The 72,089-nt window shown below is 38.3% G+C and overlaps 1 protein-coding gene across 5 annotated transcripts; it reads left to right on the forward strand.

The window, feature by feature from the left end:
- The first annotated feature begins 10,200 nt into the window (after nucleotides 1-10,200).
- On the forward strand, nucleotides 10,201-47,905 carry lrrc4cb (leucine rich repeat containing 4C, genome duplicate b). Of its 5 annotated transcripts, none has more exons than XM_047801718.1 (2): nucleotides 10,201-10,719; nucleotides 43,956-47,905. In XM_047801718.1, the coding sequence occupies exon 2, from the start codon at nucleotides 44,001-44,003 to the stop codon at nucleotides 45,879-45,881; it is 1,881 nt and encodes a 626-aa protein (XP_047657674.1). In that variant the 5' UTR covers nucleotides 10,201-10,719; nucleotides 43,956-44,000; the 3' UTR covers nucleotides 45,882-47,905. The 5 variants fall into 5 exon arrangements, 3 of the variants coding, with proteins under 3 accessions (XP_047657674.1, XP_026992782.1, XP_026992783.1); XR_007138096.1 differs by lacking the exons at nucleotides 10,201-10,719; nucleotides 43,956-47,905 and adding exons at nucleotides 24,048-24,994; nucleotides 37,626-37,946; XR_007138097.1 differs by lacking the exons at nucleotides 10,201-10,719; nucleotides 43,956-47,905 and adding exons at nucleotides 24,048-24,771; nucleotides 37,626-37,946.
- The last annotated feature ends 24,184 nt before the right edge of the window (nucleotides 47,906-72,089 follow it).

The raw sequence follows: 72,089 nt of genomic DNA on the forward strand, positions 1-72,089 counted from the left end.
AGTCCCTACATCATTCCATATGTATTACTGCATGTCTTTATTTTTCTGTGTTAATAACGTAAGTGATGCTTAAAGCAACAGATCTGTTGGAAACAAACTGAAAGTACAGTGCACAGATGAATGCTTACTAATAAAGACACAATACACAAGAGACACAAAACTCAATCATCATCCGGAATAAAACACTGATGTGTTAGAGACTGGAGGCAAGTTTGCATAAATGGTTTACATTATTGCAATGTTTGAACATTTACATGATTCTAATTACATATTTGTACAAATACATATCTTTATAGAATGTATAGTATCAGCTAAACTAATCGTACTGGAATCGAGACAACAAATAATGTGATATGGTATATACAAATGTAATATGGTACATAGGAAAACAATACACATAAATCAACAAAAATATATACAAATAAAAAGAAATGAAACCACAGTTCAGAAATTCACAGCTCCCCAGATGAGCAAGTCCCACCCACTTTAATGACACATCTTCAAATAAAGCACACCCACATTCATATTTAAAATGTTTATCGACTTGGCACTGCTTTAAGCTCTGGAGAGACTCTGGTAACATCTGTGAGCTGTTGAGATGCAGGCAGCCCTGATTCCTCCGACAGCAGCTGTGGAAGGAGGACCAGCAAGCAGGATGGATTTGCTGTTTCGTAAAGCCTGTCACTCACCTGCCATGCTGCCTCACACTCCTGCAGAAGGGCATGTTAAATCCCCCTTCTCAAGTCCTTATTCAGAAGGGTGCCTGAGCATGGTCTATTCACTTTGCATTCGATGCTATGCCATTCACGTACAGTGAGCAGCATAGCAAACAGGAGTGATAAAATAGACGACTTGACTAGAATCTTGAGTGAATTTAACTGGTGCATAATTCATTGTCAGTTGAATTTTTCAGCTGGTTACGTTTTATTTGTAAAGCTGTACCAAAAAGACTTATAATATACACTATATGTCCAAATGTTTATCAACACATGTCCATCACATCCATATGTACTCTTTCCATATTTAGTTTCGATTCCTCTATATTATGGAGCATTACTGTCTGAGTTCAGTCATTGATGTTGGGTGAGAAGTCCAGAAGAGCAGTCGGTGTTCCAGTTCATCTATTGTTCACTTGTGTTGAGGTTTGGGCTCAGTGCTGGACATTCAAGTTTCTTCCTGAACAACCTCGACAAACCTCTTCATAGACCTCACTTTGTGCACCTAGGCAACTCAGATCTACACTTGTTCAGGTAAAGTAACCTGCACATGTGTTTTAGCCAATAATGACATTATTATTTTCCACAACACACATGTACCATGGAACATATTGAGACCAAAAAGAGATGAGATATTACTCTTACTATATTATATAATATTATACTAGTAGCAAAATAAATAAACTAAAATTGGAAAAAGGCATTCAAATGTTTAGTCATAATGTGTTTTCAATGCACGTTTGTGATGAGGTAAAATGAACACAAATGCATCAGGGTTTGCTGTGAGGCACAAGGAACAAATACACTTAGACCCCTGCAAACTGCCTAGTGTAAAATCTATCTTAGTCCTATTGAAGAACATTTATAATGCTTGAGCTTACAAAGCCATCCTCAATACAATGCAATTGCATACAAACAATGCAATGTAGAGTTGTGTATCACCCAACATTGATAGATTGTATGAATATACAGTTTGGGCTAGAAGGAAATCAGCCAAGGCCTCACGTATTCACAACTCATAATTGTCTTGCAACTATTTGTTGTGATGTTGTTCTTGGTCCAAAATCGACTGTCATTAGCAGAGGCATAGCTACACACAAAAGTAAGCAATTACTTAGAACCCTACGTTTGAGGGAACCTTCTCAGAGCTGCCATAATATTAATGAAGTTAGAATATATGTTACTTATATGGAGTATATGTTACTTATTTGGCTAGCTTTTTAGGCACAATTCGTCAATTAGTGTTGAACGTATTGTCAGGTTGTGTTGATCGGATGGTCCATAAAAAAGTAAATACAGATTATCAAAAGCCAACACTTTTGCAAAGGCATTTTGTTGTAGTCTACATGATGTAACTAATTGGGAAAGTTGATCTTGCACTATAGCTATCGTGCAAAATATACTGTAAATGTACTTTCACACTAAAACAGCTGGGAAATGGCAAGGAGGATTCCTTGCATTTTTAGTACTTGGGCCCTCACTGTCCCTAGAATTGTCTCTGGTCATAAAACCTTAATTCAATTTAATTATTTGGCTGATGCCAAAGTGAAATTTAATATAATGTTCCAAAATATATTGTCTCTAAGTGTCTTAGCTCTGCTAGCTCAACACTCACTGCTTAACTGATTTGTCCATGTACATTTATTTGTGTAGCGTATGAGGACGTCCATGTATAGACTCGATTATTTCCTGATAAAGACTAAATCAAGTGTTCAATTATCGATATGAAAACATTAGTAATGTATTAGTAGATGCTATTTAGTAGTCATTATATTAAAGTGTCATCAAGATATTTGTAAAATGCTGCAAAAAATTACGTACAAACATTAAGAAAAAGCCACATTTTTTATATTGCCATTTTAAATGCATTTATTTACCTTTGACTTTTCCCAACAAACTAAATCCAATACAATTCACCAGAATTTACGAGTGGGGAGGAGAGATCATGATACATTGTTTTTGGCCCTGTGTCAGCATATTTACAAAAAGAAATATATAACCACATGGGTAAAAAGCTTTGTTGAATGTGTTCCAGTGTTTTAAACAGTAATGGAAAAGTTTTTTTAAATCTCTTTGTAATAAAAGCGTATTTAGCGAGCCACATCAATTCTTTCAAGCCTGAATATTCAAAACTATAATTGATAAATATTTCAAAAAATTGAAAATTCTAAATTTGAATTGTGAAGTGTATTCTGGAATCTAGAGGGTGCATAGTGTACATAGTGGTGATGTCTGGGCAGATAATCTGATTTGAGTTGCTTCTTATTTGACCTGGTTTATTTGTGTTGGGTCTGAACAGGCGTGTCATTTCACTGCCTCTACCATCTGATAACCATATGCCACTTCCTTTCAGCAGTGATTCCAACAACCCTAGAGGATTAGCCACATTGCGGGGCAGGAGAGAGAATATTTGACCATATTTCTGGCCTACTTCTCACTTTTTAATGGTATTTCTTATATTTTATTACTGGTTATGATTTGCAGGTTAATTACAAATACAAAATTTAGTAGTGTTCAACATAGGACAAACAATCATAAATAAATATTTCATAATGATATTATTATCCTGTAACCCCATCATTCATGAAGCTGTTAATAATTATGTAACATGGAAATCCTGTAGGAAAAGGGAAAACGTGATGGCGCAGTGCAGCTCTGTTAGCTCATACAGCATCCTTGCAAAATGGCTGTGCCTTTGCTTATCATAGAGAAATCCATTTGCTGAGAAGTTCAAGGTCTGTTATTTTCCTGTCTATATTTGCTCTTTTGTTGAATTGTCGGATGCATTGCAGTCTTCTGGTGAACCTGCGTTGTGAAAAATGAATAAGCTTCAGGCACCTCTTGCTCCCCAGGCAGATGGATGGTGAGAGGAGATGCAATGACAGATAGCACCAGCTCACAACAGACAAGACACTAAATGGATTTATGGAAGATCACAGATGTCAGGCTGGGGCTAGATCGCTGAGCATTATGATCGTGCCATTTTTGTTGCTCATATAATTGCTGACAATGATTTAATGGCTCAATACCGGCTGTTGTTGTTTTTCATTAAAATTGTTGTGAAAGCTTTATAAACGAGTCTAATTTCCTTAAGTTTTTTAGAGTTGTTAGACTTTTTTTAATTGCCACTCTAAGTAGCCCAGGCATATTTTAAAAAAGCAATACAGAGATAAATACAAATGCAGCAGTGTTTAGTGGGATATTTTGGAGGCAGTTTTATCAATTAGCTTACACTAGTTTTATCTTTTCACTCAACATAAGAATGACATAAAGTCTATAAGTGAATTCCAAACCATGTGATGCCATCAAACTGCTGCTCTTGCTAAATCTCAGGGTGGCTGAGCTCTCTTGCTCTCTTCCGAGTTCTTGAACTAACAGATGCCCACGATTGGCTAGTGTTTATCTGATTGAAAGGTGATAAAGTATGCAATCCTTCTACCAGAATACAGCCAGTTGGGTTTTCTTGATCTTCGCACCACCTCCCAGATGAGAGGAAATTGATTTCTGCTGATAAGGTGAATGCTTTTTCTGTTGCACCATGAAGGATCCCTAAACAGTAGTTTTATAGTGTTAAATTTCAGCACCACCTTGATCAGTTACAGCATTTTGGCCTGATTCCATGTCGACAAGACTAATTTATTTTTCCACTCCTTGCTTGGCGAGCAATCGGATGCTTATTTCGTCTCCAGTGGTAACCTCTTGTCAAACATTAAATCTAATTTCAGCAATCACAGTCAGTTTTCACTGCGCTGTAAAATGAACATGAGGCTTTCTGAATATTTTATTGGGAAGATCAGGCAGGAGAGTATGGTGAGAAGCATTCATCCCCTGTAGAAAATCTAGTCAGAAGGGCTTCTCCCCTCCTGCTGGGGCCGAACAGCTTTCTGGTGTGTTTGTGAATTAGCAGAGCGAGGTGTTTCTCCTTCAAGGAGGCTTGCACTGCTTCAGAGTCACCGCAAGCTCCCAGAGTGCAACACAACAAGGCAAATAAAAAGCCACAGGGAATACTGTAAGATAGAACCGAAAGAAATGAGGGAACGTGTGTGTGTGTGTGTGTGTGTGTGTGTGTGTGTGTGCGTGTGCGTGTGCGTGTGCGTGTGTGTGTGTGTGTGTGTGTGTGTGTGTGTGTGTGTGTGTGTGTGTGTGTCAAAAAGATTATTGTATAGATGTCCTTATTATACATCGGCACGCCCAAATCATAGTCTAAGTGCATAATTAAGTTCTCAATAATAAGGCTGTCAAATGCTGCCTATAGCTGCAACGATTTTTCCCTGCTTTGTCCCTCTGTATGTGACAGGCTGCACTATAAGGCCATTTTCTGCAGGCATTTTATTTGGTGAAAATTGAAAACAAATTTCACAGACACAAACCCCAGGGAGCACTTAAGTGCTCAGGGATGCAACTTATCAAATAGCAAATATCAAATAGAAAGCTAGAAAGCTAAGGATAGTCGTATCATGCTGAGAAGGTATGAAATGAAAGAGGTACTGGAATAGACTGAGCTGTTTGTGTCTGATGCATAATGAGGAGGCAAAGATTGCTTGGCTAAATGGAACCATGGATTTCATATGGCTCGTGGAGTTCATTTAGCAGACACTTTCTTTTAGCCGTGTCTTCTGATGCCCACTTAGTGTAATAAAATAATGCAGTTCTATTGTGTATTTTGAATTACTGCCTCATTTTCTCAAGATTTGCAAACGTAATGTTCCTTCGCCAAGCCACACTTGATCAACTGGAGGAAAACACTTGTGTCTGTGCTGGTGCTATACCATTTGCTGTATGATTTAGCATCATTTAGTCATTACAGTAGCACATATACAATAGACAATAATGCTGCCATTTGCTGCATTATTTAGCCATTTAGCATAGAAGTTGTTTTTCTTCTTTAATGATCCACAAGATTTTAGCATCCCTTTGGGTTGTTATTACTATTTTTTCCCAGTCCAAAAGAATCTGCTCTGACAGAATCGTGAATTTACGTCGACATTACTCATACTGAATTTACAACTTTGGTGCAAAAGTGGCTGGCAAAATTGATGACAGAGCCCCTCCTTCCCTCCCTCGTCGAAGGCCGTTCTTTGCTGTCCGGTCTGAGAGAAAGTAGAGGAGGACGCCTGTGTCTTGATTTAGGCATGATAGCAAGAGGGAAGACCTGACCGTGGCTCTGAGCTTTGAGCAGGACAAGAAGGAGGAGGCCATCCATCAAGCGTCTCAGAGTGCAGCCCAGGAGTCTCTCGTACATACACCCCAGCTCATGATGGATGGCTATATCACATGGCTTTCTTATTATTTCAAAAGAGGCCAAAGGAAAGGAGTGAGTGATTTCAAACACTGGAACATTTAGTTGTGCGGGTGAATCCATGTCTTTGCTATGAACCTAATCTATTTAAAGGGTCGGACCTTAGTGGCAGTGCTTTTTATTTGATGGCTACTCTTTGGAAATGAGGCCAGCCAAAGAACAGTGCTATCTCCTCAACATACTGTACAGTAGCAAGGGTTTAAAACTTCAAATACTATCTGTGTATTTAGATATGTAGTTACTGCAAGCACAATATAGATACAGAAAAATCTACAGGTTTCTTTCTGTAATGTCTAACAAGAATAGACTCAATTGTAGACAGGTTTTATTCACTTCCTACATTTATGTTCTTAGCTTTTTGCATATGGAGTCCTAACTTCCTGAAAGAGACTAGATTTTGGGGTAAAATATCTTTAAGCATGCATGAATCATTCCAAAAGGCCCAGGACCTCTAGATGCATAATATAATATCCTCAAATCATGAGTGATCTAATCTCAGCAGTTATGTGGACTTGTCCTTGTAAGCAGTCTATATTTTTCTCCAAATATGCCAGTGGGTTTTATATATATATATATATATATATATATATATATATATATATATATATATATATATATATATATATATGCCAAAAACACAATTTATTTTTCCAAAAAAGTTTTTATTTATATTTATAAATTGAAAATCAACTTCAACTCTGGGATCCTTCCTGTATACACTCAGAAAAAGGAACAGGTGGTCAGTCAGATTTATTATATATAGTTTACATAAATATATTACAGTTCTCACCAAAAAGTGGTTTTGTTGTTTATACTAAAATTAAACGATTTCGTTTAAATACGTTTATTAAATACCAGACTGAATTATGTAACATGAGCATAATCATTCTATGTATTATTAACATAAACCGATTAGATTGTTAAATCAACTGGAAATACAAAAATAGTATTAAATTTAGGGACTGTGAGAATAATTGCATACAACAAACTTTTCTGGTAATGTTGCAGACTGTCTCTCTCTCTCACACACACACACACACACACACACACACACACACACACACATACACACACACACACACACACACACACACCCAACACACGGACACACTCTTGTCCCTACCATAATTAGCCTTACCACAGGTGGCCCTGCCATAAGTATTCTTTTTGTTACCAACTACAGGAACTAAGGGAAGTATAGGTTTATATCCCTATAAGGTCTGACTTCATTGGGGCAACTGAGAGGTCACTTAAACATAGATGCACACACATACCAACACACACTCACTACACCCTCCCTCTTCTTGTACGACTATATATTCCTGCTTTTCCTAATAAACTTTGGAACTTCTCTTTGAAAGACTGACTTGTGTGTGTTTCATTGAGACTTCCCCAAGGCTTTGTGGAGAACAGAAACAAAGCAGAGGACCGAGAGGATGAACTTTAGGTTAACCTGCCCAGGCGGCAGATGAAAAGAGGGTTAACCTGTCCTAGCGATGGATGAGAATTCCTTACAGTTCTATATAACATGGATGGTAGAATATCTAAGTGGTAATGTAGATGTTGCAAGACACCAGAGCTGTAAGTTTGATTCTCAGCTGTTTGATTTTATTCAGGGGTTTGAAAATACACGCCTAATTCATGTTGAATCTAAAAAATAATTGTGTTGTCATTATTACTTGAATTAAGTCAATTCGACAATCTTTTTTTTTCACTGAACGCTCATGTGAATAGGGAAAAATGTAGAGTTGCATATGTTCGGGTCCCTTATAGCAGAGGGAGCAGGGTGTCTTTTTGCCTAACATCCTATTACAGATCTGCATAAACAAAGATTTATAACTAACCCATGTCAACAAAGAACATTGTTTTATAAGGCCCTGCACTCAGCCATGTCCAAATGCTATATTAATATCTGGTCCACATTATGTACAATTATTCATGAAACCAAATGTCAAAAATGATATTTATGACTGTTGGCAATGCATCACTGATGTGTGTTAGCTGAACATTCATGAACTGAACAGTAAATCACATGAGCTCAGTACGCTGAAAGGTCTTTACTTACCCAGTCTGAAGTCAAGTTAATGTCTTGTATGTTAATGTCTTCATTTGTAGCTTGGAAGGCGTTGGTGTTCTGATCAACCCCTATAAACCTAATTAGAATATTTGTCATGAGGTCATATCCTCACATGGGTTTTTATACCACTGCTTTGCGAATGACAGTCAACTCCTCCTCTTCTCTACTTCCCTTCCTCAGACACTCATGTTTGGCAGATATTTCATCATTTACATTCAAATTTAAACTCAACTAAACTGTTCAGGTGATTCATCCGCAAGTCAGGAACTTGTGATCATCCTGGATAACTCCCTAGATATCTCACTTTCGATCACTGAGTACAACCTTGGGTTAACCGTGGACAATCAACTGTCCTTTTCCTCTAACATTGCTAATCTGACACTTGTGTCGATTTCTCCTTTACAGTGTCAGAAGGATTTGTCCATTTCTGTCCACACAGGCCACTTAGGTGCTTGTTCAGTCCCTTATCAATTCACTCCTAGCAGGTCTGCCTCTAAGCACCATTCAACCTCTGCAGCTGATCCAGAATGCAGCTGCATGATATGTTTTTTAACCTTCCCAAGTTCTCCGACACCACCCCATTGTCGTGCTTCCCCCAGCTGCCGTATCAGATTTAAAACACTGATGCTTGCCTACATAGTCAAAAATGGACCAGCACACACTTACCTCAAAGCACTTATCACACTTCACACTGCACCATGTTCCCTCAGATTCTTTAGCACTGCTTAACTGGACCCATCATCTCTCAGTGTACAGCGGAGGTACAGCATGCATCAAGACTCTTCTCTGTTCTGGTATCTAGGTTGTGAAATGAACTTCAGATAGATGTCTGAGTCACTGTTCATCTGTGTCACTGTCTTTAAATGATATCTAAAGACCTACTTTTCCTGAAGTACCTAAACTAGCATTTTAATTTAAAAAACTTGATGTCTGTGTGCATTTTCTACTATATTACATCCGAACAGAGTTCCTAAAGTGACTGTATTCGTAGTCTGTGACCTAGTGAACCAGTTGCAGGATGAATTTATTCATAGAGACTTACAGTAAAAGCACCTCTGAAAGTCGCTCTGCATAAGGATGTCTGCCAAACACCGCAAATGTAAATGAAAATTTTTACACATACATGTAGGTGGTACTTCACAGTGGATAGCTCACATTCACATTCAGTCAATGTCAGTAGCTAACTCATTTCAATACAGCTCATTTGCATTCTGAGTCTTCCTATTTACAACACATTGAGTGCCATTAACAGTTGCTTTGCCTGCATTCAGTGCAAATCAGCATCATAAACAGGGACACAGAGCTATTTCATGACTCCCAAGGTCATCCAGCCTAAACGTGTTCAAAAGCCTGGTTCCCTAAATTGTATTTATAACTGTTTAAGAATTTCTGTATCCACTTTTTTTGATTTCTGGATGTCAGTAAACATCTGTATGTTTTGTATCAAATGTTCTTTGGTATTCATTATGGTCTTGGATGATAAAGGGGTTTTACAACTTCATATACTGTACACCTTCATATGGACACAGAATCTAGTTAAAAGAGTGAGCAACCTGAAGAGCAAATTAAAAATAATATATAAAATGTAAAAAATTTAAAAAACTATATTTTTGATACCAGAAGTAATTATTCGTGTCCTAAATCATTTTTCATATTGTGTAGATAAATCGAGTGACTGTTTTGTGCATGTTTATTTCATGCAATTATTTTTGCCTTTATTTACAGTAGCATCCTGGTATAATTCAGGAAGTCAATGTATGTATCTAACATGTATGAAATATGAAAGGAACAGCATCTAAAATCTCCCATTCTGAAGGAGAGTATCTTAAACCACTGTTGAAATTAATAGAAGCACAGAAGGACTGCAGCTGCAGTCGATCAACTATGTTCGGTTACAGTATATGCTTATTCTTGAATCCATATATGTTCTGTTGTCCAGTCTGTGAAGCGTAAAGTATTGTGTCTTTAAGAGATACGAGCTGTGGAGCTGATTTGTAGTCGAGACTCTCCTCTAGTCCCTGCATGTTTGCCAGAGAGAGGGACATACAGAGCAATAGAGAGAGGGAGGGTGAGACAGAGAGGGAGGGAGAGAGAGATGGTGCGTAGAGGAGAGGAGGCACAGGATGTGGGACACAACAGAATCCAGTGCAGCACTGTGTTATTTATCGAAGATGCTACACAGTACACTGACAACAATGATATCCTTTAGTAGTGTGTTCCTCAGGTGCATCAACCAAACAAGAGGACTATGCCATGCTTTACACAGCAGATCAAATTCGGGGACTACAGCATCCTCTTTATTTTATTTATTTTCCTCTTCATTGTACTCCTGTTTTTCTCCTTAAGCCCAAACAGGGAATATGTGAGGACAAGTGTGAGTCTCAGTGACAGGAGTTCTTGTTATCTCCAGTTGTAAAGCTGAGTCACTAGAGGACTGCATTTTGGGAGAAACATTGTTTGATTCTAGCAGACATCTGGTATGCCGTCATTGCCTGGGGAAACGACTGATAAAAGGGAGAGCAACGCGAATGAAAGTTTCATGGGCTACTGTACCTGGATTATTGTGAGAGAGAAAGAGGAAAAAAACAAAGAGAGAGAATTGTCGGGAGAATGATCCATGCCCTGAAGTAAGGATTTTAATGATTTATAGCACAACATATTACAAAATTTTCTCAGGATTTTTTGAGGTGGAAGCAGGGATGAGAGAGGATTTTAGGGGTCACTCTAATGTTTTTAAAGTGAGACTCATTATGTTTTTTTAGCCCTTACTTTTCTTGATTGTTTAGCCTTAATAGCATCAAATTTTGTTCCGTAAAGTAGTTTATTAGAATTAAGGAGTACAAGCCGCATCTCTGTTGTTAGATGAGGGAGAGTCGGTGGTGGTAAGATGAAAGTACAGTCTCAGCTGTGCCTTCTAATTCGAGATGGTTCTGTTATTATTCCAGTAAAACTTAAGGCATGACAGTGTAGGGCTGGGTGGTGATCATGCTCAGAAAGTGAAATTAGCTTAATTGTAAAAACAAAAGAAAATGTATTTTTTGTGTAATGATCATCTGCCTTATTTATGGGAAGATTTTTGATGGTATCAATTCAAGTTATATTCAAAAAGTCCAGGAAACAATATGTCCAGGACATGTTTACATCTGGAGTCAATCATTTCATTCACATGGAGTGTATGTCCAAACAAACCACCTCGTTCCAGTACAGACTTACACTAAACCACACCCCCACCTGGTACACATTTTCTCCCTGTAATCATCATTGCAGGAGTCACTGCAACAAATCTCATGGTGTTTCAGTGGCCTTAGATGCCCGGCCTGGTACCAGAGTCTGATACACTTCAAGAAACATGGCCGTGATGTAGACGTATCCCGCCTTGCACCCAGTGTTCCCAGGATAAACACCACAACTCTGACCAGGATATAGAGGTTACTGACCAACAACAGGCCTTTTCTACTTGCCTTTTTACAAAAACACACATTTAAAATGATCATGAATAACAAGATTTACTCACCACTGAGTGCTTCAAACAAAACTCTTTCATATCTTTTAATGAGGGCATCATCTTTTTTAGTCCAATTATATCTTTCTTATTAAGGCTTTGCAGCATGAAAGAATATTTCAACTCATGGAAACTGTTACTTGAAATTCTACAGAAGGACTATCAGATTACAACCATTACCAAGATTCTGAAGAAGATATCAAACTGAGATTAAGAGGTTGAGAGTATGCTATTATTGATCCTTTACACTACCAGTATTAGACCATAGACAGGACTAACTTTTACAGTGGAACCAACCAAAGTCAACCAAATGCCTGAATGCAACTAAGAGGTTGATCATGAGAGCATGGAATAATGGAATAGTTGATAAGAACCCTGAGTTACTATTCTGTACCTTGCTAATAACTTGTTAAAGCATATTACTAGCAATAGAACCAACGTACGCTAAAGCCACTTTTATGATATTAGAGTATAATAAACAGACATATAATGAATAGCCAGAGAGTTGCAAGCAAAGGTGGGCTGGAGTGTTCAGGTAGTGTTCTTGCTTCATAGCTCCAGGGTCTGGATGCTGAGATCTAGTTACTGTCAGTGTGGAGCTTTGTATATTCTTTCTGTATTTGTGTCCATTTCCTCTGGGTTCCTCCAGCGCTATGTCCCAGAAACATGGTGGTAGTTGGAATAACTGCCACGAAATTGCCCCAGATGTGAATGAGTCTGAGTATGTGTCTGAGAGATGTGGAGAGGATTCCTATCAAGAGTGCACTCGTGCCTTGTGCTCAGTGTTCCCATGAATCTGACCAAAGTAAAGTGATTAATGAGGATGACTGCCTGAACGAACCAACTTTTATTCCATGCAGGAATTTATTCTTAATGTACTTTTCTTAGACAATATCTAAAATGGTGTATTGTAAATAAATAAAATGCACACACAAATGTGTTTATGCAAATGTATGCACATTTGTTTTCATGTAAATGTTAATTAGTGCATGTGACTTGGGAAGTGGATTGTAGCGTCTCTTGTTCCTGTTTGCTATCTTTAATTTTCATCTGATTGATATTAAGGGATATAGACATTAGCAGAAGATACAGATCATCATTCAGATGCTTGAAATAACTGCTAATTGCAAACTGATGAAATAGTTCTTCTGGTTGACATAATGAGGTCTGTCTAAGCGCCTGAAAATCCAATCTTCAGGGGCATTCACCTTCATCAGAATGACTCAATACAGAATGAATGCCATAATCAAGCTAATCAACTCATCAGCTTCTAAGCTGGTTTCTAATTAGAGTGGGCCACTAACAGCACCAGCACTTGATCTAACATGAGGGGGATCAAAAAGTATGGAGAGCTGGAGGCTAAACCATTTTTGTTTTGAGCCATAAGAAAATGCTGAATTGTGCTTTATCTAGTCTTCATATTTCAGCTGATGATGAGCATGCTGATAAAAAAGATGTCATCACATCATTACATTTACTCCTCTGTGCAAGACCATAGCTTCACAGAGCACAGCTCATCAGGTCCAGGTTCTTCATACATGTCCTCTAGTTGCTTTAGCAGTGAAGTTCTTGTACTTGTCAAACCCATTCTTCTAACCAAACAGAACAACTCTAACATTCACATGTTCTTACACAGGGGCTGGTTTCACTTTCCATTTCCATGATCTCACTCTGCAATGCAATGCTGAAAATGAAATTTGCAATCTCAGGAGAAAAGAGGCTACACCAAGCGAGGGAACACATTGACTTTCATGGGTTGCTCTTGATTTCATTTGGCCTGTATTTTTGCATCCCTTGTGCCACATGGGAAAGGTCAGAGGGCTGGGCTGTTGTAATGAAAGCTGACAGATAAGACCAGCCAAAGAAAGATCTCATGAGGCCACTGAGGGTTGAAGCGTCTGGAAGTGTCAGATATGATTGAAACCTGTCTAAATGCTGTCCGTCTCAGCACAAAGCCAACTGTGGGGCCATAGTTTACCCTTCCACTGCATACTTCTCGTCATTCATATTCTGTTCAGCGGCGTCTCAGCTGTTAGACCATATCACAGTTCTATGCGGTTGGCAGTTCGCTATCAAATCAAGGAGCTTTGAGGCTATTCTATATAGAATCTAATACGTTTTGTTAGCTTAATGGATGCATCTAGAGACACTGGAGGTTAAAGATCTCACTCAAGCCATGGTAGGGCAAAACAGTGGTACTGGTATGTCAAATTCTGCCAATCCTAGAGTGCTGGGTGGGAATGACTGTCTGTTTTCCTCCTATTTTCCTCCATTCACATTACATAGTTTTCTTTACTCATACTGGATGTGTGGAAGTGATATCTGCCTTTTTATACTGAATGAACTGAAACAGCACACATGTGCACAACAATATCCTGGTCAGTTGTTTCAGAACACTACTCTGTACTATTTGTAAGTTTTTTGTGTCTTCTGTATGTCCTGTCAGTAAGTCGCAAAGTAAGGATCTAATAGTATTGTGTAACTGTTTCCTGTACATACAGCAATAAAGATTTGGATTTTGAAAGTGACGTGACATACAGCTGTGTGGTGACCCATACTCAGAATTTGGTCTCTGCATTTGACCCATCCAAAGTGCACACACACAGCAGTGAACACACACACACACACACACACACACACACACACACACACACACACACACACACACACACACACACACACCGTGAACACACACCCGGAGCAGTGAGCATGCTGTATGCCCGGGACGCAGTTGGGGGGGTTCGATGCCTTGCTCAAGGGCACCTCAGTCATGGCCGGTCCGAGACTCGAACCCACAACCTTAGTCAGACTCTCTAACCATTAGGCCACAACTTGCCCCATTTGAATAGTTTTGTCATAATAGTTTAGAATAGTTTTGCAGCATAATTCCAACAACTATATGTATATGCTATTTAGGAAAAAATCATATAAACTCCAAGCTAAATGTTTTCATTCAAGTTGCATGGTCACATATACTGTACTGTATGTATTCAATCTAGGGCCACATACAAAAGTGCCTCAGGTCTGATTTGAAAAGATTGGATTTGAAAGCACTGGATCCATAGCCATAAAAACTTTTTTTTCAGATTTGTGAAAAAAAAAATCAGATAAAGGTAAAAAAAAAAAAAAAATTTGATTTGGGTCACTTCAACCTGAGAACATAGCCTTGGGAGCATGTGTGTTGGTTACCAAAAACAGAATATGGCAGTTATTGCTCTCCTCCAAGCATCTCTTATATAATTTCAACCTCTGGATGAATGGGCAACAACTTTCAATTTTAACAAAATTTTAACAAAATAATATGTTTTTTATATAAAGTATAAGGTGGTCTAAGTACGAGAAGAGGGTATATTTGCTTAGGCAAACTTTTTCCAATATTTGCAGCAGAAAAGTTATACAGCCCACCAGCATCTAATCAATAGGGACCAAGAATGATGGGTGTTTTTGTTTTGTTTATCAGCCATGTTGCCTGTCGGTACTCAGTTCAGAAATCCTTTTGAGCTTCATTCCGTTGTTGCAGTCTAAGCAGTGCATGCCCTTGAGGTATGAGGTTTTGGAGGGAACATTGAACACTGAATAAACAGCTGTGTTTAAATTTCAATTGCAAAACAGCTTGCTTTAGGTAACTGGTAAACGTTATGGAGCTGTTACCAGCATAATAATATTACAATCTATCACAGAGTCATTTAGTAGAATCGGTGATTATATCTCCTAATAAATATTGGATTAAGTTCTGTTGCTCAATATTTGAGAATATTCTCCTAAATTCCAACGTTGTAAATGAATTTATACTCAAATTATAGTGTAAATTGCTTATCTACATAATAATTCTCTCACAAATTGCGAAGGGAATTATCTAAAACATCACAAGATTACAGTATTGTTTATACAGCACATGAAACAAATCTGCAAAAGTTTACAGACATGAGTTCAGCAAATTGAGCAACTTTCAGAGGAAGGCCTTCTGGGGTCCAGAGTTTTTTATTTTATTATTTATTTATTTTTATCGCATCTTCTATATCATGAGGACATGTTTACAGGAAGTTGCTTTCGATTAAATATTCCATACTGATTTTGCTTTGACTGCTCTTTTACTCTTTAATCAGCCTGCTAAATATTTGCAATGTTCCACCAGATCCACAAGGCATCATATTTCCCTCTTAGCATCAAAGTTTTTCCTGAACTTCCTGAAGATGATATCTTCTCCCTTAAAATGAATTATAGATGAATTGTTTGGCTCTGCTAATTTACTGCATGCCTCAGTGCTAATCTGCTGGATGCAAGCACAGTTTTAATGTGTTTCAGTGTTTGCTTTCTTTACCTCCTGTTTCTTACTTGTGGAACTGAGTGCTAGAAAGGGCTTAGACGTGGAAAAAGGCTTAACTCTGGGCTTTAACCTCATTAGTCTATTAAACAGACTTGAAAATAATATCACTTTGAATCAATTTCTTATTTGTGAACTCAAATTATTATAGCACATAAATTGCACATAAATAATCTGCATTGTTTAGAATTAATATGAATATTAAAAATGTATCATGACAGTGAACTAGCTATTGGACTAGCTATCTAGCACATGTACTCTTCCAACTAATAAAATATTTCTGACTGTTATAGTTATAATATCTTATAAAAAGTTGTTTGTTTTTGCTGCAATGTTTTAATGTTGAATGCGCTGCATATAGCACTTTGTGCTATGTTCATCACACCACCGATCTGGTTATATTAAAAGGTGGCATTTTCTAGTTGAAGGCTGTTCCCTAATATTCACAAATGTTACAGTGAATATTTTGTGAATAATGTTATATGCGAATATTTTACATCGCTCTGATGTTAATAAAAGACGTTATCATATGTACTGCTAGCATACATGTACAAAGAGTGATCTTAAATGAAAATCATCATAGCCAAGGAGAACATGGAGCTGGATCAGAAAGAGGGTTTCCTTTACTCAGAAAATTCATTCAGTGCTTGTGAGAGAATATAATTAATTCTAAGCATTTTCACTTCAGATGGAAATAACTTCAGACAGGCACTTAGCATGGCAGGGACTCCTCTTCCAAGATATATGCATAAGACTGACAATCCCCAGCTAAAGCTGTCTGATTTTTTTCTTACTAAAGATATGATCATGTTCCTTCTGAACACTTGATTACTGCTCTTCAGCAGAGATAATAATAATGAACAAATTGCAGTACTTAAAAATGTTTAGGATTGTCCTTGTTTAACCAAAGGATGAAGGATATAGATCAGCCCAGGTACACCATCCACCACCACCACCTCCAACACCACCACCCACACACACACACACACACACACACACACACACACACACACACACACACACACACACACACACACACACACACACACACACACACCGTCATATACGCTCTCTTTTTTATATATATATACAAAATAAATAAATAATAATTCACCAAAAAAAAGCAATTAAAAAGCATTTTATTTTTAAAATGAAAAACATGCGAATAAAACACACAGCAGTGGCATTTACCTTCCCTTTTTTATCCTAGCGCATGTTTGACAAATCACAGTGTGGGATCAGACAGCAGCAAATGCACAAAGTATCTCAGTGTTCTTACACAACTGAACCAATGTTCAGCAAAAACACATTATGTTGAATGTGCACCGGTTCATTCAGCAAAAAGTAGGACATGGTGTTGAACAGCTAGCAAAGATGTTCCCTGAAATATGAAACGCTGACCACGCTTTCTCTCCTATTTCCTAAAGGAACATTCTTCACATATGCTCCACCGTATATATGTGATATGAATGCGGAAGCGTAAAGAAGAGTATCTTTCATAATCCAGGCATTTCTTGGTTCATTCCATGGCTGATTAAGCAGACCGCCGTCGGACACATGTGACGTAGCATACACACAACTGATTCCGTGCACTTCAAGCGTTGCTGAAAAGCATAACTTCTCCCATTTGGGATCGAGGAGTCCAGAGAATTCAACTCAGTCATTTCTCTCCACATGGGCTTGATCGTAAGGACTTACTTCTTTAAGAAGAGGCATTTAATAATTAAGTATACAGGGAAAGACAAGAGCACTGGGACAGCTGTGTTAATAATTCAGTGTCAGTCTTAACAGCTAGAAAGACTTGGCTTTGCCTTATCACCTCTTCAAGTTTATCTAAGAAACTTTCATTTCAACAAAAGCCAGCGAGCTGCAAGCAGAAAGGTGAACTGTGTTCTGAATTAGGAAAAAAAAAGTATAAAAAGTAAAATGTATAGCATCACATTTACATAGAATTTACACAAGCAGACCACATCACATCCCACACATTTACTCCTTCTAACAAATCCAGACACAGCTAACATCAGCACCCATCCATCCATCCATCCATCCATTCATCAATCTAGCCAGTTATGCACCAAGCCATCCATCTATCCAGCATGAATCCTTTTTGTCATTCACTTTATTTTCAATTTAACAAAACAAAATGTACTTTACATTTATTCATTCATTTGTCAAAGCATATGCTAACTGCTGAGAGTAGCAAATTTGTCAAAATAGATCACCAAGGCATAAAGATAAAAGTGTATTCACATAAGAGTTATACAACCATTACGCACACTGATCATTTCCCTCTTTGTGAGAAACTTTTTATTGGTCTCTGCTCTACTTATGCTTGAGATTGAAACCATTAATGCGGCTGAATGTCTAGTCGTGACTCCAGAAATCCTCAGAGGTGCACTACAGATCAACGGCAGTTTTTCTCTGATAGTAAAGAAATGAAATCTGATTGCATCAAATCCACATAGCTAGGTAGCAATAAACTTGGTGTCACTGAAAATGTGCAGGGATTCCAGTGATTTTGTTGGATTTCATCTGAATGAAATAGAAAATCTTTAACATCAGCACTGCTCACACTAATTCAAACTGTTCATTTTTTTCTAAGAAGATGCTTGCATAAATCTTTAAAATTGTCATACAAGTGTAATAACATTTTTAAAATGATCTGCAATGAAAAGTAGTTGTGTAAGCCCAGCATGTGAAACTCGTGTATCTATATTGTTCTGTTACGCCTGTGTGTATCTGTACCTGGCTCACGCCTTTACCTATGGACCACTTGCATCTGCATAACATGAGCATGTTTTTTAAAATTAGCATCAGTTTAGCGTAGTATTAACTGTGTAATAACTGCACCTGCATGGTGTAACACCTGCACATGTAATACAGCCAATGTATTACATATAGCATATACAGTAACCTGCACCTGTGTAACACCAACCCATGATAACATCTAGCATAACACCTGCAGCTGTGGAACACCTGCACCTGTGTAACATCAGCCCATGTATAACATCCAGCACTTGTGCGACAACAGCAGTTGTGTAACACTTGCAGCTGTGTAACACTTGCAGCTGTGTAACACCTGCATATGTCTAACACTAGCACACATATAACATCCAGCATTTGGGTGACACCTGCACCTGTGTTACACCAGACAATGTATAACATCCAGCATGTGCGTGACACCGGCATTTGTGTAACACTTGCAGTTGTGTAGCACCTGCGCCTGTGTAATCTGAGTCCTTTAACATGTGCACATGTATAACAATACACGCTTGACTGAGTACTAACTGTGTTACAACAGCATCACCGTAACACTATAGCACCTGTCTAAACCTTTGTAACACCAGCCGTGTAACACCAGCTGTGTACAATCAGCATTTGAATAACACCTGCCTCTCTTGCACCTGCACCTTTGACTCACCCATGTCTCTGTAACACCAGAACATTTGTTAGACTTATAATTTGCAGCTGCGTGATTACATGCAACTGTGTAACTTAAGAACGTCTCTTCTATGAGGATTTGTACAGCACGAACCCCTGTGTTCGGATAGCACCTGTCTTTCACCTAAGTATCAAGAGAATCAAGAATCAGAGGACTAGTTTATAACTAAAGGGAGCATAATATGGCTGAAATAAACACAGTGTAATAAAATGTACAGTTTGTGTATGATTGTGTATAACACCACCAGTCTTAAAGCACAGACGGAATAAAGAAGAGAGAAGGAGATGAGACTGAGCCCCTATTTCTGAAATGTTAGGGAGAAAAGGTTTGAAGTGACATAACAGGGTTACTTTGTTGTTGTGTAAATACTTCACGTATGGCAGCTTTCAGGCAAGCAGAGCTTCGGCGGAGACAAAAGAAACACACTCGACAGTGTACAACTCCACTCTATTACTAAGAGAAGACATTCTTTTTCATTGAATAGGTTGAAAAAATCTGCCTCTTAGGAGCACTCCTGACAAACTGCAGGTACTCCACATTACATGACACCTTTTTATAAGACCAAAATGAGGAAAGGGAAAGGAACAGGCTGGAAAGCAGTATTTATAGGGATTATTTGGACTTAAGCACATCATATCTTGTTTACCACAACATATCTTTTGTCCTATGGCATAACCATACATAATATAGGTTTATAAAGGCATATTCATTACGGTATGATGCTATAACAGTGTTCTGGAGTACACTACAGGTTTACTTTAAAAGCTGATATTTTTTCACTGTATGCATTTAATATTGCATACAAATAAAATTTTCAGCACCTGTGAGGTCAAAAACACAATGTAAACACTCTGATTTAATGCAGTGCCACTATCTGAATGTGTTTACTGTTTCAAAATTTAATCTCTTTATCTGCTTTTTGGGATTTGTTTTCAGATTTAAGCCAAGAGTGGTTGTGAATTAAATACAAACCCTACAAATGTTTTGAACCCTGCCTCTAAAAACAGCAGAAAGTTCACAGTTGCTTGCGAATAGTGATCTGAGTGTGATTTACTGTGTTGGTTTTTTTTTTTTTTTAAATCCACTCATACAGTTTTTTGTTTTTTGTCCACAATATTTTCTACTTTTGTTTTCATTCCCTAAAATATAAACGATTACTATACTAATACTAGTAGCGTCATGTAAACCACCACAACCCAAACCACATCATACAGTAATTAATGTTTATATTTATGAATTTTGACTTTATTTTCCCCCTTAAGCAGTATATCTGACTTGTTCGTTTATGGTATTAAATAAAATTAATTTGAACCTACTGTAAGTGATAAACCTACTAAACAATACTAAAAAAGATCAACATGTTGAATTCTACATTAAACAAACTAAAGTGTAAACTACAAAGAAAAACCTTTAATAAGGGGAGAAGTTAAAAGTGTATCTAAGTGCGATGAGAAAAATATATCCGCTTGAGTCTTCCTTCTACATAATATATTTATGGTGATATCATTTTTGTCTAAAAGTCTGTGCTGGATAAATATGACAAAGCAGACATGCCACTGTGATGAACTAGCTAATGTTTTAAATGTTGCCACAAAAGCATTCACTGCGACATAAACTTTCTCTCTTTTTGGTCTTAGTTTTCTGACCAAGTGGCAACCAGCCGTCGTATTTTATTTGTACAATATTTGGTGTTTAAATATTTATTGTTAAAAATATGACCACAATTGTAGGTACTAATAAAAACATGATGGAATCTTTCTGTCAAAGATTGTGCGCAAGGTATCTTCGAGTCTGCAGTTTAAATTTTTACTTGTTTGTATAATGACTTGTTCCAGAGAGAGAGAGAGAGAGAGAGAGAGAGAGAGAGAGAGAGAGAGAGAGAGAGAGAGAGAGAGAGAAAGACTACTACTGTACTACTTTGTACTACTGCCACTTAGGGCTGGCTAATTTTTTTGTACTGTATATGCATTTCCACTCAGGTATTCCTTGCATAAAAGATAGCACAAAGCATTGCTATTCCCCTATTTTTTTGTGACAACTATCCATACCCATTGTACCACGTGACCATATGTATGCACGTCAATCATTACGAATCTATAGATAAAAACCACAATGCCAGAACGTTGTGGGTTCATTTTTAAATGACATAAACATCTCCTTAAATATAATATACTGAATATTAAATTCCTCATTCCTAAACAAGTAAAAAAAATCTAGATATACAAAATGCATGAATGGGGTCAGTGAGTCATAGCTGCACATGCTGTCTTACTCAACACCATGCCACTGACGCAAAGCCCATAGAGCATGTTTATTCATCCACAAGTAGCTCCATAAGCCACATGTTGATATCAGCAGAAGAACAAAAACATTGCTATGACTAATTATTTAACCATCTGTTAATATTATTGCTTCCCACACCTTGCTCTTGGTACCCTAATAAGCTATTTACACTAAACTGCAGTTTTATTTCCTCTGAATTTTGCCTTCTTTCACAAACATCAACGAGGAAAATGAAGCGTCTATGATCTGCTGATGATGGTAATGTAAGAATTTAGAAATATATAGGTTGCTCCTTGAAAATTTTGGTTAAAGAATCTGGAGAGAGATTCGTGATCTCAGTATTAAGCCGATAAACTGTATTATTTTGTGCAGAATTGTAAAGCTATAGACCACAATTTTTTCCACAGCATATCAGGAGATTTCACTCAAAGGGTGCCAGCTTGCCTTCTACTATAGGACCCACTAGTGAAATACACAATGAAGGACACTGTGATAGAGCAGGAATCCCACTGTACACAAAAAAAAAACATGTATAAAAATCCATTGGTGTACATCACGGATGTATTCCCACAAAGAGTCAGCCAAATAGAGTTAACAGTAAAATGCACATACAGCATATAATTCATTATATCCTAACTTTAGCCTAGCAACGGATTTAAATCCATGCTCTGCTTCGTTTCAAATGCACACATCTTTGATTGATGTGAAGAAAACCTAGCAACAAAGATGAAAAAAATCACACCTTGTTGCTGTCTTCTTTTGATGTAGAAAGGAGTAAATGAAATGTAATATTACGGTGAAAAAACCCAAATGTCTGCAGTGCTTTTATGTCGAAAGAAACCACATACAGTGATGATTCAGGTTTTCACTGAGCAGAAAGCAGAATAACTGAGGAGATGTCGGTAGGGGGGGGGTTCTTTCTCCTCTCCTCCCGGTCCCAACAGTTGTTTCCTTCTTCCTCCCCCCCCCCTCGCCTCATCTCTCTCTCTCTCTCTCTCTCTCTCTCTCTCTCTCTCTCTTCTCTCTCTCTCTCTCTCTCTCTTCTCTCCTCTGTCTCTCCCGTCTCTCTCTCCCTCTCTCTCCCTTCTCCTCTTCTCCCTCTCACTCTCTGTCCCTCTCTCTCCTCTTCCCTCTCTCTCTCTCTCTCCCTCTCTCCCTCTCTCCCTTCTCTTCTCTCTCTCTCCATACACGTACGTTTGTTTATTATCCTTGTGAGGACTTTTCATTGATATAATTATTATTGAAGCTAATTAATGCTGCACCTGCATTTAAATCTAAATCTAATCTCAAGCTCAATGATCACAAAGAACCTTTTGTCTCTTTTTTATACAAAGGTTTCAGGGTTTTTCCCTCCCAGATAACAGTCTTCAAATGAAGTCCCCATGAAGTCTCCCCACACACAGGCATACATACAGAGAGAGGGAGACAGGGAGAGAGAGAGGGGGGGGGCAGTCAGACATAGACAGACAGATAGGCAGACAGAGAGGGGGGAAGACAGACAGACAGAGACAGGGAGACAGGGAGGGAAAGAAAGAGAGAGAGAGAGAGAGAGAGAGAGAGAGAGAGAGAGAGAGAGAGAGAGAGAGAGAGAGAGAGAGAGAGAGGCAGTCAGACATAGACAGACAGATAGGCAGACAGAGAGGGGGGAGAGAGACAGACAGAGAGAGAGTGAGACAGAGACAGAGAGAGTGACAGAGAGACAGGCAGACAGACAGAGACAGAAAGACAGGCAGACAGATAGAGGGGGGAGAGAGACAGACAGAGAGAGAGAGAGAGAGAGAGAGAGAGAGAGAGAGAGAGAGAGAGAGAGAGAGAGAGAGAGAGAGAGAGAGAGAGAGAGACATTAATGAAGTCAATTAAATGTATGCAATTCATACAGCACACAAAAGGCTCTCTGTACACAGTTCTTTGGCCTTCTCTAGTTGCTTCAGTCAAGGCAAAACATCTCTGCACTCTGATTGAGGGACTACTCATACCAGGGTTGCCAGTTATTTATTTTTTTGAAATCCCAGGACAGTTGGCAAGAGAAAATAGCATAATGGATAATTATTCATTCATTTTCAGTAGCCACTTAATCCTTAATGGTCATTGTAGCAGTGTGTCTGGAGATGATCCCAGGAACTCTGAATAGTCTCAAAGTACACACTTAACCTGCTTTCTTTTTGGACAGTAGGAGGAAACCTGAGAACATCAAGGAAACCCACGTGTACATGTTAAAACCATGCAAAACTCCACACTGAAAGCACAGGATCATACACAGGTCATTGGATCTGTAAGGTAGCAATGTTCATTTATGTGCTACAGACGAACTATAATAAAACATCTACATTTTCAATTATAATTTTGATCACTGTTTCTGCTATGGACTCGATTTGGTTGTAAGAACACTCCAATCTGGCAACCCTGTCGGAGCAGTGAGGAGCTGCTGCAGCTCTTAATGCTCATCACTGTAGGCGGCTGCAGTCTGTTTTCCCCTGATTTCATCTTCATTTCTCTGTCACGGCTTTGAGAATGAAAAAGACGTATTTCTCTCCCTCTCTCTATATATATATATAAATTTTATATATATCGTCCTCGGGAGAGGAGAGAGAGAAAGTGAACCTCGCTGATGACTGATGACAGACAGGTGAATAAGATTCAGGAGGAAGTTCAAGTCCAGTCTACGTTTTGTCTCAAAGAAGAAGCACGCGCGATGATCCGGAGCGAAAGGCTGATGAATTAATCCGAATCCAATAATCCGCATTAACCGCAGAGACAAACCCGTCTATAGGCTGCAGTTTGTGAAAGAAGTGTGTGTGTGTGTGTGTGTGTGTGTGTGTGTGTGTGTGTGTGTGTGTGTGTGTGTGTGTGTGTGTGTGTGTGTGTGTGTGTATGGGAGAGAGAGAAGGAGAGAGAGAGAGAAAGAGAGAGACATTAAAGCATCAGCCAAGTCAGCATGTTACGTGTTTAAGCTATGGATCGCGCGCGCGCAGGTCGTTATCTCCGTCTCTGATACACCGGGACCCTTATAATAAAATGCTGGAATTAGGATTTTTTCCCCCATCGGAATAAAGCCTGAGAAAGCCTGCTGAGAACGCACACTGTGGATGTGGGATTTATCAGAGCTGCCGTGCGTTTGCACCAAGAAGGTGATAGATTTATTTTTCCTTTCATTTTTTTTCCTGTCTTAATTTTCTGCATTGCTTGCTAAAGGCTCACCGGCTCGTGCGCTCACATCTCAGTAAAAAAAAAAAAAAAAAAAACCTGCATGGATTTCACATTAACTTGAGGCTGAGGCTGCAGAGGATCATTCGTCCATACTGCCATCCTTGACACACCACATATTTGAAAAAAAAAAGAAAAGGAAAATGTGTAAGTAGGTAATGGGAAACTGTTATAGATGTACTTCTAAGTTTCATGCCAGTGCATGCATTTTAAACATTTGCATATTAGATGTCTATCTATCTATCTATCTATCTATCTATCTATCTATCTATCTATCTATCTATCTATCTATCTATCTATCTATCTATCTATCTATTTGACAGATGGATAGACAGTCTGTCTGTCTTCCCATCTTTAAATCTCTCTATCTTGTCATTGGCTACATGATTGAAGGCTGGTGCCAGAATAAGCTGGTAGAATTTGGATCCCACAACCTCCCTCCCCCACCATCCCCCCTTCTGTTGCTCCACTTAGCGTTACTTTTGCTCGAATATGGCGTTGGGTCATTCATATTCCGTTCACATGTGCAGGCTTTTGCAAAGACGCAGGAGGAAAAGAGACGACGTGTGTCTGTGATTGTTCCCATCTTCACTTTGCTGCATTTGATAAGTAAATGAGGTGAAAAGCATCCTGAGTACCTCCTGTGTTCTGCTTGTTACTTATCTAACTGCATGCTGGGTCACATCCTAGGATGCGTTATGCCGTCTCCTACATTTATTTTATTTTGTTGGATGGTAATTGTGAAAAGCACAGACGAGGCTGGCAGCTCGTACACAGGGCTGTACCATGTGTCTTTAACAATTAACCCTCTTGGTTAGACTACAGACGGTTGAAGGTAGGCATTACGTTCCTGACATGCTGGGTGAGATTCTGGGTTGTACCGGAAGATTGCGTATTTTCTGTGTATGATTCATGGCCGTGGGTTGTTGCTTCCCTGATACTTTTTTGCGCATGAGATGTTTGACAGGAGCTTCCGTCTTCCCTGGTACTAATACTGAAAAAAAAAAATATGCTGGAAAGCAGGGATGCTTGTGCATTTTATTTTAATATGCTGGGTAATACATTTGTGTAGGTAAATATTCTAAAGTAGCAGACTAATCCTCTCCACTTGTGCGTTGTGGATTCAGTAAGACGCAGCTACGGCGCTGTGTTTCAGTGACTGCCTGTAAGGACATCAAGCAAAAGCAGTCATCTGAGATAATTGCTTTTAACTGGCACCGCTCTATCTATTTCAGCTCCTGAAATGAAGCACTAATTATAAATGTCATCTCCAACAGTCTGCCAGAAAGATCTGTTCTTTCCATGAGCAGGAAGCTACAGTGCAGTTCATGTACACTTAAAAGAAGTTGCTAAAAGTGTCTGCAAGTAAATTTCAAGTGGCACGTCTTTGATGAATTAAACACTGAATGCTTTAGTCACTGCTTGAAAATATAAAAAGGGCCCATGTTTATGTACTGTAGAAGATAGATCTTTTGATTTGTTTTCGTTGAATCTTGAGACCAAGAAGGAAAGCAAATGTTGAGTCTAACAAGATACGTTGGATGTCTACGTTACAAACAGCGGCTACGTGAGATCTGATACTGTATGTGAGATATGATTTGTCTGCGAGTGCAGAAATACTTAGCAGACTAAAAATTTTAATTATCAAGATTGCAAGCAAAAATTGTCTGTTATTATCCATTTTCAACTGCAAATGCTGCAAAAAAAACCCGTCATAATGGCTTTCATAGAGCATGCTTGACAGCTGCTCTATTTAGTTCAGTGCATTCTGCTCCATAATCATCTTATCCAGCTTAAATAAATGGAGCAAAATCCCAATGCAGATGAGACCAAATCAATCTGCTAAAAATTAAAAGCATAATCACATTTAGATGATAATGTTACTGACTCAGATCAGTTTGGTGCTTGCCACATTGCCATGGGCTTCAATGATTTAAATTACACTCTAGTATAAAATGCTATGGAACAGACTAAGGTGTGGGTGTTCATTTTCAGCTCGGTGTTTTCCTTAGAGCTATGTTTGTTGTGCTGTACAAATTTTCCTGAGAGACACGTTTGTTGTGCTGTACGACGAGGCCCGTGCTAGCGCGTCATCGCAGTTGTGGCTTGTGCAAAAAGCTATGCATAAAATAAAATAAAATAACCTGTCAGTCTCAGTCGTTTAAAATTTTCAAATTTGTAATTCATAGGTCCATGGCTTTCTGTGGCCTTCATGAACGTTTCCTGAAATGAATTTCCAAAATCTTTGTAAGTTTAATGGTGACATCTCCAGTCAATATACGGAAATCATATTTGATTGAAGACATGGATTTCAAAAAAATGGAAAAAAAATCACAGTTCAATACAACTCAATACTGCAGCCTTACCATAAGAGATAGAATAGAGATAAACATTTAACAATGAAGGTTATTGAGATTTGGTTAATTTACACAAGATAGAGACAGAGATCACTGATCTTTTTTTTCCGGGGTGATGACCTGAATTTAGCCCTGACTCACGGGCTGCACATTACAAAGCCCTAAAGTGCAGCATTGATTGATGGTGTATCCTCACAGGCGGCTCAGAGAAACAAGGTTTAGTGTGCAGTCCTGGGACTGAAAGTCCACAGCAAGGATGAGTGTTAATGTGTTAAATGTGTCAGCTAAGAGGAAAACAGTGCTAAATACCAGTTGCTTCCACCCATAGTAGTGTCTTGAAAATAATGAGAACATTTACACAAATCTGTGCACATTTTTTCCTGCCATTTGAAAGGAAATGGAACAGTGATGCTCTTTGTTTCAATGCTATATAAGAGCCCTCTCTAGTGTGGGGTCAGGAAGGCAGTTCAACTCATACCATGAAAAGACGTTGAAAAAAGTTTAATAACAGAGATAGCAGTGATTGTGTGTAATGGCTTCTTTTAAAATGCAAAAAGAGGTCAGAGGAACAGTGAGCAATGCATTCAAGGCAGTTTCCTTTTAAAATGTTGCACGGATGCAGATCCATTCAATAATACGTTTCAATACGTTTCTCACGTCCGGCTAAATCCTGAGATTCAGCTAAGGTGATAGAGACGAGATCCTGCCAGTCACCCAGCTGTGCTCGCTGTTCTAGTCATTAAGAAAAACTTGCGGTCCTTTATTAATCATGTAGTTAGTTTCCATATTCATCTGTCCCCCCAGAATATAAAACAACAACAGCACACCAGTGGAATTTTAATTGGCACGATTGAGATGTACTTCTGTGTGCATCTCCTTGTGCTGTTGTGGCTGGTCCCACATGATTACCCTAAAGATCCCTAAAGTCCCAACCTTTCTTCGCTGAATAATCTTATCTGTATACTGTAGAATTTAACAGCTGCTGCTGAAATCATGAAGAATAGAATACTTTTTCTGAATATCCTCTTATCACACATTGTACTGTCACCCGGCTGCTGTAGTCCTGTCGTAGTCCTGGTGTTGTTTTAGAAATCTGCATCATCTCAAGGTTTCTTCCTTATGTTGTCTTGCCACTACTGAATCTTTTAAAGGGGAAAAACAAGACTAAATACCAGTCGCTTCCACTCAATTGAATTGAATTGAATTGAATTGAATTGAATTGAATTGAATTGAATTGAATTGAATTTAATTGAAAGCACATGTGTTCCACTTTAGGTAAAGAGTGTAGGCTCAAAACCATCTTGTATGCTGACATGCATACAGCAGCCTTTGTGAAGTGTAAATGGCTTTTTTTTTCTGTCCTATTTTGTCTATTGATCCATTTGACATTCTTCCATTTTTCTTTACTGCACTTTTATATTTCTTGCTGTTAATAACAGAAAAGAATCTATACTGTACTTATGCTAATTAGCACTAGTTACTAATATTGTTACTAATACTAATACAACTACAAATGCTACTGATACATAGATGATGAACACCAAAAAAAATCACTGGTGTAAAATAAAATCACAAATATAGAATTAACTGTTATTATGGTCATTTTTAATGAAAAGCATTGAGCACAAAAGCCTTCAGGGAACATCAGGCTGTATATAAACTGACCCTGTACGTGTCACGTGTCACACTAATAGCTGATTTTCTTCTGTATAAATCGTTTACAGTGGTTAACATGTCAGTCTCACATACAATAAAGCATCATAAGGAAGGTTTGGTTGGTGTTTAATTGTCCAAATGGTCACGTGTCAAAGAAACAAATCCATCCTTTCAATCTAAATACTAATTAACACTGATAATGTTATACTGATAGTTGCTCTATATCAGTTTGTGTTTATATACTGTATGTTCTAAGGGTCACTCAAAATGTAATTTCAATTTAAAATGATAAAATATAATAAGTATAATAGAATTATGTCTAAAATTACAAATTGAAACCTAAATGATCCTTTTTAATAATCAAAGTACACGTTTCAGGTAAACTGGTAATAACATGTGTACAGCACAAAGAAAAACACTTTTTGCCTGACTTTTTGTGTGAATATGTGCACATTTAATATCCCGTTTCTGTAACATCTATTTGCATGACTCCATCCATTTCATGTTATGAAATCTGAACATTCGAGTGTCTCAACATCAGTGTTGTGCTAGTTACTAAGAAATAGTAACTAGTTACAGTTACTAGTTACTTCATTCAAAAAGTAACTCGATTACTTTGTTGATTACTTACACCAAAAACACGTTACTGTTAAAAGTAGCTTTTTAGTTACTTTTTTAAAGAAATAATGAGCATATTTCCACTTTGAGAAACACGTCTTGCTCTCGCCTTGACTCGCCGTTACTGCCGCACATACATGAATAAACGGAAACACGCCCACAGTGCGGCGTCTTCGTGTTTACAGGTTGGCATCCACCAATCCTACAATGCGTCGCTGCTGTAAACAGGTTAGACTGTAGGCTTCAGCCTAAATGTATTAATTTAAAAAAGTAACGGACAAACGCACCATATAGTAACGGTAACGGAGTTACTGTATTTAAAAAGTAATGCGTTAGAGTATTAATTACTGTCAAAAGTAACAGTGTTACAGCCCAACACTGAGCACTCTTACCTGAACACATTTACCCCTATGAAATTTTGAAATATAAAAAGAGTCACCTGTTCAACAGGAAGTTGCATCAGCTGAATTCCTGGAAGATCGTGAGAAGAAGAGATATAGAAGAGTTTTAATACATATCTGTACATATTTCTCGTCATATTTTAATGATATTGTGATCTTTTACTAATGACCGGCAAACCTATCGCAATATAGATATATAGAATTAAAGGTTTAAATTAAATTATTGATTTAAAAAAGCAGGTAAATCCTTAGAATGTCCGTAATGTCATCAGTCTGTTAGCATGGATGCTAGTTAACCACACTTTGTATAAAAAATCTTGACCGTCTTACTCGTTTAAGAGCCAAATGCAACCATTTTCAGCAGTTAAACATCGGATGTTGTTGCCAGAGACGGTTTTAAAATGGCATGTTTTGTTAGACTTGGTGTTGGAACATGGAAAATAAGTGTTGAGGTGTTGAGTTATGACAAATAAATGACACCTCAATCAGGAATTCAGCCCTTAACACTACATGATTGGCTGGTGCTTTGCTATACATCTTCCTGGATTATTCACTATTAATGATTAATGAAACAAAGCTCCAAATTTGGTGTCATTTGACCTCATGTGAAGTATATTAACCAAACAGTGACCTACACAAATCAAATAGTGACTTTGGTGTAATCAGATGCCACCCAAATTATAGCAGATGAGTGAAAGGCTGAACAGGCCGCAGTAGTTTAAATCCCACAGCAGATGTCAGATTCCATGCGTGGATGCTTTGGAAAACCCTGTCTACGGGGCATATGGCATTCAGGGGGAGGTCCAGAGCATTGTGCAGACACACAGAGGTGAAAGTTCATCTGTTTAAAAGGCTTCTGCATTGAGACACACATCCTCAGAGAAGCCTATTAAGCAAATTACTCATTTAAACATTAAATGGACGTTGGATGCTTTGCTTCCTCCAGCCTTTCTGACTGTAATAAATATATTGGTGGTTTTTGGAAACACTGCCTTAGCAATTTAATCAGAGCTTCAGTCGATATTATCCAGTGAGTGAAATGGCAGTCTGGATGTTGAATGTTAATATAGGAAACTTCAATAAACACTTATATCGTATTAATGCTCCAACTGGGTAAATTGTTATAATCACAATGATTAGGTATTGAAAGCAGACCAGGAACTGCTTGTGGACTATGATTTTGCCGTGTGTACACAGTGTATTTTTGTAGGCAGAGTGATTCCATGACAAATCTGAGTTGTTCATTATTTTGGAAACACCTCGTTCATATCTTCCCCCATGGACATGGTTTCCTTCTCCCTCAGCACATTTCTGACATTGGGGAGAAACTGGAAGGCAGGTGGCTTTTTCTAGCATCTCGGGTCAATTGGCATGGAGTCTGAAACAGAAGGGTGTCAAAGGGAACCGTGTTAGAGTCCCATATACCACAGGGTGCATGGAGTCCATGCTGTTGTAGACAATCAGAGTTGAATTTGTTCCACAACAAAGGATGGTGGCCGATATGCTGCATTCGATGTCTGAGAAACGCAAGCTCATATGTGAAACATGTCTTTTCTAACAAGACAGACTAAAGACAGACTAACTTTTCGTCTGAAATTGAGATTGAAGGTCTTTAAATGTGCATATAAAATCAAAGACTGATTACACGGGAGATTATGAGTAAAATCTGAGTGCGAGCTCTGCTACATTGCTCGAATAAAAGCCACCAATAATAAGACAGCTTAGGATAAGTTCAGCTAGAACTTGTGGCAATGGAAAAACATAAAAAAATGCACAAATGGACAGAAAATTATTTTCCAATTACTTTAACCGACATTGAAGAATGTTTCTATTTACGAACACAACATCCTGTAACGATTGATGACTTCAGCAGAACGTAGTAATCTTCTTTAGTCACAGGTCTGTCATTAGAGGATCTTTATCGTATTATCAAACATTATTGTGCTAATGTCTGTTATAGATTTGAGTCAAGATTTCATCCAGAGCATCTAGTGTGACGAGTTGTGATTTCAAAAGTCTGCTAAAATCGTAAAGTCTACAACAAGCTTGCCAAGGTTCGGCTAATATGGCAAGAGTTTTAAGCGGTTACTGTCTTACAGTATGTGTTAGTGTTTATTCACTGAAATTGTTATTGACTTGTTGTTGTGTCTTTTGCTCTGCAATTAGAATAACTATTTCTGCACCACTTAGTCTCGAAAGCTGCTGGCAGGGTAAAAAAAAAAATCCAGTATTGTAGCACATACAGAGTGTAAGTGAGCAGGATGGATAGATATGATGCTCAGAAAACCCCGTCGAGGCCCCGAACACACAAAATTTATATGTGCAGCGTGCAAGCCGCTGAGTGCTTCAATTGGCCTGGCTTCATACCGAGTCAATACTAATGACTGAGGAGACTATATGGCCACAGTAAGATTATAGCTTTGAGGCCCCAACCCCTTCTATTGTCATCTCAGGCAAGGAAAGTAATGGTTACCATGGTCTGCCCCTTTTCATCTCCTTGCTGCATTGTCTGTATTGTACAGTCATTAAGGCTAATGACTACTCAGATGTATTTGTTTTGAATTGTGGAAAATACAGGCAGCCTGTAGCAACATGTAGGTGTGGAAAATATCGGCTTCGGGATGAATAGATGCAGCATGGTGGTGACAAGGGAAACCGAGCAGAATGCATTTACGCTGTTTTGTTCACCAGACCAGTGAAGCAAGATGATATCAGGCTCCTTTAGTGCATCACTTGTGCATGAATGTAAATGCTTAGTGCTTAGTAGAATGCCCTAGTGAGGCTTGTGTTATAATTCATGCAGGGTTTTTTTGCATGTTGAACACCAGGCATGATGGATAGACCAGCTGAGACAGCGCTTCAGCAGCACCACTTTTCCACGCTTCGTGATCTTAGTGTTATGAGGTTCTGTTTGGCATTTTACTGGAAAATAGAGTCAGCATGTAAACGTCATTAGAACATACCTTATTCTGGTTTGGTGGTATGCTTGTTTGGGTTGATTTTGGAAAGGCTTTTTCACAGTTAAGTAATCAGGGTCCAGTTTTCCTAGGTGATGGATGTAGAGGGATACTTAAAATTCACCCTGTGACAGAGTAGTTTGTTCTGTCTCAAATTTCCGTAATACACCAGCTAATTTTCAGGAAATTATAGATGTCATGTTAAACCAGATGTAGTTTAGTGTTAAGATCAACATGGATGTTATTGCTCTACATGGCAATGGGTGTGGGTGTGTGGTAGCCTAGTGGTTATGCTGTTGGGCTACCAACTGGAAGGTTGTGAGATTGATACCAGGTCGACCGTGCTGTCACTGTTTGGTCCCTGAGCAAGGCCCTTAATGCTCAGTTGTATTTTAAAAAAAAATGAGATAATCTAAGTCAATCTGGATAAGAGCATCTGTCAAATATTGTACATGGCAGAAGGGGAAGAGCTAACAGATTACAGACATACCAAGTTACACTGAAGCTTTGCTGAGACTAATTTAGTGACTTAGTTGTTAGACTTTAATTTAAAAAAGAGCCTAATACCAACGGCCCTTCACTGTACACTTGATATGATGCGCCGGATCACATCACAGCTGCTGGAATCACAGGTTTGGTCGATTGGTGTAAAGCTCGAATGCATTCTGTTTGTGAATGCCAACAGATCAAATGACTGATTATTATTTCTTCTCAATGACCAATCACTGATCAATCTAGTTCCAAATGTCCAGTCAGGGAATAATACTGTTTCCCTACTGTATATCCAGGATGTGATTGGTTTTAACAACCAGTTACAGTGATCACCATTGTTCCTAACAACCAATCACCATGGTGTTCCTTACATGTTCTCGTCAATGTTCTTTATTTTGAACGCTCTTGATTATATTTCCAAGAATTAAAAAGTAAAAATTGAAACTAAAACCATTTTCAAACAAATTTCAGGTATTAAATTATGTGGAACTTGAGATTTGAAAGCTATGTTGTGGTTATGGAACACGTACGGAGATTCAGCAACCAAAAAGCTATAAGCCAACCTCCATAACGTGTTTATTTTTACCAGAAGTACCAAAGTAAGGTCTAACTATCTAGCTAAATGGTGTATCTTGAGAAGATGGTGAGAATCTACAAAGTAGGGTACAGGCCCAATGTTGAGATTGCAAAGTTTTAAATCTACCTATTGACCCTGAGGGAACTTTAATCAAAAACTCGCAGACAGAATCTTATAAAAGCAGCCGGCCACAATTCAGCCCTACAGAATGATAAAGTCTTATTTGACACCTGGTCATAAATTGACTTTCTAAATGTCTCAGCATTTTAAGGCACAATTGAGTTGTAGGGCTTACAAACGTATTGCATGTCCGAAATTGATGCTTGCTATTACAAGAAAGAAGAGTATAATCTGAAAGTCATGAAATGGGAGCTAAATGTCCGGGCAGATCATCCACGGGCCAACAGGAAGGCATTTTATACAGTACGTCGGTCCGTTGGGTGCATCACTCAATCAGATCGATTGCCATCACCAGGGAGCCTTCTTGTTTAAAATCATGAACGGAGGCCTTGAAGAGTCAGTATTCAGAGCGTCAGATCCGGTATGGTCTTCTCCACAGGACATCTCAAAACGCGACCCATTAGAAAGTGTGCTAATGACAGCAAATAGTCTTGTTAACATGTTGTGTATTATATTGAGCATGGTGGATGATGAATAAAGTAATGTCCCTTGTATTAATTGCCCTTAAGATGTTACTTGGCTGAATATGAGGCTGGCTACTTCTACACACTGAAGCATGTCAGGGCGTTTGAGCAGCAAAGGCTCTTTCAGAGGATTGGCTGTGTAATGCAATCTGTATGCAGGGGATGAGTGCCGTGCAAGCTGTGGCTCCCTCATTTGTGCCCAATGCAGGAGGGTCACTCCATCCCTCTCTTCCCTGCTTTTCCTCCCTATTCTCCTCCTGCCTGCTAGCAGTGCTCTTCATTATCTCAGACAAAACCGCATGTCACAACATGAAGTTTTCATAGCAGCCCTTAACTTGCCCTGAGCTGCTTATGGACAGATTTATTTTTTTTTATTTATTTTTTTTAGAATTATTTTTTTTTATTGTAGGTATTTTTGTCTCTCAGTGCAGACATCGTGAAAGTCAACAGTCTGTGCGAAATTTTGTGTCTTGTTTGAGAATAATGAGGCAGCCTATCTCTGACTGAAGTTCTACAAGAAATTGTCGACAAAAGCAATCTCTGCTTTAGATTTTGTGTTTAATTACAATGCACGGTGACTTAGTTAATGAATAATGAATGTGACTCCATGCTCCATGTGCTCAGACTTTTAATGCAGTGCTCAGACTCTTCGTTTCATCTGTACACCGTGCACTTTTAATGGCATCCTGAGTTAAATATACCTTCTAGGTATAACCGAGTCCATGTTTTCATATTATCACAAGGAAATAACGGTTTAAAACGTTAGACAGAGTGCAAGTGAAGCTCAGGAACAAGAGCTCAGTCGAGTTTGACCTCGAGAAGCAATTGCCAAGCGATAGGAGGTCAGATGGCCAAATGGGTTATATCTGTAGTGTGTGTGTGTGTGTGTGTGTGTGTGTGTGTGTGTGTGTGTGTGTGTGTGTGTGAGCGTGAGGGGAGAAGGCTGTCACACGGACACAAGCGGCTCTGAGAGAGTGCATATTAAAGAACGCGGCTTTGTGAGCTGTGGCACAACGAAACGTTCTCATCCTTCTCAATGTACAGAGAAAGGGTTCTTGTTCCATGTGCACTATAATGCTATCATGCAGTTGCTAGAGCAACCTATGATGGCTGTCTGTGGAGTTTCTAAAAGAGGAACCGTCTAGTAAATTAAAGAGGAATTAGGCTCGGTGGTTCGTTGCTATTCTTAAACGGACCCTGACACTATAAATGCTGTGTCTATTTGCTACTGCGAGTGTTTAAAAGTGACTCTAATGCAAAAGCATGAATTATTCCTAAGCAGGCAGTGTGTGTGTGTGTGTGTGTGTGTGGGTGTGTGTGTGGGTGTGTGTGTGTGAGTGTGTGTGTGTGTGTGTGTGTGTGTGAGAGAGAGAGAGAGAGAGACAGAGAGAGACAGAGAGAGAGAAATAGTAGGGGTGTAACACATGTATATAGAGCACTGAGTCACCACCGCTGTGCAACAGTCTGGACACAATGTGAGGTCCGTTCTCTGAATTAGAAACACAGCAACCTGAAAGGCAAAGGCCTCCCAGCAGCAGCTCACAGCACAGTTTTTAAGAGGACCATAATATTTAGGCTGGACTAACTCTGAGACGTCCCTCACCATCTTATCCAGAGGGTACCGAGCAGGTGCCGGACGTTAAAACTGCTAAAAACATATGTGCAGTTCTGTCATTAAGAGTGCACAAAAGGATTGAGAACAAAATGGACGTTACGAACCCGATGATGAACGATCCGAATCTAGTTCAGAACGCAGGCATCAGCTATAGAGTAAAAATGTCCTTGGTTCATACTTAATAAACATTTATGAATGGTTTGTCACTACATGCTGCAGGAAGCCTGCAGAGAAAAAGCTTTCATAAACTGTAAGGATTCCCTGTATGCAGCTTGAAGCATGCAGAGAATAGTAACGCTTTGCTACAAGATTATGTACTGTAGGCTTCAGATTGTTCAAGATATTATTACATTTCAAATAAAATGTTCTACATTTTAATCCTTTGATGTCAGATTACGTGTACATGATACGGCCTGTGTCGGGGCTTTAGGATGACCGCGCTGATCCGTTGTGCTTTCCTCCAGTCAGCATTCTGTCGCTGTCATTGTCCATCTGGATGGAGAAGTGAACTGAAGGGTCTAGGCCACTGTGATCAGTCTTTACTCAGATCATCTTGATGACGAGCCTATCTCGCCCGGGTGCTCCCATAGATTAGATGTGTGTCGGCTTCGTGAACGTTTCCGGAAAGGAGAGAAAAAGAAGAGAAAGTGTTTTTACGATATGTGCCTGGTTGTTGCCACTTTGCTCGGGTGAAGTGATTTGTTGTGGTGCGGAATAATGTTTTTCAGCTCTTTTGTGTGGCACGGCAAAATAACAGAGGGTGAGAATGCCTTGCTAAAAATTCCGTCATTCAACAATAAGAACATGCAAGATTGCCTTCTTGCGAGCTGTGTATTTCCAGCAGGAAGAGCGGCTGCCAAAGCAGCGACTGAAGAGCTTTTGTCTAGTAATTGTATTCCTCCTCAAGCTCTTTCCCCATTATGTTATAGATTTTCTCTGTGGGATGTGGTAGAAGAGCAGCACACGAACACTTCCCCATGGACAGATTATCTGCTACAATGGTGTTAAGGTCCATTGTTGCGAAGATGACTAATAGCATTACACAAGCTGCAAATCTGATGGGGTCTTGTGCTCAACTCTGCGCTCAGAATAACCTGACGGAAATTCCAATGCACGTCTAGAGGGCCGTCATTAATTTGTAGGAGCGAGGCTTTCGGCGGCTGTGTTTACCAGCTTCATATTGCCATACGTGCGCACGTTTTAATTTTGTTCCCAGTGGCATTACAGCTGCAGCTCGAGATGTACAGGACAGAGCAGCGAGTCCATGATTGATTGCTCACTAATCCACTTTTTATCCTCACCTGCAGTGCTGTGGGCTGCAGTTTTGGCACCGATCCTGACAGTTTAAAAGTGAACCAGTATTTTCACTAACAAGGGTTTCACACAGTTCCAAAACACGGGGGCACACCAACCCATGGGCAATAAATTACCCTCATGCATAGCTCCTGTTTTTTTTCTCAGCGGTGTGAGCGGTGTGAGTCTGAGACGAGCACATGGCGAATGCAGCGGCACAGCTGCCTGCTCCACATCCTACACCCGCGCTTGACTGAGCAGCTCCTGCAGAAGATCTCTGCATGTTGCACAGTGTCATGACTCAGTGACTGATGTCTATATCTAAAGCCATTCTCCGTCTGTAAACCCCCTACAATCTGCATAAAAGATTTTATCAAAGACGATTTGTTCCGGTTGATCTGGATTACTCCAACTAAACGGGAGTGTATGTATTTTGTGGGGTCATAAAATACATGTATACAGTATAATGTAATAAAAAGCATTCTTAAGGCCTGACTTCTTCTTGGTTCTGATTATTAAACGACTATATTCATTAGACGTAGGTTTTACTACCAACTTTATATGCTTAATTTAATAAACTAAAGGATCGATTCATTATAAAGACGTACAAGCCTTGTATTTTATTTCCATGCCGAAAGCCACTCTGTGATGGAATAAGCAGAGGAGCTGAGCTAATGAAGATGAGATAGAGATTCAATAAACATGCAGTCAAAATACAATTAAGAGCTAAATTACAGTGGATACTACAGTAGCACGCATAAATATTAAGCATTATCGTCTTGGTAGCTAACAGTAAATAATATATAGTACACTTGAGCAAGTTTATCACGATGAGCATAAAATGTTGAAATTCTGAAACACTTTTTTACCTAGTGGTGTCTAACATGGTGCACTCAAGTCTCCGTCATTGAAGAGTTGATCATTTAAACAAGACACGCTTTATACTATAGTGTATTACATAGTGTATTATACTAATTATACTTATACTTGACCATATAGTACACAGAATATACACAGTTATAGAAGGGAAATTATTTATAATCCAGTTATCCGGGGTCACCCAGATGAGAAACCAGAGAAAGAACAAGAAAAAAAACAACAAATTCAGGAAAATGTCGACATTACAGTAACTCAGAAGAGAAAAGAGTATCCCTATTTACCACTACTGTATATTGGACATTTTTAATCAGTATAAACATATGTATTACTTTAATGCTGAACGTCTGGCATAAAATTAGTCAGGACACTGATGGCTTTTAGTCTGAGACCTTTATATTTTTTTCCTCTGTTGCAATAACCTTACAAAGACGTTTAGGAGTTGACGATACCGGACAAGGAGGTAATCCATGTGCTGAATGGACAAAGGATGTATCAATAACAAGCAAGCTTTTTAAAAAATCATTCTTTCTACTGCATTATTTTATTATTGCTTATTTTAATGTCATTACAGCATCTCTTAATCCGCATCATGTGACTTTCACGCCGATGCTTACTATGACTTATCGGCAACGAGCATGTGATGTTTAATAATGTGATGTTTCGTGTTTTTTTAATGTCTATCACAGTCACAGGTCAAGTTAATCTATTAACTAAAACACAACAGATTAAAATGATCTATGCGTGCTTCGTATTCAACTTCATTTCCTGCTGCTATCCAATCCCAGCCTGATTCCTGTGCGCCTATGGACTGGGACTGTCTCCCATTTGTGTTGACACCTAGCATAATGAGTGTATTCTGCATTTAGGTTACATGCTCACCTGAGGCTCTGCAGAACTCTGTATGGTTCCAGCATGTAGAGCAGGCCAGGCAATAGGAAGCAATCAGCAGGAACATTAGGAGCGTGAGACAGGCGTTCTCTGCAGACTAATCCACCCACGCCACCTGACACGACCGAAGCCTGGAAGGAGAAAAAAGCCTGATTGTGGCCATTTTGTCTGATTATTCATGTGTCATTATGATAATGGAGGTAGCACAAGTTAGTTTAGCACAATCTGATGATTATACGGATTATTCCTGGCTCCAGGCTCAGAGGGATTGGGCTTCCTGCTGAACTAGTCTGCAGAACAGTAGTCCTACCGGACATGCAGGATCAGGGCTACAGGAATGTGCATTACTTCTAAGACTTGTACCTATTTTCTCTAAATAAACAGCTTGAAGAGCTCTTCTAAAAGGCAAGTAAAGTATTGATTTTTACATGTTTCAGCACAATGTTAGAGAGGTACTCAGTCCTCTGAGCCGAGTGGCAAGGTTATGTAATGTTCATCCATGTATCTGGTGCATAATTCTCTCTTTAACTTCAATTGGAGAGAGTGGAATGACTTGACCATCAAACTAGATTCGAAAAGAAACGTAATTAACCACCATTCACAGATTTTTTTTGTTTGTTTTTTTGGAATAAAAGATCTTTATGGATAATGACACATTAGGAAAACAAAATCAGGCTAAATAGTTAGTGACTATCATGTGTACGTAGTTATACGATTCGGTACAAATCCGTCTTTTACGCTTATTAACATTATCGTCTACTCCGGGGAAACAGAATGCACTTACACTTACAGATCAGTCTTTGTAAATTCTACTGAGAGCTTGCTTTTGGTAAAGCTTCTCCTCTGACTGCTGCACACTCTCCCAATTTCAATAAAGACCTTGGCATGCAGCCTGTCAGCCAAACCTCTGTGTAAGCCATCGCTTCCCTCCAAACACAGCGTCTCCTGAGAACTTTCGTTTTGTGTGGTGTTTGTCCTTTTATAGTTGTAGGGCAAACAAAGCTGAATTCCTTCCAAAATTGCAACTGAGTGATTAAGTCGAGGTAATATCAACTTATGAGGTTTTGTGCCGTGCTTCTGAATAGCAAATTTTGAAGCGCTTGTATGGAAGGAAGATAAATAAATGACCACCAAATAATACGTAATTGTGAGAATTAGACTGTTTAACATTGTCTTTAGTCATAATTAGATAGATAGATAGATAGATAGATAGATAGATAGATAGATAGATAGATAGATAGATAGATAGATAGATAGATAGATAGATAGATAGATAGATAGATAGATAGGGGGGGGGCACGGTGGCTTATTGGTTAGCACATTCACCTCACGCCTCTGCCTTGTATTGTATGTGTGGAGTTTGCATGTTCTCCCCGTGCCCCGGGTTTCCTCCGGGTACTCCGGTTTCCTCCCCCGGTCCAAAGACATGCATGGTAGGTTGATTGGCATCTCTGGAAAATTGTCCGTAGTGTGTGAGTGTGTGAGTGTGTGTGTACCCTGTGATGGGTTGGCACTCCGTCCAGGGTGTATCCTGTCTTGATGCCCGATGACGCCTGAGATAGGCACAGGCTCCCCGTGACCCCAGAAGTCAGATAAGCGGTAGAAAATGAGTGAATGAATGAATGAATGAATGAATGAATGAATAAATAAAGCTTCAATTAGACACAAGATTGTTGCTGAAGGCTAATTATTCTCTAAATTGTGAGTAATATAGTCTCACGTCATGACATTAGTTATGACCTTGAATTCTGTGACTTATTACGTTGTAATTATATTGCGTGTAGTGGTAGCAAATTGGTCTTTTTGTCCTCTACAGAAACCAGTGAAAAAGAAAATCAGCTGTTTAATTACAAATTGCTCCAGAATGGATCATCAAATTACAAGAAAATAAACCAGGACAGAAAATAGTGCTACAGTAAATATTAACTGCAATGGATATATTTTTGAAATGCAAGTGGTGTCACTTAACAGTAAGAAGAATTTATGAAGGGATAAATAGCCCAAAAAGTTAACCGATTAACACCTGATAAGACAATTGAAATTGAATAGCAATACAAAGGGCTACGCGGTAAAGGTTCCTGCCACCGTCTTCATGTGGACTTTTTGCCTCCCATTCAAAATGACACTTTTTCTAACGTCCAAGAGTGCATTGTAAAGACCATGTCAGGCATCGATTGTGAGGTAAAATGTGGTGGATGATTGATATAGCATTATAGCCATTCTATCAGAGATGCTGTCCTCTGCAGCCACTCCTGCAGATCAATAGGGCTTTTTACTGTCAGACATTCTTGGGTAATTGAATGAATGAATGAACCAGTCTGACTTCAGAAGCAGACAGCAAGTCCTTGGGGAGAGTCATGGCATGCCTTGTTCAATGGCCAGTAAAAATAATATCATTGTTAAAACTTTGGAATATTATTAATCGTCATCATAATCTTATTTATACTTATATCATCATCATCATTATCATCATCATCATCATCATCTTATTATTATTATTATTATTATTTAGTAGTATTTATTATTAAGAAGTGTATATTATTGCTTATATTCACATATACAGTATCTATGTAACCCTTCTGTCGTACCATTCACAAATTTTATTTCATTGAAATATCCATGAAATTATTCAATGATGACATAATGGATTTTATATTTCAGAATCATTTCATTAAAAGGTTGCTTTTATTGTATCAGAAGACCCCAAACCCTGCTTTATTTCTTTCCCTTGCTCCAAGTTTATCAGCTAAAACTGCTATTTATCACCTGTAATATTAACCAGCTGAGGAATGAACCAAAAAAAAAGTAAAATATAAAAATATAAAAATTTCATATCTTAAATATGAAATATTCTGAAATGAGTCCGAAAGGTGTGTTTAATTATGTGCAGAGATTCTAGGTGTTATGGAATAGTAAATAAGAAGGGATGACAGCTGGAATAAACACTTGATTTAATTATTAATCATTATTACATTTTTCTGAAGATTGAAATGACACACAACATATAGTTGAAAGCCCTCGTGTTAGCACGCCACATAGAAATGTGATCTGGTTCTTTTAATACTAGTCTATACGTTACATAAGCAGTGCAGTGTTGATTCTTAAATCGATATTTTCTTAGCTTTCCTTGGGATACATATAAGTAGGAACAGCAGGAGATGTCTCACACAGTCTATATTAGGCGTGTGTGGGCAGACAGGAACTTACTGTGCCTTAATCTCTATTTATGGACTATTTAGTCCAGTTTTGTTTTCAGCATCTAACAAATGTGAGAATCGAATACAAACATGGGATCCGTGATACGATCGTTGTTGTATTTGGATATTGGCTCTGATTTAGCAGTCAGTCGATACGTCTGAGAACGTATAAGTTCTGTTGTATGTTCATTGGTTATTTTTGGTTTAAATACATGAGCTCCTGCTAGGATGTGGCCTGATTACTTTGTGCATCCCATTAAGAGTATGTCCCCTGGAAGACCTCTCAGCATCTCACGGTGCTGTGTCAATTACGCCGCTGCTAACTAACACTCGCTGTTGAACGCCGACATTAATCATCTACGTCTCCACACAGTTAATTCGATCACGTTTCTGCATTTTTGCAGTTCCTGAAAATGATATATATATCTGCCATGATTGTCAAAGGCTGCTGGAAAAAAAGCATGATCAAGCCTTGAACCTAAGTGAATTAAATCGGTTTATAATAATGTTTGTTATAATAAAACAGGCCTAAATGTAATAGACATTGTCACACTTTAGGTTTGTCTTAATTTTGAAATGTTGCAATACTGAGAAAGCCTACTGGATTTAAAAGGCGGAAAATCGTGCAGTGCAAAAGCACCATTTTTTGGTGTTTGATTTAAACCTGTAATTAAGAGCACACACTACTCACACAGAGGTTGTGTTTAACTCTGCCAAGTGAGTTTAGGTTAGTGACCAGCATGCCAGATCTCATAATGTTTTCATCCAGCTCGTCCTCATTTTCCTCCTGTCCGTTTATTCTCTCACACATACACACTCGAACACACTCGATCAATGTAATTCTGAGTGATGTTAGCACATGCTTATAAACATGCCAGGTAATAATCAGATTTTTTCATGAGAACACTCATAGAAAATTGTTTTTCTGTTCTCCACTACTGGCAAATTTCTAGTAGGTTTGAATGGTGCTTTAGACCAGTACTATCCTGTATAGAGAAGCCCAGACGTTGTACACAATCCTCAGGGGCCTTTAAGCTTCTTCTATTATCTGGCAGTCTGTTGTTTCAAGATTTCCATATGTTGATTATTTTTCCAAGCAGGCTAAAGACTGTACATTTTTTTTTCATACAACATTTTTTACTGGCTAAAATAGAAAAAATCCTTTATGTCATGTACATAATAATAATTTTTGATGGTTGTTGTGCTAAATATTTCACATTACACATATAGAGACCTGGGAATTACACATAACAGATCTAATATTGTCATATGTAAAGGTGTAATTTAGTTAAGCATCTCCAAGCATGGACTAAGATTTTCTTATTTATTTAATGCTATGATATCCTGTTAGTACATAATATATTAGGTTCATAATCATAACATAAGATGCACTCTTTATAAAGTTCTTAAGTATATAATATGTTTAAGTGCCAGAGGTGGTGTCCCAGAGGTGACATACTATTTCAGAAGATCACAAATCATCACAATGTCAGTCATGACATCACCAACAAGTAATTATTTTTCTTTATTTCAGGCTGCTTCATTTGGGGAGATGGAACCAGCAGACGATAAATTATGAATGTTGAACAAGATGACCTCTTACCATCAGCACCAGATGATGAGAGGTCCTAGATGGAAAGGGGCTTGGTTTGACCCTTTATTCCTCCTGCTCTTGGCTCTGCAGTTGCTTGCAGTGGCAGGATTAGTGAGGGCCCAGACTTGTCCCTCTGTGTGTTCCTGCAGCAACCAGTTTAGCAAAGTCATCTGCACACGCAGAGGACTTAGGGAAGTCCCTGATGGCATCTCCACCAACACACGCTACCTGAACCTTCAGGACAATCTTATCCAGGTCATCAAAGTAGACAGTTTCAAGCATCTACGCCATTTAGAGATCCTCCAACTCAGCAAAAATCATATCCGCAACATTGAGATTGGCGCCTTCAATGGGCTAACCAGCCTTAACACACTGGAACTCTTTGACAATCGCCTCACAACCATCCCAAATGGAGCTTTTGAGTATCTTTCTAAACTCAAAGAACTATGGCTTAGGAATAACCCGATTGAGAGCATACCATCTTATGCTTTTAACCGTTTACCCTCCTTAAGGAGGCTGGACTTAGGGGAGCTTAAGCGTCTCTCCTATATCTCAGATGGAGCATTTGAGGGCTTAAGCAACTTGCGCTACCTGAACATGGGAATGTGTAACCTCAAGGAGGTCCCCAACATTAGGCCCTTAGTTCGCTTGGACGAGCTTGAGATGTCAGGGAACCAGCTGACAGTCATCCAGCCTGGTTCATTCAAAGGTCTTATCCACCTCCAGAAGCTGTGGATGATGCATTCCCAGATCCAAACAATTGAAAGGAACTCTTTTGATGACCTTCAGTCATTAAGTGAGCTTAACCTGGCTCATAATAACCTCACATTTGTGCCCCATGACCTTTTCACACCTTTGCGCCATTTGCAAAGAGTTCACCTACACCATAATCCGTGGAATTGCAACTGTGACATCCTGTGGTTAAGCTGGTGGCTAAGGGAAACCGTACCAACCAACACCAGCTGCTGTGCTCGCTGTAACTCTCCTCAAAGCCTCAAGGGGCGCTACATTGGTGAACTGGACCAGAGCTACTTTCAGTGTTATGCACCTGTCATTGTTGAGCCTCCTGCAGACCTCAATGTTACTGAGGGAATAGCAGTGGAGCTCAAATGTCGGACAAATTCTCTGACCTCAGTCAGTTGGCTAACACCAAATGGCTCCATTATGACACATGGGGCATCCCAAGCACGTGTCATGGTACAAAATGATGGAACACTGAATTTCACCAGTGTTACAATGCAGGACACAGGGAACTACACCTGTATGGTCAGCAACATGCTGGGAAACATTTCAGCTTCTGCGATCCTCAACGTGACCTCCATAGACAACAGTGGTTTTACTTACTTCACAACAGTCACTGTTGAGACCATCGAGTCCCCAATCGATGGGTTGAGCAGGACCCCTGAGCAACCTTCCTTTGGCTGGGTGGCGTCATCTACTACAAGACCGACGCCGATTTCCACTGAGAAAGCCTACACTATCCCTGTGACGGACAATGAGGGAGCTCTCAACGGTTTGGAGGAGGTAATGAAGACCACCAAGATCATCATCGGCTGCTTCGTGGCCATCACACTTATGGCTGCCGTCATGCTCATCATATTCTACAAGATGAGAAAGCAGCACCACCAGCAAGATCACAATGGGCCGACTCGCACGGTCGAGATCATCAACGTCAGTGATGGGGTTCCTGCGATGGAGAGCCACCTCACACTTCCTCCACTGGAGCACGAGCACTACAACCAGTACAACTCCTACAAGAGAGTTTACAACCATGCTTCGACGCTCGGCTCGCTTCATAGCTCTGTGCATGAACCTTTACTAATCCAAGCCAGCTCAAAAGATAATGTGCAAGAGACACAAATTTGAATTTCCTCGTTTTGAACAGGAAAAGTTGTTGTGTACTAACAATGTTATTGGCTTCAGTGGCAGACATGTCCTGGTGATGAAGAAGGGGATGTCACTGAGGATGTATGTATTATTTCAACAAATGTGTTTACAAGCAAAAAATATTTATTTAAAGATATGTCTAGTGGCTGTATCAAAAAAAAAAGTGTTCATATCATTTTCCTCCTCCTAATTTTGATTTGAATTTGAGATTTAATGGATGAATGGTGTGCTGAAAAACAATGCACTTGCGAATTCAAGGTAAAATGATGCTTTTGGCAGCCTTCTGTGAACAAACCACAAGGTATTACATTCATAATAATGACATTTCTGTTGTATCTGTGGGCATGCTGCAGCATTTCACTTCATCTTTTCACATTTTAGTGAAATGAGTGCAAAAGTTGGCCACTATGGACTTAAGACTGTAAATAATGTAGTGTAAGTAGATGTGATAAACCTATCTGGTGGATGCAGAAAATTCAGAGAAGAAAATCAATTGTTTCTATTCCCAACAATACGATCATATATTGTGCAGCAGCAGAAAAGAGAAGCCTTCAATACAATGGTCTAGATTACATGGTGCAGATGATGGTCTCTGTTCATTTCTGAGCATCTGAATTCCCAGAGCATACAACATACGAGTGTAATAATTGGACAAAGGTATAAAGGTGTGTAATTATGTGCATTAAATATAGCCTTTTCAAATGGGTAACAGGTAAGGCTTTAACGTTCAGATCCATTTAATGATCCTCGTAACAGCTTTGAAATCACATTGAAGCCTTTAACCACTACATCTCACCCTAAACTTGCTTTTCATCATTTGTCCTTGGTCAAGTCGTTATAAATCCTCTGAAAGCTCAGATCATATGACACTGGAATCTCACCCACAAAAAAAAGCTTATCTCTTGTGATAAACAGCAGTGCCATACTTTGCAAGACAAAGCACAATTATTTGTTTAATCTTGCATGTAGCTCATTTCCAATTCTATAGAAACTCCTTACTTTGCAGCTAGGATATTGGGTTACTGCCCAGTGCTGGTTAAGGATCTTACACTATATTACCAGTGCTGTTACATGGCCCGAGAAAGGAGTTTAATGTGGTTTGTGTATGTGTGTATGCAACGTAATCACTATCATTTTAAAATATTAATTGTCATTCAATTAACAGCACTTTTAATTAGCAAGCACTATCTTATTCATATGCTCTGCTGCTCATCACATTTTCCTTTAGCCTGAATGATAATATAAGCGTGTGTGTGTGCGTGTGTGTGTGTGTGCGTGTGTGTGTGTGTTTGTGTGTGCGTGCGTGCGTGCGTGCGTGCACTCACAGGGGTTCAAAATTTTATTTTTACTATTACATCTTTTATAATTGTGAAAATGAGATGTTTTTCTCAATGTTATGCAGAAGTGAAATAAATATTCACATCATCATTAATTAAGTGATTGAAAAATTCGACTAAGAATGCTGATTCAGAGATTCAAGTGAAAGCGTTCAGTTTGCCAGCTTGAGCTTTTGAGGATTTTTCCGCATTTTTAAATGTTAAGTTAATGATTTAACAATAAAAGAATCAATCCAACAATGAAACAGTTTTTAAGGTCTTCAGGAGTTTGCCATAACAAACATTTAAGCAGGCCATAAACAGATGAGGGTAATAAGACTTTAATTCTTGATTTGATTTTATTAGTACTGTTTTGTATGAAATATTCGACTTTTCTTTTAAACCATTTACTGCCATTGGTGTTCAGCAAAGCTCCAGAAAAGAGATAAAGATTCAGAGAAGAGCTAAAGATTGACTGAATTTCTCATGTGTACTATATATTGAGTCCTATACTTATTTACAGTATATACTGTACCTGTTTGTTTATGGCTTTTACTCTTTAGTTCCAATGGAGTCTAAATTCTTTGCAGGGCTTAGAAGAATCCATATACGTTGATATGTGGAAACAAAAGAGAATCCATTTGCTTACCTTCCAGTCAAGGTTTTTTTTTTCCAGATAATCTTGAATAACTCTTACAGTCAGTGTGTATAGAAAAGAACTACACTTTGGCCATTAACAAGAGTGACTGCGTGTGTTTGAGTGACAAAAAATGACTTTCCTCGATCTGCTCCAGTGCTCACATGACCGGCTACTACAGCTACCGAGTCTAAACCTCCCTGGCATACGTGGCTCCCACCGTGTATCTATGACATAAAGCAGAAATCTTTTTCGTTCTGTTTTTCTTGTTGTGATTTGTTTGTTATTGGTAACTCATTTTAGATTTCTATGACGAATTGAAGTGAAGAATCCTGGTATTTTATCTCTTTTTGAGTGAGAGAATATATGCTTCTCCAGAAGAAGATTTCTATACAGACTGTTTAAGCATTAACAGCAACATCTCTAAATCCAACATTATACGTGCGGATCAGTCGCCGATATTATTGGGATACGCTCATTTGAGGGTTAAGCTTAAAAAAAAAAAAAAAAACAAGAACAAATGAACGAAAACAGGCATTTATTAATACCAGAGATTGTAGTTCATACAATACATGCTGTAAATGTAAATAAAATGTTTTTTTAAGTGTTGGGTCTTGGAATTATTAATCCTGAGAAATTGTGTCGATGTTTTGTTTATTAATCTGTGTTCGACTTTTTGGTACTTATTAAGATAAACGTGTTTCGTAGTGTCGTATCATGCTTAGACACGATTACGTACAAACTACTCACAACTTTTAGCGGGGAAAAAAGAAAAGACTGCAGATGCTGTGAATCTTGTATATTAGCTCATCTAGCTCAGCTTGACTCACCCCACCTCGAACTATACACTGCCTGTAATAAACTCCTTCAGAGCCACAGTAATATTTTGTATAAAGTCACCCTGGGAATCCTGAACAGATAAACCGAGTCATTCATTTATTCAGTTGTTTTAGATACAGAGTGGAACTTTTTCATTTTGTCATGTTTGTGTTTGTTTAATGTATGACTTTCTCTACCTCATATTATTTACTCGGCATTTTTTTAAAAGCATGACATTAAATGTTCACTAATATCACGGTAACAGAGCAAATACTCAATTATTTGGCTTATTGTTGCCGGATAGTCTTGGAAACAGAATTGAAGTTGTAAGCGTTAAGTCTATTGTCTCTGGGTCAATCACAGTGACACTAGACAACGTGATCATCTGTGAGTTCGTGTACTGTATGCCGAAGCGGGACGATAGAGAGGTTTCCTCAGAAAGTGTTATCGTGCCCTGGGTGTAAACAGATAACTGATTAGTCTTTAACATCTCGGATGAAACGTGTTAGACATCATCCTGCCTGGTATATGGGGCCATGTTTAATATGATGACAGCATCGTACAGCATATTTTGACATGTACGTCCAAATACTCAACAATTCACATAATTTAAGATATATTAAAAGATATAAACGCCGTCCAGGGTGTATCCTGTCTTGATGCCCGATGATCCCTGAGATAGGCACAGGCTCCCCGTGACCCAAGAAGTTTGGATAAGCGGTAGAAAATGAATGAATGTATGAATAAAAGATATAAAGGGTGCACGTTAGGGTCAGAGTTGTGGTTAGTGTTCATACGTTTTCCTACAATTAAATTATTTATATTAAATAAAATTGGCCTTGGATAAACTTCTCATGAAATCAACTGAACTATAATTTAAATAAAAAAAATCAATCTACTCAATTTTTTTCAGAATTTCATAAATATTCTATCCAAAACAAGATTTATTATCGTTGATTCATGACTGATTGATTCTATTTATTCATCGTTCCTGCTGATGTCATGATTCATTTAAGCCAATTAGCTGGTGTAATCAGAATAAGAGACAGTTCACGAAGAGGTACACATTATATACCTTATGAGGCAAATAGAAACATGACTCATGACTATATGAATCAGCAGTAATTCTAGGAAGCAGTTAATCCCCACGCATACAAGCAATTCAGCATCTGTTCCCTGATTGTCCGTGTGGGCTCAATTTAGCCTGCGAGTCTTGAAGTATGGCAGCTAGAGTGAATTAAAACCCCCAGAAGACCTTGACAAGTCGGAAATGGCTTTGGGAAGGGCATCAAAGTGCATCAATTAATTATAAACCTGACATATGTGCCCTGCTTTTACTACATACTGCTAATGCATTTGTTGAGTAAAAAAGGAAGCAGCAACACAGGTGTGTTAGTGAAAATATCTGGGAAGAATAGCTGTAGTCCTTGTAGTGTGTAATAAAGAATTGGTGCGGCTTCAACTGCATCATCAATTCGATGAGTCAGCTTCTCTTTCGATGACAAAAACAAGTCATCACAAGGCTTTATTTCACCTAGATGGAGGAAAAATGTACTTCTCACACATACATAGCCTCATCATTCATTTTGGCACCCCACCGCACCAAAGTGAACTGAGAGACGAGTGACCTCTAGACATGAGCCGACACATCTTGGCTTAAGATGGACTTGATTTTACAGCACCTCCTGTTGAGTTATGAGATGCTTGACATCTAATCCATAGGGCTTAAGCTGAAGTCTCGGTGAAACCAGACACTTGTGAATAGAATTTATAGGCACCCCACATTGTCTCATTCCCTGTGTGATTAATTGTGCGGGGGCGCTGACAGACGGAAGTACATCAGTTAATTAATTTTGCCTGGACAATGCCATTAGCCACACCAGGCACCAGAGAGGAGGTGGGAGATTGCAGGCATGTGCCATCAGATTGTCTGCCTTTCCCAGCACTCACACTCACCAGATATAATGAATGTAATCTGCAGTTGGCACAAGCTGGCACCAGCAACCATCACATTTCGAAGTAGCACTATCTGTCTGTCTAGCTATCTATATATCTATCTATCTATCCATCACCTATATTGAAGTGAGAAGGATCAATTGCAGGACAGAATTTCATTGTTTTATTAATGTGGTTATTTTCCAAATAGCGCCGAGTTATAATTGTAATAATTACTCTTTGGCATGGGGAAGATGAAATACAGCGAGCCGATGCTGCCAGTAAGTGCGTAGACTTCACTCCCAACTGAAGCATTTAGGTGTCAAATTAATTAATCCTCATCCTCCTCTGAGAGAGAAGAAGCCTGCCAAGTGCAGCCTGCACTGCTGTTTACCAGCATCAAATAAATGCATTTGGTTATCAATGTAAAAATATATGTGCATCTCAAAGTCGAAATCAATATTCATGTATTCCAATTACTTCATTTTTATTCATTTGCATACATGTGCAAGAGGACGTTTAGTCTAAAATGAATCCACGTTTTTACATCCTAACAATCTCATCTTATAACCTGATAGTTCTATTCACCCCGCTTTAAATGGTTGTTGTTTTTTACGTTGTTTTTTTTTTTTTTGGTGTCAATATTCTGCAATTTAATCAGTTCAAATAAATCAGCTCCAAAACAACAAAAACAGCTTTTAGCATTGTGGTTGTATGAAATCAAAGACCTGCTTATCCTGCCTTTGAGTAAGTGGCTGGCAATTTGCGACCGCAATTTGATATGGCTAATTTGTGCAGGCCCCATGCCGAGTTCGTCTGCTCGGGTGTTTGTGCTTTGAAGGCAGGGGTCACCCTGAAACATCCACAGAGATTGCTCTTCCACCCAGGGGGTAGCCATTTTGGGGAACTGATGTTCCGTGCACTCTGAAGTCGTCGCATCCCCCTGCAAATGGCAGCTGTGATTGTAATGCTTATCTTAAGTCTCTTCATCTTTGGCAAAGAATAATTAACAGCGAGCATGAGGAGTCTGTCTGCTGCTAAACTGTAATTACAAGTCCCATTACTCCAAGGGGGCGTTCAGAGCAATTAGCATTCCTCACTCAGCCGTCTGAAAAAAGTACGATGAGAGCAGTTTGTTCAGTTTTGATACTATAGTGTTCTCAAGAGCTCCCAATAAAAAAAAAATCTACCAAACATTCAACATTCTTTTCAGGTTTACCAGTTTGGGTACAAACTGAGGTAATTGGCAGAACCGCCCCTATTCATGGAAATGAAGAGTCATATCGAGCTGCATTATGCATAAAAGCTTCAAAGCACTGAAACGATCATCAGGATGGTAGAAAGAGAATCACTTGGAATACTTTCATGAAGCATTTTGAAGATCTCAAGGCTTTTAAGACATTTGGGGAAATGAACCAGAACTAAAATATATTTATCCTCTTGGCCATACGGGAATCTGTCGTGTCAGGAAGAGGACGTCAGCTTGCAACAGTATTAGCACTAATACATCTGGACTGGCTTATGTAATATCCTTCAGAGCTTCCTTGCTAGATATCCTCCAGAGTTGCCCTTTCTTTGCTTGCTAATTTACTGAAAACCCTCAGGGACACGTGTGTTAAAATCAACCCCCGAAAACAACAACGCTGCTCAGTCGTCAAGGGAAACCGTTAAACTCATCCGAAAACAAACCTATACTGTAGAGAAATTTCCGGAAATGCTGCAAAATGTCCATGTCCTTGTTTCCTTATCTCCAGATTGGAGTTTGAACAGAACGTTCACTTGTATGTTTTCACTGCGCAGCCTGTCGAGTTGTCCGTACCGAGAGATTCCTTTGCACTTCTCATTAAATGTGTTCATGCAGATCCAATGTGCTATTCATCCTCCCTCAACTCAGTTCACAAAGCTCCTTCCATTTGAATCTCCTCTCCTGCCAAGCCAGATCACCCAATTTGAACTAAGCATCCTGGTGCTGCATATGGCCATAGCTGCATCACTAGGATCTGAGCCAAGAGAGCTATTGTATTTATTTTACGGATGCCACATGAGCGACGTGGCTCTCGCTCTTTGCCGATATTTGACTTGGCACTTCTGCTATATTCCAGCTGCACATTCTGCACAGACCTTTGTGTCCTTGTTTGTTTCACTACTCTAATCACATTTTAATTACTTTTCCCCTGTCACAGATGGCAAACAACAGCATCTAGCCACAGTTCGGTTTGTGTGTGTGAGAATCCCCTCGTGAACTGATCGGCTACCTTGCAGTCAGGTAGGATTGATGCAAATAATTTTGCAGCAAATTCGCTCTGGAACTTCAGGCTAGCTAGCTGAAATGAGGGTGATGTTGCTTTGAATTAATGCCACACAATGAATGGCGGTTTTAAGTTCATGATGACGTGCTGGCACCTAAATTGGTATGCTAAGGGAGTGTATTTTTTTTTGTCTTGCCAAGGAAAGAGAAACAGGTGGGTGTTTGCCATCTGTAGAGCAGAAACACCTGCTCTGTATAATACAGAAGACATTTTACATTATGTCTATTTGTAAAGCCACTGAGCAGAACACAACCTTTTTCTTGTGCTTGCTTCATGGTCATTGTTCAGACCGGAATTTTGCAGTACCACTTCCTGCATAACATGATATAATGATTCAGTCATTCATCGTAATCAAAGTTCTAGCAGAACTTCTAAAAAAAAAAAATTATACCACTGATTTGTGCTACTAGAATAAGTACAAGCTGCTTGACATGAGTAGAGTTATGGATGAAGACGAATCAGAAATACGCAGCATGCTGTAGGTAAAAATTAATGTTGCTGAAGGCAGTGGCATAAAGTATAATTACCTCCACTGAAATCCTTTCCATTTTTGCAGCCCGCCTACATTGTGTTCTTTCTTATTTAAATGATCATAAAATCATCCATTTTCAAACGTTGTAGCCTAAAACAGTATTTTTTTTCTCATATTCAGACCGCTTCTACAAATGTGCAGGTGTACGCTATAAAATCCACAAGCCATAATTTAGTCACACCCATTGAAATAAAATCATTCGTTCTGAATTTAGTTATGCTTTAGTTTGATATATTCGAATCACTTCAAAATTGATCTAGTCACTAGTGTAATTTCTATTGTTCATTAGTTCCATGCATAACTCAGTCAAAGCCATCAACTCAACAGCACACAATAAAGCTCAGAACAAGATGAAACCAGTCACAAGATGAAACTTTTCTTTTCTTTTTTTTCAGTAACAAACAGAATTAACCAATAAATGGTTGTGAGAGTTGTTAAAGTAGAGAATCATCAAATCTCCTCCTCTCCTCCATCGTATATAAGTATTGCATATAAACCTGGTTAAAAGCTTTACAGTTTTCTACAGCAGCCTGTAGATTCTCTGGGGAAACAGTCACTACAAGTACACTATCAATCAAAAATCAGGGAACATACAGTATATTATATCTATCGAAGGTTTGGCTTCATTTTTAGCCTTTTAACTATTTATAGAATAATAATGAAGGCATTAACACTTTGAAATGAGACATATTGAATTAGGAATGGCAAAAAACTACGCTCCAACTTTTTAATGCATCAAAGCTATATATTATATATTTCATATTACTTACATAATTTCTAATGAATCATTTCACTGTCTTATCCTGTTTTTATGTATGTATTGATTCAGAAATAGTTCTACGTACAATATTTAGAAACATAAGAAAGAAACTTTAACCATAAGCTTTTATCAACATGTCCATCATAATATAATGTAATTTCCTGTATAGTGACTGAGACATTATACAGAATAATGAATTATTAAAAACTAGGTGACAATTCAGTCAATGTGACTAGCTTTACTACACCATGAACAACAAGATTAGAGCTTGTCACACTTAAAATATTTATCTCTGGGTTATTGTAAACTCTGGTTAAACAGAATCCTGGGTTTTATTCTTTTTTGGTCTTTTAAAGTTTGTCCTGTTGATGAGGCATTAGTTGAACAACTTCTCCTCAGTTTTTGATATTCAGTGAATCGCCGCCTGATGCTAGCGAGCCGTTATCTGTTAAGTTAAGTCCTGGTTTTCACATGAAATGAGGCGTGAGCTGTTCAATTTCTGATTGGGTGTCTGTTGCTAAGCAACTATCCATAACATTCAGACACCACATTGTATCAGACTATACACATTTCAAATCAAATCACATCAAATTTTATTTGTCACATACACTTACATACAGAGAACGACATGCAGTGAAATGCTTTTTACGTCTGTCTGATATTCAAACATAAAAAGGAATGGAATTAGGAATAAAAATAAAACCAAAAAGGAGGTAGATAAATAAAAAGTATAAACTATAGAAAAACTATAGAAAATCTGAAAATATATGTGAAAAATATATGTATATACATAAATGCGTATGGTTTTAATGATTGTCCTTAAATGGTCCATTTGCAATATGGTTTGGTATAAAGTGGCACTGTGCTGTGCAAGTCCAGAGTTAAAGTGTCATAGTGCAAAGAAAGGGGTTGTGCAGAAAAAAGTGAAGATGGAGGGAGAGGTCCAGTACTAGATCCTGGGTGTTTCATGGTTTAAACACCGAATGGCCTGCGAAAAGAAGCTTGGTGTGGATGGTACGTTCAGCTGACAGCACCACCCTCTGGATTGCTCGCTTGTCCTGCATGGTGCTTTTCCCGAACCAGGAAGTGATGCTACTCGTCAGGACGCTCTCAATGGTGCAGGTGTAGAAAGTCTTTAGCACCTGAGAGGCTAGTTTAAAGTCCCTTAAGCGTCTCAGATGGTACAGATGCTGCTGGGCCTTCTTCACCAGGGTGTTGATGTGACAGGACCAAGACAGGTCCTGTGTGATGTGAACACCTAGGTACCGGAAACTGTCCACTCTCTCCACTGGGGTCCCGTTGATGTTTTTGCGGCTGGTATGACCGCTCCTGCTTCATGCTGAAGTCCACAATCAACTCCTTAGTCTTGCTGATGTTTAGAAGAATATGTTCTCCTGGCACAATCTCTCCAGGTTTGGCACCACAAAGCAGGGTTAACATTACAAATACACTGCTTTCATAACCCCGGATAAACATCGGTGTTTAACCTGCTTCTAAATAACCAGTGTGAAATGTTCCTGAATACAGGGTTAAATTTAAAAGTGACATGACATGACGTGACATACGGCATTTGTTCTCTGCATTTAACCCATCCAAAGTGCACACACACAGCAGTGAACACACACACACACCATGAACACACACCCGGAGCAGTGGGCAGCCATTTATGCTGCGGTGCCTGGGGAGCAGTTTAAATGTAGACTTTAGAATACAGAGTTAAACGCACTGTGAAAAACCCTTAGAACGTGCAGTTCCCAAAAGAGATCATTTAAATAAATAAATAAATAAATAAATAAATAAATAAATAAATAAATAAATAAATAAATTGGAGTAATAATAATAATAATAATAATAATAATAATAATAATAATAATAATAATAATAATAATAATAATAATAGTAATAAAACTATGCAAGCATTATTTTGAAACCCTACCCCTGACACAAGTTGGAACAAAGTCAGTGAAACAAAGGTGTTTTTGATACTGTGTTGGTATATATGAAACGTATGGTCTGTAATGGTATATATGAAACTAGAATGAAAACTAGTTTTAAAAAAATTAATTTCAATAAATTAAGTAAGTCCCTTACTGTATAAACCAGAACTAAACAGAAGAGCCTTTAATTTATGTTCTCTAGTCTATAGCTAAATAATAGCCTGTATGTACTAGAAGGTATATAAATATAAAATCAATATAAAGAACTTTCAGTTGAAGGCTCTTATCTAGCTAATGAGTTTAGTTATGTTTACATTGTGCACCAAGACAGAAACACAACAGCTAACAGCTCCTGCGTAAACAAAATTCGGCACTTGGAAAGCTACTGAAATAAAATGATTTCTTTAATAAACACGTTATTAGAAACATCTATTGGGAGGTGGTTTGCGTAGTCGGAGGTTAGGGAGTATATTATGATGTATAATTTTCAATAAAAGTCTAAAATTACAGCAGTCATTATTGGGTTAATACTCTTACCAATATATAATCCTGGAAAAATACAGACTGTAAATATTCATTGCCTTTCAACTGCTGTTAAGATACCTATTAAACTTCAATTATTATGTATTTAAATCTTTTTTATATAGTATATTGTTAATCGTGTGCATTAGAGTCTATACTAAAAGCAAGAAATAGAGAAAATCTTAATCTGGCTGATCCTCATCACCATGGAAATTGTCAGGCTCTGTGAATCACACACTATTGGTGACCATATAATGTCATATTGTTCCCCTTAATTTCTTCCCAACTTACAGCCATCTAGATAACTCTCTCTATCCCATGACAGCTAACTGACAGAGAGGATGAAGGCTAGCACATTCTTCTTCAGAGACACTTGAATCCAAGCTCTACATCTAAAGCGAAGAAACCATGTCCTTTTCAGCCTAAGTGTCTAAAACTAGACCTGACATTCATTTGAACAAATCCATATTAAGTCGATTTTGTGTTGAACGCGTCATTTTAGCCCTAGATATTTGTTTAGAGCATCCGGCATAATTATAAAGTCACCTTCCCACCAAACCGGCATTTTAACATATTTCCAAAGCTCATCACTGCAACAAAAACATAATGATGTTGCTTTGAATTTTAATTGGTTTATTTAAAAAAAAAATAAGTGAGCATTGTGATGGTTTGGCATGGTAATTCTGTTTTCATTTATTGTCACTTATTTATGCATTCATCCTTTTAAATGCATTTTGCATAAGAGCTTTGCAAATAAGGGACTGAAATAATATGCCACATCAAATACTCCACCAGCCCGTAGCCTGGCACAACAGCCTTTGAGGAGCCGAGCAGAAACAGTGGCTGATAAGAAACAGGTCGGTTCTCCCGACGACACCAAATTAGCATCCAATTTCACAATATATCCATATCACGAATGACAAGCAGAAAGACCTACAGTGGCACAGACATTTCGCTTGCAATGCTAACGCCTGACAACCCACATAGCTCTAATAGGACAGAAGTTGGGGGATGGGAAAAATCCAATTTGAGCCCCAGACGTGTGGGACAGGTCCACCTTAGCACTCTGGCTCAGTTCAAAGGGACGTGTTGGACACGAATACAATGAGGGTGCTGTCACGCTGACATTTCTCCGGGTGAGAGTCCATGCTACAAGAGATGGATATGTGATATGGGAGTGAGTAATGGAGGGCTGCGTCTGCAGCATTTGTCACCTGTGCTTGTCCATGCAGTATGCAAGCTAACAGATTGCAGAGGATATCACACACTGCATGTCATTAATCTCTGTAAAAACAACAAAGCACACATTTTCAGCAGCACCAAGACACTGACACCTGCTTCTGGTATTTAGATTTATGTTGAGTGTCATGACGAATCACTGATAATACTGAACTCGTGAAATATATGTGCCATCTTCCACAGTGTTAATTATGCTTCCAGTATTAAATATTTTGTTACACATATAAGTAGAATAACATAGGACCCAGGGGAATAGAGAATACAATACAACTTAGACACCTACATGTTACATTTTTTGTTCAAGCAATGTCCATTTATTGCTGCCTTTTAAACCAAATAGCACTTTGAAACAGCATGAACAATTTGATCAAATTGAGAGCAATTTGCACAGCTTTACAAGGTAGCTTTTAAATAAGACACATATGCAGGGTCTTTCTATTACAAAATATTGCATGCTGAAATGTTCATGTTCCCAGTAGACAGACACCAATCGGCAATGATAATAAGTGAATTATGCACTGGATACAGCAAGCACTTCTTACCAAGGTCTCAAAAAAAATAAATAAATAAAGTAAAATAAAAATTACACAACCCCTGCCAAAAAAGTGGGATAATCAGAGCAGTTCCTACTGTGTAATACAAATAACAATGCAGAGATAAAGAGGAAAAAGTCAGTTATATTTCCTGTTATATTTTCCTCAACAAGAGCATCCATAAGAGCGTGCACAATAGAACGGGGTTAAGGTTGTGTAATGAGAGCCAGAGATGCTTGGAAGTGCAGCCTTTATTCTGGTTTATCTAGAAATCACGGTCAAGTTTCTCATGAGCCACAAAGACAAGCTGATGTCAGAAGCAGACACTATTGAAAACATCATGAGGAAATTTCAACACAAAAGCTTTCTATGAAATGGAAAGCTATGATCACAACAAAAAGAATGAACTAGTAAGTAGAAAAACGACAGATGAGTCATAAACCATGTGTTAGATAAGGAATAAAACATGACAAAGCAGGCTGCAATGCAAAGAAAACAATCAGTGAATTTTTTTTTCCAACTCTCGTGGATAACGGAATGAATCAAAAGGCATAAATTTCTCTGAAGACTTTCAAAGCATGAAATATTGAATACTGACTGTTACGGGAATCTTCAGTGAATCGATGATTATCTTTGTTAAATGACAACACGTTTGAATCTAGTCATTGCGAGTTAAACGAAACAGAGCATCTGCCAAAAATCTCTCTAAATGAGAGGTTACTATTAAAACAAGAAGGAATCTGAATAAGCATGGCAATAAAAAACATGATTCTAATTATATCTGGCCAATGAATGTACACCTTCTGACTAATTCGATTTCAACAGCACCGTGGCCTAAGATTGAAAATGGATTTTTACAGCACAGTGCTATCTGGAACCAAATCCCAACATTTAGTCCTTTGTTTAAATGAGCAAAATATCCATCAAAATATTTTAATCCAAATCTATTTCCCCATGGTGTAGCCATTATTTCACCCGACTTGTCATGCTTTTAAAAAAAATTCAAAGTGCAGCGCTCATGACATGGCAACAGAAACCAAGGAAACCAGAATTGAACTATACCAAAGCTTCACAAAGGGCACAGGAGTGTCCAGTGGCTCTGATATGCCCATGGATGTTGCTGCTGTGTTCACTTTTCTAATGACATAAAGGCATCAGTGCAACTCAGGACAAAATTTATCTGACCGATCACCTTTATCCCATGATGACTCCACCCCGGTTAACACTGAAGACTCACAAAATACTTCCAAAGTGCATTAGTCAATTTTTGTGTGCAGAACGTGTTCAAACTGCAAAATTCGCAATGATGCAATGACCCATTCATACCCAGATGATGTTCAAAAAAAAACTTATAAAAGCATTGAAATGTTAAAAATTTTGGAAATGCAAGAATGCTACACTACAAATGAATAGAAAAGGGGGATATATATTGTGTGTTCTTCTTCTTCTTCTTCTGTTTTAAAGTAATAATATAATATCCTAATCATAAATACATATTCAATTATACTTTATATTCTATATTTGATATTATATTATTTTTAAGGCACTGGACAGAGTATCCAGCATCTTACTCTTACTACTTAAAAAATAGTAAATTATAATAGTTTTTCCACATAATAACATGATTAATGATGAGACAATACCTGCTAATGCAACTATTATAGAGTAGTGGGTTACTGTCACGGTGAGGCAAAGGCGAATGAGGATCCAAGTGCAGTTTGAACTTTTACTAAATCAAAACAAGAAATAAACAACAAACAGGCAGGCAGGCAAAAACAGGGCAGAACACTGAGCGGAACAGGGAACAGAGACAGAGACATAACTAGACAACATACTACACCAACAACGACTAACCCCAGGGAAGTGGACAAACAGAGTAGATATAGTGAACAAGAACCAATCACAAGGCGGAGACAATCAAAGACTAGGACAAAACACCTGGGGAAGAGATTGAGTGCAATGTCCATGGTAACAAATAAGTGGGCGGGGCCAACAATTAACAGTAGGGAATGACAGCAGACAGAAACAAAGGAAAACACAGACAGACTCATTACAGTTACTAACACTCACTCACTCACTTTCTACCGCTTTATCCAAACTACTCGGGTCACAGGGAGCCTGTGCCTATCTCAGGCGTCATTGGGCATCAAGGCAGGATACACCCTTGACGGAGTGCCAACCCATCGCAGGGCACACACACACTCTCATTCACTCATGCAATCACACACAACGGACAATTTTTCAGAGTTTGCCAGTCAACCTACCCTGCATGTCTTTGGACTGGGGGAGGAAACCGGAGTACCCGGAGGAAACTCCCGAGGAAGGAGGCGGGAATCAAACCCCGACCCTGGAGGTGTGAGGCAAACGTGCTGCCCACTAAGCCACCGTGCCCCCCTACAGTTACTAACAGTTAGACGGAATTCATTTTCCTTTCAGAGCAAGCTGTGAGAGCTTCAACAGTGATAAGTTCATTGAAATTAAACCAATTCGAATAAAATAAAATGAGATTAAAATAAAAATCTCCGGTAACGACATTACGATAGAGCAAGAGTTACCAGTTTCTGTAAAATTGAGTATAAAACATAACTGGGTATTTTAATTATACCTAAACAAATCATTTGTTTTAGATTCAATATTTTTTTCAATCTGTATTTCAAAATGTGTGTCTTTAATATTGTTTACAAATGTACCTTGCTAAATGAAATGTGTTTTTTTTTGTTTTGTTTTTTTGTAAAATCATATGATTGCAAATGTTACTTAATATATATCTGAAATCATCTGGGAGGCAAAAACACAGAAACAAAACAGAATCCACACAAAAATCAGATCTATAAAAGATAGGAAACATTGCAAGATAGAAGAAAAAAAAAACTCAAGTACAGTAGAGTGAAATGTCCCAGCTTGTTAGGAAGCTGGGGTCAGAGAAGGGGGGTCAGCCGTGATGCAGCAACCCTGAGGCAGAGAGGGATAAGAGCTTTGGTCAAGAGCCCAATTTTGTCAGCTTGACTATGCCAGGGCTTGAAGCCATGACACTCTGATAAGCAGACTGAGCCCTAAACAATAGTATGCTGGTTATAGGAAGTTCATATATATTGTATATATAGAGGAAAACGTAACACAGTTTTGTTTTTTTTTAAAACTTATGGCTCACTCACATCAGTAGATCAATTGCACCAGCGATGCACCTGCATACAGGGGCTTCCAGCTGGGAAAACACTCTCTCTCTCTCACACACACACACACACACACACACACACACACACACAAATGGAAAAATGAATCCTTCAAACCTAGCCACCTGTACTGAAGCAGCTTGCTCTTTAATGACACGCACAGCACACCTGTAAGCATAGAATGAAATGGATTTCATTCCTGATCACATCAATGGGTAGATTAGATCTTTTATTACCAGTTGCATGTTAATTCCTGTGATACTAAACGCTAATAATTTGTTTTGTTCCAGCTCCTTGATTTGATCAAAATACGACCTGAGTGCGCTGACAAATTAGGGTGCAGCATCATTTCTAAAAGTGGGGATGCACACTTATCAAATCAGACCTTTAAAGCCTGGGTATGGTTGCTGTGCTGCACTCAATCGCTTAAACTGGCTTTTTTTCCTTCTTTAGTGGAACTCTGATGATTAAATCGAGGGGAATGAGGGCTGGTAGATCATTAGGAGTATGCAGTGTCTCAGATACAGCATGGGATAATGGCAATGCTCTGCCTCCCTCAAAGGTCTCATTACACCATTTTTTATACAGATTTTCTACAGACTTATTGGGGAGAAAAGGGATTCTAACCAGTGGTAGAATACAGACGGGACAGAAAATGTTGATTCTGTTTACACCTTTAGCGTGGTCTCTTAAGCCCAGTATACTGTATACGCCAATGGATATCTACACCAATGGATATCTATGGCATTAAAAAGTCTTTCTCTAGATTAAAAGACTCAATTAAATGGAATACAATTTAAGTTTTGGGGTTCTTTTAATACTCAGCACTGGGTCACTTTATAACAGCACACATATTGGGTTAATTTGAGCACACACTGCTGAAGTAATTGTAGAACTTAGCCTGCTGGTGAGCTTTTATTACCCAAAATTACTTTATAATGGCAAAACTACTGGTTACTTTCACCCTTTTTTTTTTTTTGGCTTGTTCAGGCTAGTCCTAATTCCTGAAGTGAGGACAGGTAAAAGAAATTTAAGTAATAATTAACATCATTTTCAACATCATTATCATCATCATCATTATAAGTGTGGTTTAATTTTTTTCTTATTTTTTTTTTTCTAGAAATCTCAGATCTGCCACCGAAAAGAAGTTCTATAAAGACTGAAATTAGTTTGCAGTTTAGTTTCCTCTATTAAAAAGTCTCCAATTTGATCTAATTTATTATGGCTATATTTTAAGTATGACAATTCTTAGACTATTTTTTAGATTTTTTAATTTTTTTTCAAACAAAACAGCTTCACTGGGCGAAACTGCTTCAAGTTATAAAATCGATCAAATACACCCAAAATCCATTTACAAATTAAATTGCTCATTAACGTACTCACAGAATACAGAAGGTCAAGAGCTTCATTTTATAATCACATCAAAAATGAGAACTCAGGTACTAGTTTGGACTGTAAGCCAAACAGGAGAACAGACTGCTGAACACCATTAGGACTTCTCTACAGTGTATCACCAAAATCTACAACCAGTGATGCAGGACTAGTACCAGGAAAATTGTCTTTCACCACCCCTCGTCATGTCTTAAGTCTCTTTAAAGTTGTTCCATCAAGGAAGAACAACCGGATCCTGAAGACCAACACAGAGACAGAAAAAGTTCACTATGTATTTATCAGCTCACTATGTATATATCTCTAGATTCTATTCTTTCTATTGTTCATTGTTGTACTGTGAGAAACGTAATATGTAAGAAATAAATAAAGAACCTTGAACCTGGAACCTTGACTCGTGCACAACAATCTCTAGTGTGATGCCATGAATGAGGAAAAAACAAACTAAACATATCCAATGAGAGGCAGCTCTGTGAGGGAAAGGCCTTGTTCATTGGAGAGGTCAGAGGAGAAGATCCATACTAGCTGAAGCTGTCAGGGAGTCAAGACACATCAAACCTTGAGGTTTTTCACTACTGGGCCCAACTAGATGGTGTGTACTTCTAAAACAAACTAAAATTTCAGTAGGATTCGCAAAATTTTTGGAAACACTGATTTTCTTCATATTTACATGCATATTGATCTGTGACCGGCAAAGCTGAAAGACAGAAATGGGAGTTGTTTTTTAATTGTGAATTGAAATAAATAGTTAGAGGTAATGCAATAAAGGCAGTGGAAGTTATTTTGACCCACTTCTACAGTAATACAACTTTTTTAATATACTGTACATGTATACCGTGTCAATAATATTAAGCACGCACTAAATCTTCCTGCGTCTGAAGCATTTGTTTATGGCATACAGACCAGCCTGTCCTTTGTTTATACATTACCTTTGGCATAATTTAATGATTAGTTTTATTTGTCTTAATATATGGGTTTGTGTTGGCTCTTTAATTTTATATCCTTTAATAAATTCCAGTATTATAAAAATAACTGGTTTTCACAAAATGTTCTTGAGAGTACCTCTAGTCCCTGACCTAGTGTACTAGCTTGAGAATGTGATCTTTACAGAGACTGTAAAACACTTCTATAAGTCACTCTGCATAAGAGCATCCGCTAGGTGCTATAAACATAATAAACGTTTTAACCTTGGCAGTATATTCCACATATATAAGTGCAGAAATCTATGCAAATTATATGATTCGAAGTCGACCAAGACAAGGTTTACGCTGTTTAGTTAGAACATACACATAAGAGTACATGTATTTTTCTCTGAATATTCATGAATATCAAATTTCTTATGTAAACACTGATATGAACGAATTACTTCCATTTAAATGAAGCACACCGAATAAGAAGGCACTCAGAAATGTGTTAATTTATGTGAGCCATATCTTATTATCTCATTATTTCTTTACTGATAATAATTACATGTTGCTTTTAAATGGATAACATCACTGTGTTACCAAAGAAGTAGCAAAAATACAAATTTGTGCTTAACAAGTGACTGCATTAAAGATATGAATGATACTCATTTTATTTAGTTCATTATTAATTTACTTCATTCTTCTAATTTATTCTCAGAAATATATGTGTTAAAGAGTGAATGCTGTTTTTTAATGGATGAGTCATGGGAAAGGAGGCTTTTATCTGTGAGATGTTAAATGAATTCACATATTAATGCAAAAAAATAATATTAAAAAAAAATACATTTTAGTACATTTTAAGGTAAAGTGGTAAATAATGCGAGTATAAAGTGCCATAAAATGCATTATATATATATATATGTGTGTGTGTGTGTGTGTGTGTGTGTGTGTGTGTGTGTGTGTGTGTGTGTGTGTGTGTGTGTGTGTGTGTGTGTGTGTGTGTGTGTGTGTGTGTATGCATGTGTGTGTATGCATGTGTGTGTTACATTTAATTACACATTTTTTTTGAAAACATAAAGTAATTAGAAAAATTAAAACTTGTCACATTGCTGTAACATGAGTCTAATCTCTGATTGTTTTGCAGTGTTTCAGTTGAGGAACTAAAATACTTAGTTATGACGCTAACAGTTACATTGCATTAACTACCCAAACACCACACTAACATACTTGTGAAAAAAAAAAGCAAATTTTCCCGACCCCAACAATTCTCAACCCAGTGGTTGTCTGTATGAGTTTTCCAGGAGATCGGATTGAGACACTAGCTAAGTTAGCTAACATTAGCTAGCTTACCTAACTACAAGCACCACGACCAGGAGCAAAAGCCTTGACTGTGATTTACAGTCAAGTTTAATTATGTGTACTTAAATCCCTGATACTCTGAGACTTTTAATCCTACCACCTCAACGAATGTATGATCATGGTAAAGTGATAAATAATAATAATAACTTGTGTTCTAACTTATCATTATGTGAACCTTAATTAGAGAAAGTCTTGTTTTGTTATTTATTGAATTGTCTGCAATAATCATTCACATGGTAAAGGGTAAAGCCATCAGTGGTTTAGTTGGACATCCAAATCAAGTCCTTTTACAGTCTCTATGGAAGAATTTAGGATGATGAAAATGCTCAGAACCGGTGCCCTCTATACAGATAAGAGCCATTTCAATCCCAGCAACACCTTTGCACCTTTTGAGCAAGTGTCTCAAGCCTGTCTCTGAAGCTTCTGCCACTGACGTATAAACATCCTCATAGAAAGCCAAGTTACTGAGGCTTTGTTAAGCAGGCAGCTTGTTGGACATATGGAGGTGGCACAGTTAGAGAAAGTAGCATCAACACAGGGGAAATCAGTGGGTAGCTGGCTGTGCCACACACTGCCTGTCATGCCTGACATGTCAAGAGATGTCACTGATTCTTTGATTTTTATTTGAAGGAAAAGCGATGGAGAGAAAAACATCATTAAAACGGAATATTAATGTGATGTCTATAATATTTCATCTGAATGATGAGGCCCAGGAGAGCCAGGAGCAGCATGTACAAATAAACGTCTGTTTATTTATGCACTTTCAGTCTCTTAATAACTAACGCTTGTAGTGAATCATCTGCTATTCCAAGACATCAATTACAGTTCAAAACTGCCCTTTTATTCTTTCTGTCTTTCTTCTCGCAGTGAAGTCTTAAAAAAAACACAAAAAAAAAAAAAAAAGATTAGCAATGGGACTTTTCTGGCTCGAAAATCAATAGGTTCAAAAAGATTACAAAAGAACCGGAGAAGTTAGAGAGCTTCATGATTTCTTAGAAATCCTGTCAAGATGCACAATATATTTATTCAGATACAATGGAAGCAGATTTCACTATGACTACATTTTGACTAAATTGACAGTGTTAACTCCTTTGTGAAGTAGATTACACTTTCATTAAGTCACCTCATTTCCTTTAAAGCACATGTTCATATGACACACCACAGGATTTGAGCCAACAATGCAAATCATCCAAAGGTTTTACACAAACTTAAAAAAAAAGTTAAACAAAAGGCTGAAGCGTACCAAATATTTTGAATTTCTTAAATTCATTTTAAATCATCTTTCAAATTTTCACAATTTGTCAAGCTTTATCGTTATTGGGGAATGGCAGTAGATGCATGTCTCCTCCCTCTGTAACAGGCCACACCCACTCACCTGTCTCTAGCCTGAATAAAAACATAGGCATACACTCAACGGTAGTCAAGCTCACATTATCATTATCAGAAAGCAAAAAATCTTAAATGAACACGTAAATATGAGCATTTCAACAAAATATTCCATTGGTTCCTACATTAATCTCTCTGTTTGGTTTATTATCCTCAGCTTTTGCAGAACTATCATCAGATGGTGTAATGACTACATGACATCCATCAGTATGAGTGGCACCTCTTGTTTAAAGGCTGGTCACAAACCAGGTTCAGCCTCCACAGATGTTAAATATTATGATGGAGTCATGGGGAGAGTTAGCTTGTAGGTGGCAATACGACCACATTGGAGGAGAAAATGGGTGAAAAATGTTCATCCATAGAACAGCAAAAAACAAAAGTGCCGTGTTTAGGTACTAGCTGAGCAAAGCGTGTTAATAATTTTCTCTCCTCACCAGCTTTCACAGGCAAGAGAGAAATTAAAGTGTCCTGCAGAGCGTCCCGTATTGTCATTTGAAATGGATACCCCAATTCTGAATTTCTGCCTTCTCATCACTCCCTGGTTATATGAACTGTGTACTATCAGAATAAATGAACAAGCCAAGACGGTGCTCAGAAGGTGCTGGGTGATTCAAAAGCAGTTCATGAATAACGCAGCGTAAGTTCAATTCACTTACTGCTCCAGTCTGACTGTGAATGCAGATACAACACGCATCACATTTCTTTGATTTTCTTTATTTTTCTAATCATGGATTCTCTATGAAAGGACAAATTAAATCAAGCATTGATGTTTATTTTGCAATAAGCTGAAAAACGCTGTCTTTACGAACATAAATATTTATCGTAATATTAAATAGGTAAAGCACAATTATATAATAATTTTATCCAAGAGTTAAAGCTAAAATATGGTAGAAAAGGCTTCCCTTTTTCTTTTTCTTTTTTTTTGGTGTTTATCAGTGTCAGCAGAAAATCCAGGTCACCTATTATCATCAATAAAAATCATATTTCAGCAAAGGAATTTCGTTTACACTTTACACTCTCAGCATTCAAGCTGGAAAAAAATATTTCTAACACAATTATCTGAACCTTTGGTATACAGGGCACAGCCAAGGCTATTCCACCTGCAGGAAAAGTCTTTAATATTTCAATGGAGCCCTTTAAAGCATCAAAAAGAGACCTGAACTCTATAAAATGACATTACTGTGTGATTTGAGCTCACAGGCAAATTGACTATTTGGCTATCTCTGCAAAAACACTCCTCTGTTATGGTGCACATGGAATGCACATGGAAAACTGAGGATTTTTATTATCCTGAAAAGATTAAATTAAAGGAAATCCCCATGAGGAAATAGTCTTTGTGGTTATTTATAAATGAATACAGCCATGAGACATGAGGCATGCTTTTTTTATTGAAGATATATTAATACATTCATGCTGCATTACCCTAGAGAAGAAATTCCATCCACCCATCTGCTTATTCTACACAGGGTCATGGGGAACCTGGAGCCTATCCCAGGGTTCTCAGGACGCAAAGCCAGGGAGCACCATGGATGGGGTGCCAACATATCACAGGGTATAATCACTCACACACTATTCACTCACAGATCATTTTGAATATTTCACTTTTGAAGTTTTTTTAAACTTATAATAACCTTGTCTCGAGAGTGCACATAAATTATATCGCAGTGGCTTACATTCTTGTGGGCCTACTGCCGAAATGTTTAATAAGGTATTTTATGTGAGTAGTCAATGGTCTGTTTCAGATTAGTCCGCACATTTAGCATGGTAATGACATCCATAAATGGAATTCCATACTTTTTATCAGTTATCAAACCAGCCATGTTATAATAAATCACACATTGAGCCATTGGACGGTTTTAGTCTACAGGTGAAATGGGCTCAGGTCAGGTTGGTGCATATCAGCTGCAAGGTGTTTAATGTTCTCACCTTCTACTGACATAAAATCTTCATGTGCATGTCTTTGTTCTCGGGACACACCACATGAGCCCTGTGTGCTCTGTGGTATAGTGACCCCTGCTGGTTTGGTGGCATGATACTGAGAGTAATCCTGTTCTGCATAATAAACGAGGAAACATAGTTTGAACATAGCTTAGCTACTGCTTCTGTTGTGAAATACTGATGTCAACAGAGAAGAGGGGATTGTAAGAGTTTATTGCTGTAACGTAAGTGATAACAGGAACTAAATGTCATACATATACTTCATAGCATTAAATGTAACAATAAAGAGTTGAAATGATTATTAATAACAAAAAAATCCATTAAAAACAACTAAGGAATAAACTGAAACACTTAACGACTGGAAAAATAGTAAATTCCGAGGTGGTAAGAGTATTATTTTGCCTTGGGCTACATCACACAACCTGACCGCTGATTATCTTTTCATCATCTCTAGGTGTGATAACTATCAACAATGTTTCTGTATGCTGGTGGATTTTGACTGACAGCTCTAGGTGTAAAATTCATGCAGAAGAATGAGCAACGTCTTTTGTTCAACACAGCTGACCATGATCTGATTGTTCCTCTCAAAATAACTACTTTCAGGCAGTCGACGAGCGCTACCCAGTGCTATGATGAAAGGGTCTAATTATTCTTGGCTTGAAGGACAAGCAGAGAAAGAAGAATGGGATTCCTGCAGCCTCGTCACCCTGGCATCTTTCTGATAGTTCTCCTCCATTGTTTTAAAGCTCTACACTCTGGGTTGACTGCACTCCAACCTGCTACAACAAGGACGCCCCTGCGTTTCTAATAAAAGGCTGAAACAATGCTGGCAGGAGCCCATTTATAACACAGCAAGTGATGCAAAAAAGGGAACACAAAGTGCAGCCCATTTGCATATCCCCTTATTTTTCCTTCTACAGTAATGGGCCTCCACCCCATTTCTACCCCAATTGTGCTAATCCCTTGGCATGTTGAATCCACCCTGTTTCCATCTCCGGCGCCTTCCTGTGTGAAAAGAGGCTCTTTTCTGTGGATGAAGGAAAGTCATTTGGAAAGATGTGACAGTTTAATAGAATGGTGTGAGGTGACATGCTGAAGGGACAGCAATTGTGAGCAGAGATGAGCAAAGCAAACCCTGGGGTATCACAGTAACCGCCTCCCTCCACCCTGTTACCAGTGTGATGAAGCCAGGCACAGAGGACACACACAGATCCTGACCAGGCAAAGAGCCGACATGGAAATTGAACCCAAACACGTCTCAGGGAGCATGACATCTCATGTAATTTGTGAAAAAATAAATGCCAAATGGCAAAATCTGAACTCATATAAAGTGAACTTATTCACATATTTTTTTATATATATTAGTTCTAGAAACCGTGCCTTGGCACAAGACATATAGCCCAAGACATATACAAAAATAAAATATCTACTTAGCATATGATGGTATTTAGTGCCCTACTTAAAATAGTCCATGGGCATTGCCAAGAATAAAATATGGGTCTCCTTCCTATCATGCCAACAGTGGAGCTGAAATGTCTTCTCTTTTCTTTCAATAAGCTGTTAGTCATGACTTCCCTCGACTCATAAAGACTCACCGACCAGCAAACTGACATCTAAATGGCCTTTATCGTAAAAAGGAACAAACCAACAAATGTTTATCGGCATCATGCTTTTTCATTCTTTACATTTTACACTTCTTATTCAGTTATCTTAATGCACTGTACTCATGTAGCGATGGATACTCTGTAGAGTAGATGAGACATTATGGGTCCTGATGATGGGGCCAGGGACTTTAAGAGGTTAACATTTACAGACCTTTTTGGATAAAGCATTCTATACCAGACTGCTGCTGAATTTTCCTTATCCACCGGCCTATAATGACTTTTCTTGTTTTTTATCAATTGGGATTCCAGTGAGGAGAAACTATTCCAATGTGTAATCTAAAGCAGTAAAGTCAGAGGTATTAGAGCTTTCCTATGCTGTAAACAGGTCACAAGACGCAGGTACGTATATATAAATTTCCTGAGTGATTTTACAAATGGGGTGCCATTTATCCTTTTATTCATTTAACTACACAAAAATGTTTTAGCCCATTGTAAGTGACACTATTGTATTTTCACTGAGAATGGAATTTTTTTCTGTTAATCCTTGCCCGTTTTCTTCTCCTCATGATCTTCAGAATATTTTGTTGACACAACTTCCTGTTGAACTCATGAATTTGTGGAATATTTGAAACAAGAGTGTTGAGTGAATCACAAATATACGATATATTGTAGTAGTTTTAAGTCTTTAAAGTTTAGCTAAAATGCTGGTGTCTCGGCGTTGTAGGGTTTTATGGCGAATCTACTGTACAATAACAGAACACAGATAATAATGCTCTAGTAAATGAATTAATGCTTACTTACAGTAAATACGAACTAATGATGTGTAAAGGCATGTACTAATCACAATCATGATCATGAAGCTATAAACTCAATAACGTGAGTCTTATGCATTCATGTGTGAATAATGACCACATTAATTAAAGACATGTCAGTACATGTTTGTTAGTTAGTATATTAATCAACGTGTAGGGGTTCATCTCAATCAAACAATACTATTAATAAATACAGCACCGGCGAAACAAAAAACATCTTACAGAGCACTGGCTTTAAATGTTAATAGGTAATAGCTGTTGTGAGTAAAGGAACAGAGCCCCGACCCTGAGTGGGAGTTGAAGAGAAATGGATAGAGAATAACGCACAACAGGTTGAGACGAAAAAGCTGTGTTTATTATTAATGAATCTTTCTTCCTATGAAAAGGAGATCAGGCTTAATTATGAAAGTAATCCAGCACCATCCCATGATGTCTGTATATGCAGCTGTCCAGCATACAGTAAATTATATAGATAAAATAAAATGATGCTTTTAATTCATATTCTTTTTTATATATCATGTTTGATTTATTTTATGTGTTAATGAATTCATTCATTAGCACATACAGTAATGCCACATACCTAAGGTGGCTGCTATTCACGCAAGACTCACATAAATAGTTACCTTTAACTCTTCATTCGTTCATGGGTCATTACATATCTTAACTCATCACTAGTTCATATTTAATTAAGTATTAATTCAGGTATTAGTGCATGATTATTCATGTTCTGATACTGGAAATTATTACTAGTTTTATCCCTGTTTCCTTTATTATTTCAAATGAACTTTTAAACATAAGTTGTGGTGAAGGATTAAAATGTCTTGTACTACGTCATTTACATCTTTAATTGTAAACACAATATCAGCTGGTCACAAATGGCTCCTCAGTCCAGGAACTTCTCAGTAATTATACGTGGGTTGTATATATTTACAGCAGAATGGAGGACAGAAAACAGTGTGTCAGGTTCTGCGCTATCTCTGCCTCCGATCTGACTACAACAGGTGTTACTGAGCTCGAATCACCGCATTTGGTGTGTGACGTGCAGAAGATGAGCGATTTGACGTTTCATGTTGATTCATCTC

This window comes from Tachysurus fulvidraco, chromosome 1, assembly GCF_022655615.1.
Source record: "Tachysurus fulvidraco isolate hzauxx_2018 chromosome 1, HZAU_PFXX_2.0, whole genome shotgun sequence".
Lineage (NCBI taxonomy): Eukaryota > Metazoa > Chordata > Actinopteri > Siluriformes > Bagridae > Tachysurus > Tachysurus fulvidraco.

Bases quoted from the DNA above. Each gene is read 5' to 3' on its own strand.
- lrrc4cb (XM_047801718.1), top strand. From the start codon at position 44,001: ATGTTGAACAAGATGACCTCTTACCATCAGCACCAGATGATGAGAGGT.